The following is a 72089-nucleotide window of genomic DNA, read 5'->3' as shown; positions in this document are numbered from 1 at the left end:
CAGTTAATAGTTAATTGAGGTTACTAACCTATTTTTAAATTTCCATGGACAGCATTCTTTCTTGTATCTCATAATTTCCCTCTGGATTCAACTTTTTTGTTTGTTTGTTCAAATACATTCTTTAATTAATTTTTAAAATAAGGGACTGGGTAGAAAAATCTCTTGATTTATTTTAATATCTAAAAATATCTTTATTTTCCTAGCAGTTTTTTATTTTTATTTATTTTTATTGGCATAGCTCTGAGAAGAATTCAGGGCTGCACGTTCATCTAAAGTGTTGATGATCGGTGTGTCCTATAATTCACATTAATTCTCACAGATAGCTGTATTTTTCATCGGCTCATGAACTGAGGGATCAACTGCTGAGTTGCATGTCTTTGATTTTTAAATGACAGTATAACTGGGTTTATAATTCTAGGTTGATAGTTATATTTCACCAGAAGTTTAATTTCACCATCGGTTCTGGCTACTTATTTCCTGTATGACATTAGGGATATTTTTAATCTCATGGATACACAAAAAATAATGGCTTGAATTTTTTTTTTTTTTAAACCTGGTTCTAGCATAAAGCAGTAAGTTTAGATCTGGGCCTCATCTGACTTGATGCACTTTTAATAGAAAGCTTTATAGACCAATGGCTTCAGCCATGTTCGCCATCTCTTTTCGTTTGTTTGTTTTATTTCTTATCCACAGAACTGTGTATATTTTCTTAGAATTTAGCTTTTGGTTTAATTTTGTTTGGTCTTCTCTTTTCTATAATTCCCACATATTTGAAGCAGAAGTTTGCCTCAGTTTTATAAGCAACCTTTAGTAGATTTTAAAATTATATTGCTAAAAATTATATGTCCATGCTACATCCCTTAGTGTATGTTTTTGGCTTTTCTTGAAATTCATCTTCATAATTTTCAACATGGCACACAAAACCCTCTAAGATCTGACTCCTGCTAAAGCTTCTAACCTTCATACCATCCCCTGTAATCCGTGTTTCATTCCAGTTACATTGAGTCTCCTCTTTGTTCCAAAACACACATTATTTCACGCACCTGAGCCTTGGCGTATGCTGACAGTTCTGTCTAGAATGATCTTGTTCTGTCCTTCTGGCCATCTTCTGTTTAATCTTCTCTGCAGTCCTCTGATTTTCCCAAGCAAAGTTATACATTACTGACACTACATACTACTTACTTAAGACTGTTATCTCTATATTCTTGTTTATAAACATGTCAGCTCTATTGTTTAGACCCTATACTGTCTAATAAAACTTTCCGTGTAACTATGCAAATGTTTTATATATGCCATATCCACGTGGTTATTGAACACTTAAAATAGTTTTTGTGTGACTGAGGAACTAAATTTTTAAATTTAATTAATTTAATTTAAATAGTGATACATGGCTAGTGGCTACCACATTGAAAAATACAGGTCAATATTTTAAATAGATTTTGAAGCAGAGAAGATATGTTGACTACTCTCTTTGTATGCTTAATAACTAGCTCCTAATGGATACTCACTATTTAGTGATTACTAAATGAAAGACTAAGTAAATTCTAGAAGACTGAAAAATTCATGTTTTTGCAGAGTAGTTGAACAAATCAAGGGAAGTGGATTTCATTTCTCCACACTATCCCCACCAGAAAATAAGCTCTTATTTGTTTACTACTTTAGCGGAAAATAAACTCTTATTTTTTTAGTTTATCTAAACCATGTCATTGATTCATATTTTCCAGGGTTGTGAAGGGGTAAAAGCACAAGGATTAAAGACTGGGTTGGCTTGCAAAGTCCACAGAAATGTGGTTCTGTCAACTGAGAGGTTATTTCATATTGAGTTTGTGTGTGTGTGTGTGTGTGTGTGTGTGTGTGTTTATTATAGGGTTAGAAAAGGTCAGTACCAAATATAAGTGTAAACTGATGTTGTAAAGTTTTCTTTATTTAGAAACCTGATTCCCAGCGGGAAAGAGGACCTGTTTTATAGCCTCATGCATAACATCAATTGTCCCTTCTTCCACCCTCGATTAAAGAAGTCCATTTACTTCTAGCTTACTCAGTAGCAAAATTTGAACTCCCACTTAGGACTGGAGCAGCAACATTTTTTTACTTTAGTCCTTTTTATTTATGCTGGAAAAGCAAATGGGAGAGCTAGTTTTGGGAAAAAACATAAGTAACAACATAAGTCAACCTCTTCATCAATTTGATAGACTGACTTATACTGTAGGGACTTTTAATCCTGTGAGAACAGCAAGAAGAATGGAAATTGCTGTGGTGGGGATGGTGTGCAAAATGAAATGCTATTGGGAACATGAACCAATAGAGTAGGTTATTACTAAACACGGTTGCATTTGTGTGCCTGCAAGATTTCCTGTTTTCAGTCCAACCATTTTCTTTATTAAGATGTCTAAGATTTTTAAAGAAGGCAGAGCTGCTATAGGACCCCATTAAAATGTGTTTCAGGCTACGATTCATGGTGCAATATTAGAAACCCTTCGATACTTTTAAGTTTTCTTGCTGCATAGTCCGGTGTGTCGTTCAGAATGAGCTAAGGAATGCTTCCATAACAAATAACCTTCTGATCCCAGAGGCTTACAACTCAGGGTTATTTTTGCCCATTCTTCACCTCCTGTAGGCAGGAGAAGCCTCTGCTCATCATTCCCATTCTCTGATCTTGATTCACCCACGTTCCACCTTGACACCTCCTTTTCTTTTTGCAGAGAAAGGAGAATGTGGCACCACTGCACAGTGGCCCTTAAAGTACTGCCCAAAAGTGACACAGGTCACAATCGCCACATTAACTGGACAAATGCAGGTGATTTGGCGATGTCAAACTTCAAAGGAGGTAAAGAAGTGCAAATCTGTCATGCCCTGTTGAGAAAGTAGAAGCAAACACCTGTGAGCGGCCCAGTGGTGACTAGAATGTGCACCCAGATACAGTGCTTCCGTGGGACATTAGAAGGCATCTGGAGAGGAAAGGATTCCATGATCCGGTACCTTGGGGAATTTGAGGTCAAAGTGGCATATATTTCTTCATTGGGGGCTTATTAGTATTTACTCTTTAAAGTCAGTTGTGAATATTTAATTCGGAGTTATGATATGCAGTGCTTTCCAAACTCACTAAATTGTGGAATTTTTTCTCTCATAGAGCATCTGGGAAAACACTGTCTAGTCATCTTTGCAGGATGTACTAGGTGGTGTCCTTTCTGAGCCCGTCTCTTTATAGATGGCTTATTTAATATTTGTTTTAAACATAATAAAAAAACAAATTTGAGATAGAAAAGTAATATACAACTCTTCACATAAAGGTTATGGATATCTAGCTCCCCCCCCCCCAGAAAAGTTCTAAATTAGAATGGTTCTGATTAATGTTAAAGTCTATAGAAGAAAGACTACGAGGTCTATATCAAATTTCTCTCATACACCAAAGTATTGTGTAAGGCTTTACATAAACCACATAAATATAGTACTTCTAATCTAAAAGTTTGGAAGTTAATTTTCAAAAATCCTTCTAGATATCCAGGTGTGATTTATCTATGAATACAATGAGTGAAAATGGATAAATAATATTCTATATGCTCTCTGGTTGTTTAAAGTTTATTAACTCTTGCTCAGAATAATATAATATGCTAATTTGGAGAAGAATATAACACTTTTAATAACTGTTATATGGTATATTGATACTGGAATTGAAAGATTTAGTGAAGATAACAGATTTTTAAATATTTTTAATGCAACAAACACTTTTTATTAAAAATTGATACTCTGTTTCAAGTATAAAGAATTATCACATGAAAATTAAATAAAGTTCAATATTGGGGTAAGTCTTAGAAATAATGAAGCCGTTAATGAATCACTGATCCATATTTTTTATTCAGTAATCTCACCTGTTTAAAAAAGTAGCTATGCATTAGCCAGCAAGATACAAAAAATGTATCTGAGTCATGAAATTTCTAAAGTAAGATTTATGAATTCTTCAGTCACAAACTGATTTCCAAATCACTCTTAATTTGCAAATGACTCTAATTAGGGTAATTATTTGCTTTCTAATTACAGAAACTGGTAGCAACACATGCAGGAGTGGGAACTGCCAACGAATATATCCTCAGCTGTGAGAGTGAGTGGAGGGTCCAGATAAGTGACTAAGTGAATAATCTATTGGCTGAAATTCTCAAAGGATGCAGCGTTTTGGGATGATTTTGGCTAGGGCCAAATAGGCTAGTGCAAGAAACCACGCTAATGATAATCCCCTTGTCATCAAAAAAATGTTGATTATTTTCAGTGTACTAGCTGAGAAGTCAGGGACTTACATAGGACCTTAAACAAAGTTTTCCATTCAGAATTACTGAAAATATAAAATAAAAAGGTGAACACAGTATTGATTCTAAGAAGCTCCCAAACTCAACAATTAAGAATGATCCATTCTCCAAGGGTTTTTCATTCTTCCTCATTTGGTCTTGAGAACCAAAACAAAATATCAAGTTGACCTATAGGTGGCAATATTGGTATTGTTCAAGTCAAGCACAAGAAGATGGGGTGAATAAGGAAGCATAATTTAATGACTCAACAAAGAAAATGATTGAATCTGAAACTCATCTTCAATGAACATGAAATGACTTTAAAAAAGGAGTAAATCTACCAAAACTTCATGAAATTAGCCATTACTTCTAAAATACCCCTAATGAATTACAGACTTTAATCTGAAAAAGAAAAGAAAAGAAGAAAAGAAAAGAATAAGAAAGAAAAGAAAAGGAAAGAAAAGAAGAGAAAAGAAAGAAGAGAAAAGAAAAGAAAGAAAAGAAGAGAAAAGAAAAGAAACCTTCTTAATTATGAGTACTGAATAATGAATCCTTCTGTTACTGTACTTTAAATTATTTTGTTTACTCATAGTAGTTCAGTAAACTATGAATAAATTCAAACCAGTTTTTCACAACTATGTTCCTAACACCTTTGCTTTCATTTAAGAATAAGAAAGTAAAGTCCTAATCATACTGTCCAATGTGCACAATTAGTCATTGTGTCAGCAGCTCTGGGGAGAACTCCAGGACTCCCCAGGCCATCAGTCACAGGAAACTCAGTGACTTTCTGAGGTCCACTGAAATAAAGGTCAAGTGCATGCAGTGAAAAGACCCTTCAGCGCTTTAGAACAAATGTGTTTTAACTGTGTTTAAGTCACCGTAGTATTCATTTAATTACATTAAAAAAGTTTTTTTATTGATTTTTTTTAGATAGGGAGGAAGGGAAAGAGAGATAGAAAATTGATGTGAGAGAGAAACAACAATCAGCTGCATCCTGCACGCCCCCCATCGAGGATTGAGCCCAAAACCTGGGCATGTATCCTGACTGAAAATTGAACCAGGACCTCTCAGTCCATGAGATGATGCTCAATCCACTGAGCCACACCAGCCAGGTACATTTCTTAAGGTTTGCAAACACATGCACCAATTAGTTTAACCTAGTCTCTCTCCTACTCCTGCCTAGATTTTGATATTCCCCCTTGGGAACTGGTATAGGTTTCTGTTGAGAACAATTTATATTCCCCAAACTCTCCCTCCAATTTACATTCCTATAGTTTGGATATAAGTATTTTTTCATTTTCTCTTTATAAAATTATATTTAGTATGCAGCCATTTTCTTTTCTTCACTCCAGAAACTCAGATATGCTCCATCTCTCCAAGATGATCATCACAGCCCTGAGAAAAATCAGTGTAAGTTGGTGAATATTACACTGAATAGAAAACAGAGTTGTGTCTGTGCACAGTCACATGTACACATGCTTGTATGTGTGAGCCTGTGTGTGTGTGTGTGAGCCTGTGTGTGTGTGTGAGAGAGAGAGAGACAGAGAGAGACAGAGAGACACAAAGAGACATAGAGGGATACAATGGTTTGGCATGAGAGAACCACTGACTGACAAACTTTGGATCTTTAAGTAATAAAAGCAGCGGTATACCGTATATCTTACCTTCTAGAAATAGATATCCAATATAGTAGCCATATGTGGCTATTTATATTTAAATTAAGTAAAATTAAAAATTCAATTTCTAAATCACAGAAGCCACTTTTCCAATGTTGAATACCTTGTTGACATTGACTTGGAGGGTGCAGATAAAGAACATTTTCAACATCACAGAAAGTTCCATTGGGCAGCACTGCTCTGTACTGTAAGTTCTTTGGGTATGACCATCTTATCTTTGTATTTCTCTCAGTGGCCAATAAAGCTGTGTATGTAGGAAGCATTCAGAAAACATTTGATTAAAAATATGAAAGGAAAATTTTCGAGAAATGTTGTAAAAACATTCAGAGGTGGATTTGGTTGTTTGGTTTCGTATTACAGAGACTATGTAATGCTACATATGTAGTAAATGTAACGGACAGATATATGCAATCTGTCCTCGGGGCTGCTCCTAGTCTTGACTCTGGCTTTCGTTCCCCATTTTCACAAAGTCACCATGGCAAAGTCCTTTTTCCAAAGCTCTATGCTGCAAAGGGTTGCCTTAGTCCCCGCAATGGCTTTCCTAGTGCTCTCCAGAGATTGACCTGTCATTCATTCCATGCTGTATTCTTTAATTATCATTAATTAAGTCACTCCTTTTTGGGTTTTCAATTTGCCTAGATGAAGCATTATAAATTAGAACATGTACCATATTCAGATTATAACTTAAAGGGCTTTCAGCTAATACTTAATTAGCTTGAGTCAGGAAGGATAAAGCAAAAGAATTAATTTTTAATGTTAATTTAAAGGACATTAGTTGCTATGGGCAGAATGATTAAAATGCCACTTTTTGAAGCAGAAAAATTAGAATGCAGCAGCAGTGATAACCATGGATAATCAGTGGTTTTTGTATCTGAGCCACGATTATGGGACACTTCATCACCTGCCTGAATAAATAAATAAATTGGGGAAAATAAAGCTTGATGAGCTTTGGAGGGTTATTTTGGTCTGACCAACACACATAGTGGGCAAACCATGGATGTTCTTCTCTTTTATTTTTTTAATATGTTTTTATTGAGTTTTTTTTTAGAGATAGGAGAAGGGAGAGAGAGATAGAAACGTTGATGTGAGAGAGAAACATCAGTGGGCTGCCTCCTGCATGCTCCCTACTGGGCATTAAGCCCGAAACCCAGGCATATGCCCCGGGAATGGAACAGAGGCCTCTCAGTCTATGGGATGATGCTCTATCCACTGAGCCACACCAACCAGGTGGATGTTCTTCCCTTTTAACATGGTTCTATCCATTTCTCTCCAGGAATGCAGTATAACAGAGTAGCATGATAAAATGAGATCTCTGGCTGATGTACTCATGACAAACAAAAGGGGGTTGAGTCCGGCCAGTGTGGCTCAGAGGTTACGCATTGACCCATGCACCAAGAGGTCGCCAGTTTGATTCCTGGTCAGGACACATGCCCAGGTTGTGGGTCCAGTCCCTGAATGGAGGGTGGCATGCAGGAGGTGGCCAATCGATGTTCTCTCTCATCAATTTTTCTATATCTCTCTCCCTCCCTCTTCCTCTCTCTCTAAAATCAATAAAGGAAAAAACAAAACAAAACAAAAAAACAAACAAAAGGGTTTGATACCTGATTATCCCTACTTAACAGCTACTTATATAGAACTTGTTAGGTGCCAAGTTCTGTCCTAAGCATTTTACTAATATTAGCCCAATTAGTCCTCATAACAACTCTGAATTTTGTTCCATGATCACCCCAAAACTTCAGACACAAATTGAGGCACAGATAGTTTAACATTTTGCTCCAGATCACACCGTGGTACGTGGCAGATCCCAGAGTTGAACACAGGCAATCTGACTTCAGTGACTGCTCTCTTAAATAGAAAATAATGCCAATGCCACAGATTATTAGCAGTGAACGATGGGTTCACTGCTAGCATTAAATGAGCTGTTATTGCCATCCAAAGATTATCATCAAAGATGCTGAGACACTCTAGAACATGATAAGGACCACTTACTCTGTATTTTAAAATTCTTAAGAGGATCAGCAAGATGTCTTGAATGCTGCCAAATAATTAGCAGGAAAGCAAGGGCACATGGTTGAAACACAATTGTTCCTTTTTCATTTAATCATGCAAACATTTTTTAAAAACGTACCATAAGCCTGGTATTAGTCCAAGTGCTGATCATACATGGATAAAAAAAAAGAGCTTCAAGTCAATTAGGGAAAAGGGAAATACACAAAGGCCATTTTGCTCAGTATGGAAATCTCAAAGAAAGAACACCATTTCAAGGACTGAAAGGGAAGAGGAGAGTGATCTAACCCAGCTCATACAGTAAGGAGTATAGGGCAGGGAAGTTTTAGAGGAGGTAAGATTTGAATTGAGACTTAGAGAATGGGGACCAGTGAGATCTCCCTGCAGGGTCTCCCGACCTTGGCACCGTTGGTGTTTTGGACTGAGTAATCCTTTGTGCTGTGGGACTGGTGTGTGCCCGTGAAACGTTTAGCAGCATCTCTGGCCTCTGCCCACTACATGCTGGTTAGTGCCTTTCCTCAGGTTATGACAATTCAAATTAACGTGAGACATTGCAAAGTGTCCTCTGGGTGACAAAACTGGCCCAAGTTGAGACCCACTGAGCCAGGGGGGAATGAGGTGCTAAGTGGATGGGGAGAGTGGAGAGGAAGAGAGACCCGGAAGGGAGAGGCCACAGTGGGAACAAAGGTATAGAAGCAAAAGAACTGGCTGTGTGAGGTGCAGTGCGGCAGTGAGTGGTTTTGATAGTGATAGAGGAGGAAAAAAACTCATGGTGACCTGGTGAGAGCTGTCCCAGACACAAGTGGGCAGGAGACATGACCGAAGAATACTAAATCATACGTTCGAGCCACGCTGCCTAGGCTGACGGCGGGGAGCCAAGGCCAAGTACACACCAATTAGGCAGGTTGTAAATAGATTGGGGTGACTCATTGTGAGCAAAGGAGCAGCACTCCCCTGGAAGGCAAGCTGGAGGCTTCCTAACAGTCAGACAGCTGTTTTCTCCGGAGAGCCAGGCGCTGTCCCGCCCAGGGAGAGGACTGTGGAGTTCCCCTCAATCTTTAAGCCATGTCCATGGAGGACATTAGACTGTGCGGTGGGCTGTCTTCAAACCTGACAGCATCAGTGTGTTCAGCAAGGCTTCGCTCTAATTGTTGAAGCCCTATTCTCGTAGATTTTCCAAGATAGTTGATAAAAATCCTATTTTGTGCTTCAGCCCACCCCTTTTAATCATTAACTTCTTTATATTATCTTGCATTACATTCTTAGAATAGATGCAAGCTATCTGGGTTTATGTTGAGGACTTGGGGGTCACTATGGATCACGGGTAGTGTCTGCAAAGAACGGAGTAACGTATTCCTGGTCTTTCTGCAGTTTAAATGGGCCAACTACTGCAATTGGGGTTCTTAAACTTTCATTACAGCTAGATTTTCACAATACAGTATCCTCATTATATCTTTTCCCATCGTTCATAAATGCTCTTGGTAATCTTTATTTTTCCCTGAGAAACATGAAAACTAGGTTTACTAGATTTATATATAAAAAGAGCTAATGCAGTCTAATAATAACCACAAACACTTATGTAATGTTTAATATACACCAGGCTGTGTTCACGGAGCTTTTGCAACTATGTTAGTGGTCTTTTCCTTTGAAATGCATCTCTGTGTTCTGGAGATCTAAGCTGCTAGATGTTTGACATTCAACTGAATGGGATTCTATATCCACGTGATGTCACCCTTTCACTAACTGCTAAACTCAGAAAGCAGATTGCATTTTAACAATCTAGAACTTGTTCAGCAAGGCAGTAAGAAGCAAAGTAAGATTTCTCAAAAAGAGAAAATGCATCAGGGCTCAGTATGTGCCCTCAGTATGTCCGTTTACCGCTCACCTCTTCTCTGACCTCTTTAGAACAGGCGGCCACTTAGGCTCCCTTATCAAACCGCTAAAGCATGCTCACAAACACAACCTCTGAGCCCAGACGGGTCAAGACTCTCAGGAATTTGAAAGAAAGGACACGTGTTCCCAGATAGATGTGTTCAAAAGGCCTGGAAAGAAATGCTGGGAGGGCTGCCCTTTCTTCCCATGACACATCACAACTTCTGGTAGGAAATCAAGAAAGGAAACTGGGCAACCATGGTGATTAGTCAGAAGGAAGGAGACGGCAAACATTCTGAAGCCAACAGCTGCAGAACAATGGAAACCGTGCGAGGCTATTTTTGTTTGATTTCGACAATTAATTGAACCTGGTGGAACTGACAGTGTACTCTGCCTTCTCTCACTCTTTTACTAAAAGTGGAAAGTTCCCATGCCAAAAAATAGTTATCTTTTTCCTGCTTCAGAATGATTAAAATGCCACCGTGCTCTTTCATCTTCGTGTTTATCTGCAAATGAACTTATGAATATAAAAATATTCAAGCACACAAAAATGACAAGTATCTGTTGCTGTGTTTTCCAAGGCCACTGATTTGCTGCTATTTAAAAGGCTGGGATTTGGAACCCGCACTTGGAATGAAATGTCTTGGGGACCTCCCTTGGCAGTAGGTATGGAAAGGAATAGCTGAAGGCCTCCAGTAGCAGATGGCTTTTGTCGCGGCTCTCATGTTATTTTTTGTTTTGTTTTGTTCTTGTTTTTGTTTTTAAATTCCAGATGGCACCATAGCAAAAATAAAAATCCACCTAAGAAAGATTTGATTACTCCCTACATTTTTTCCACAGCTTTTCAAACTTCCAGAAAGTGGGGGAAGATGGAATCTTTGCAATATCAAATCAGAAAATAAAGCTTTGTACATAATTGGGAAACAGAGGGGGAAACTCTTGCCAACTTATTGGCCTTGGGCAAATGGTTTCTGGGTTTGGCAGTACCTTCCCAAGGGCTCGTGGTTCTTTGTAGCAGAGCTGACTGAAGGCGATTGAATACATTCTCATAAGCTTGGAACATCCCTTTGAGCTGAAGGTCTGAAAACTCTAAGGCACAGATGCCATGGAGGAGTACCAGAAATGACTTCAATAGCATGTACTACTAATTCAATTAGTGCCATGGAAAAGATGGGAAACGTCAGGCACAATCTCTTAAAGGGGTTGTTTCGTTAACACTGGGAACGTGGAGGGAAGTGGAAACTCTTTATGTCCCTGAGCAGGAGCCATGCCGTGCTAGGAAAGAGATATGAACACACAAGAGTGAGTACAGAATAAGTTGCGCCTTCCTCCATTCATCTCATTCATCTCTCTTCTTAGCTTCTCTAACATCTGAGATTTGAGGGAATGGTTCTGGTCTCTTTCTTCCAACCGACCAGGGTAGGCACAAAGGTCATGACATTTGCTGCTTTAGTCACTCAGCATTTATTCAACCTTCCCCTGGTTAATTTTCTTCTGTTTGAGCTGACTCTATTTTACTGATTGGATACAATCTGGTGTTATAACATGTGATCTGTGAAGTTTGAGGAGTGTTAGTTTTGAGCAGAGCATCAAAAATACTTCAGAAAATTAGAATTTGTTCCGCTCAAGGGTAGTGTCTGGAAAGGCTGTTTATCAATTCCTGCTACCTAGACTTCTCCAAGAGCTCATTTTTGTCCTTTCAAAGCCAAGGTTCTTTATTTTCCTTATGATTCTGGGAGCTATTCCAATATACTCCCTTTCTGTTGTCAACTTCTGCTGCTGTGATCACTTAGAAGATTGCATTATCTATCTAGACAGCCATTTATGCAGCCAAAGTGCATATTTCACTTGACATATTCTGACCTCAGGCTGATGTACACAGTGTCAATCTTCAGTGGCTGGAGTAGGAGGGAGGGAGAGAGAAAGGGAGGGAGAGAGGAGGGAGGAATGGGGAGAGGAAGGAGAGGGAGAGATAAATAAAGATAAGAGATGGAGAAAAAGAGAGCATAAGGGAAGAATTAAGATTAGGAAGCCAGTTCTTCTAGGACGAACTGACTTAAATGAGGTTAAAAAAATGAAATATTGGGCCATTTCTGACATGTAAACTATCCCATTTTATTGCTTGTTCTGTTGAGTGCTTATCTACATAAACATCTTCAAGCCACTACTCCATCATTCCCCCCAAACCAACAGAGTTTAATTGAATAGACAATCAGAGGCAAATGCTTTACATTTATGAGATTTGCCAGGTTTAAATAATATCATTTAATTTTTAGCTATTCCAAGTAACACAGTGGTGGACTTAGTCTACTTACACACTTCTCCCCCTTTTATTGTCATTTTTAATATGATTTATACTTTTCAAACATATATTTTTTTTCATTTTATGACTTAACTGATTGCTTTTATCTTAGATGGGACTTAAACATATTACATCTCAGCACCCCTTCTTTTCCTATCATAATTTAGTTAATTGAATCCTATCTTTTAATAGTATTCTTGAAAAAGGCAGGTATGAGTAATGTTTTCTGAGTTCTTGAGTTCTTTTTTGAGAGGGGTAAATATTATTTATTGGAAAACAAATGTACAACTTGGAATGGATTTTAAACGAATTCTGCCACAAGTAGATTTTCTTTAAGTGGCTAAACAAAGTTTAAAAAGCAAGTAACAATAAAATAAAATGTCTTCAGTACAGGACCAGCAGAACAAAACATAGTGTATGAGTACCTGGATAATACACTGTTTTGCAACAGTGCAACTAGTAAGTATGTATTGTTGACTATCCATAGTCCATACAGAGTTACAACTCCACACTTCAACGGCAGTATGCTGACAGTTTCTAAAGATAAGTATTTAAAAAAAGGCATAATCCAGATGTTTCCTCATTTGACCAACTTCATCTAAATTTGGATGTGCAGAAGGGCTTAGATATATCCAGAATAAGCCACATACAACATATTACGTGATCAAGTTTTTACAATAAGTTTTCAGAACAGTGACAGTAAGATAAGGGAAGAAATCCTAGAGGAATAAAGTCCTAATTACTATACATGCATATTTTTTGACAGTAGAGAAAATCTTTTGCAGATAAGTTACAAACAAAGAAAAGGCAAATAACTAATTTTTACAACTTATTTTGTACAAGTAATTAAACACATTCTGTACAATGTCTTCACTTTGCCGTCATTGTCTGTACAAACTTTTCATTGTTTACTTGGCCATAACCATCGATATCTGCTTCCCTGATCATTTCATCAACCTCTTCATCTGTTAACTTCTCTCCAAGGTTTGTCAACAAATGACGAAGCTCTGATGCCCTAATATAGCCATTGACATCCTTATCAAACACATGGAGCGCTTCTCAAATTTATTCTTCACTGTCTGTATCTTCATTTTTTCTTGCCATCATTTTCAGAAATTTCGGGAAGTCAATTGTACCATTACCATCAGCATCTAATCCTTTAACCATGTCTTGTAACACTGCTTCTATGGGATTCTGCCCAGGAGACATCATTACAGTTCCTAATTCCTTTGTTGTTATAGTTCCATCATAATCCTTGGCAAATAGTGAAAAAGTTTCTTTGAATTCTACAGTCTGCCCGTCCGTCAGTTGGTCAGCTATGCTGCAAGCTCCACCAGCCTCCAACACAGGACCACACAACCACTCAGCTGGCTCATTCCACTAGGATTCTGTTCCTTGAGATATTGCATATATGTCTTGAAAAATCATATTTGTCTATAGCCTTTATACTTGAAGGATGGTATAGCTAGGTATAAAAGCTTGACTCTTAAGAACAGGAAGAAGACAGGGATGCCCACTTTCACCACTCTTATTTACCACAGTACTGGAAGTCTTAGCACAGCAAATAGACATGAAGAAAAAATAAGAGATCCAAATTGGAAAGGAGAAAGTAAAACTGTCATTATTTGCAGATGACATTATATTGTACATAGAAAACCCTAAAGACCTCATCAAAAATCTACTAGATTTAATAAACAAATTTGGCAAAGTAGCAGGATACAAAGTTAACATCAAGAAATCAACGGCATTCTTATACACCAAAAATGAACTCACAGAAAGAGAAACTAAAATAAATAAATAAATAAATAAATAAATAAATAAATAAATAAATAAATAAATAAAAAAAAATCCCATTTACCATTGTAGCAAAAAAATTAAGATACCAAGGAATAAACTTAACCAAAGAAGTAAAGGACCTATTTGCAGAAAACTACAGGACATTGAAAAAAGAAATAGAGAAAGATATAAAAAAATGGAAGCAGGTACCTTGTTCATGGATTGGAGGAATTAACATAATTAAAATGTCCATACTACTCAAAACCATCTATAGATTCAAGGCAATCCCCATTAAAATACCAATGACATAGTTCACAGAACTAGAACAAATACTTCAAAAGTTCATATGGAACCAAAAAAAGACCTCGAATAGCCACAGCAATCTTGAAAAAGAATAACAAAGTAGGAGGAATCACAATACTAGATATCAGATTATACTACAAAACCATTATAATCAAAACAGCCTGGTACTGGCACAAGAACAGGCATATAGATCAATGGAACAGAGTACAGAACCCAGAAACTGACCCAAAACATTATGCTCAATTAATATTTGACAAAGGTGGCAAGAGCATACAATGGAGTGAATTGGACAGCTACATGCAAAAAAATGACACTAGACCATCAACTTACACCATACACAAGAGTAAAGTCAAAACAGATAAAGTACTTAAATTTGACTAGCGAATCCATAAAAATCCTAGAAAAAAATGCAGGCAACAAAATTTCAGACATCACATGCAGCAGAATTTTCACTGATCCAATGCCTAAGGAAAGAGACACAAAGGAAAAAATGAGTACACGGGACTACATCAAACTAAAAAGCTTCTGCACAGCAAAAGAAACAAGTATTACAATGGAAAGTGAACCCACTGTATGGGAGAGCATAATCGTCACTGATACATTAGAGAAGGGGTAAATTTCCAAAATATATAGAGTGCTCATACAACTCAACAAAAGGAAGACAAAGAACCCAATTTAAAAATGGGCAGAGCAGGTCAGTAGACACCTCTCCAAACAGGACATACAAATGGCCAAGAGACATATGAAGAAATGCTCAACATCACCAATCATCAGAGAGATGCAAATTAAAACAGATATGAGGTATGACCTCACTCCTGCCAGAATGGCTGTAATCAACAAATCATCAAACAACCAGTGCTGGTGAGGGTGTGGAGAAAAGGGGACTCTAGGACACTGCTGGTGGGAATGCAGACTGACTGGTGCAGCCACTATGGAAAACAATATGGTGTTTCTTCAAAAAATTAAAAATTGAACTGCCATTTGACCCAGTGATCCCACTTCTGGGAATATATCCTAAGAAGGCTGAAACACCAATCAGAAAGAATATATGTACCCCCATGTTCAGTCTCTGAGATCTGGAAACAGCCCAAGTGTCCATCAATAGATGAGTGGTCAAAAGGTACATATACACAATGGAACATTACACAGCTATAAGAAAGAAAGATCTCATATCCTTTGACATGAAGGGACCTAGAGAGTATTATTCTAAGCAAAATAAGCCAATCAAAGAAAGTCAGATACCACATGATCTCACTAATTTGTGGAATATAGTGAACAAAATAAGTGGCATAGACCCAGAGACATAGAAAGGAGTACAGGTCAGACTGACAGACCTCAGAGTAGCGGGGTGGGGGGAATGGATGAGATAAACCAAAGAACTTATATGCATGTATGAGTAACCAATGGGCATAGATAATAATGGTAGGGAGGTGGGGGTGGGATCAGGAGGAAGGTGTCTAGGGGGGAAAAAGGAGAAACATCTGTAACAAAAATAAATTAATAAATAATAATAATAATAATAAAGGCTGACTCATACTTTCTTTTCTTCAGTCATTTCCTCTCTTTCCTTGGATTTTTTTTTTCCCCACTGTCTTTTGGTAGATAATTTCAGGGGAAGTTTGATATTAGCTTTATTTTCTTCTTATAATTATCTCAATGTTTCTTCCTGCTGCCCCCAAATTCTCTATCTTTAAAATGAAACAATTGTATTTAGGTTCTGTCTCAATAATGACCATTCTGTGTTATAGTGTACCTCCTCTCTGGGTTATAGTTTGCTCTTTAAGAGTTAGATTCAGGTCTTCTGCTGTTAAAGAAGGTTTTCTTGAATTATATTTTAAAATGCTGGTTCTCTTCCATTATTCTGGTTTTCTTTGGGGTTCCAATTATGCAAATATTAGATCTATTTTGCCTGTCTTTTGTGTATCATATTCTCTTCAATCTTTTTATGTCTTTATTTCTGTTTGCTTTATTTCCTTTTCTCATGTACATCTTTTATTGTGCTTTCTATGGTGTCACAATGTTTTGTGACCCTGTAATTTAGTTTTATTCCTAAAATAATTCTCTTTTTCTTACATGTTTTTCCTGAGTTTTATCATGTTCCACTTTACTGCCATATGTCTAGAAAACTAGCTTCTTTAACTAGTCACCTCTCCCTGAGTCCTGACATTTCCTTCATGGTTGTAACTGCTTCTTTAATCATAGTGAAAGGTTGTGTTGTTATCTTTTTGAGGCAACATTTTTTTTCTGGAGATTTTTTTTTCAAATAAAGAATTTTTGTTGCTATTTGCTATTTTTATGGTATTTTTTTAAAGATTATTAATTTTCTAGGGCTGCCATAAAAATGTACCACAAGTGGAGGGTTTGGAAGAACAGATATTTATTGTCTCATAGTTCTGGAGCCTAAAAGTCCAGAATCAAAATGTCAGCATGGCCATGTCCCCTCTGAAACCCGTGGGGGAGAATCCTTCGCTCCTGCTGTTGGACAGCAACCTCTGGCATTCCTTAACGTGCGGCTAAGGGCCTTCAATCCTTCTCCATTGTCACGGGCCATTCTCCCCTTGTGTCTCCTCTTTTCTTATAAGGACACGAGTCACATTAAATTACGTATAAACCCTCCACCAATATGACCTCATCTTAACTAGTTACATCTGCAATGACCTTATTTCCAAATAAAGTCATGCTCTGAGAGTCTGAAGTTTAGGATTTCAATATCTTTTCAACATCCTTTGGTTGGGGGTGGGGTGGCACAATTCAATAGCAGGACACTGGGTTTTTGGTTGTGGTTTTTGATACTCAGGTCTTAATGAATCAAATTTTATAAACAAGACAGCAGCAGGAGCCTTTAGGGATGGAGAAGAAATTTTCCAGGAGAGTGAGGCTAAAGAGGACGATTGTTCGATTATAATTCGACCCCTCTGTGCAGCCAGCCAGGCCTCTCCTGTCTCTCAGTCCTAGCCTTGGACCACTGTTTTTTCCTACTAAACACTGCTACTAAGAACACAGGCTTCGTCTTTCAAAGTGTCCTCTTGTCTTCTGAAAGATGGTGGTATACCTCTGCCAATGCCAGGATCTCTAGGACCTTCGGTACCTCATGTCCCAGAAGCCACAGTGATTGTACTCCACGAGAAACCAGCACTTTCTGCTTAAGGAGGGGCTTTCCTTTCCAGGAGTTAGAGCATGCTGGTCATCGCTAAGATCTGCCCCCTCTAGCCCACCTTCATCCTTCCTGCTTTTCCCTATCAGTCTGCTGTACTTTCCAGGAAGGTTGCTGGACTTACTTGTTTTTTCCTCCCACACAAAGAATTTGGGGTTTTGAAGTGTTCCCTGTCTGCTAGTTTCATTGAAGATATAGCTGGTAGGCTTTTCCTGCCTACTCTTCTGGTGGTTCTGTCGGTTTTCCTAGAGGAGAAGAAAGTAGAGCTGAGACGAGGTTGCTATCAAGTTCCGACTGGAACAGGAAGCTCTTGAACTCCTTTCTACCAGGGTGAGCTACACTTGCTCTCTTCCTCCTCATTCCCACCCTCCTCCTGCTCTTCCTCTGTGGCCTTCTTCTTCTGTTTTCCTTTTTCTCTTGTGAAAGAAACAGACTTAAATTGTTTTAGATCAGCATGGTCTAATAAACACTTCTGTAATAATGGAAATGTTCCTTATCTGTGCTGTTGACTGTGGTAGACGGGGCTAGTTAGCACTTGTATGTGACTTGAATTGAGAAACTGAATTTATAATTTTCTTTAAATTAACTTAAATTTAAATAACCACCTATGGCTAGTGAACAGTGCAGTTTTAGACAACGCAGAGGAGGTAGGAGTGAGAAGGAAAAGATGGGAAAAGGGAAAGACACTATGATGCATGGAGTGGTGGAATTAAAAAGAAATAAAGATATCGTCTTGGAATTTTATTGGATTTTTCTATCTAGTACATGATGTAAAATCTCCTTCCTTTTCCCTTTCCAAATTGAATGTAAAATTTCTGCTTCTTACTAATAATTTTTGTAAATATTTTTCTTTTGGAGAATGTAGAGAAACACCGAGTTATGCTCCAAAGTTGCTGTGAGGTCATGCTTTTGGGCCTGGTCATACTTGTGCTATAATATTGCCTTGTTGTTATGATTAAAAAATTTTTATTATTTCCTTGGGAACAGGATCCTTGCAAGAGGGAAGGCATAGATTGACCACTAAATTAAAGTTTTCAGAGTTTGGGTGAGGGCTTGCACCAATAAAATATACAACCGCAGAGAGGGCTGAAAATCCTTTGTACTATTGAACACAAGAATTACATTACATGGGAGAAACAGAAATCAGAATACAGCAGTTACCTCCTAAATCATAGAAGTTTGGAAAATAAATTTTTTCAAGTTTATGTGCACAGATAGGTATTGCCATGATTGTTATTTGAGCATTTTGGATAGAGAACTAATATGTAGAACTCTATACATATTATAGTATCTACATGATAATCTTTTCTTCCCCTTTTGGTCACAAATAACAGGGGAAACATTACAGTGAGTAATGAGTTCATTAGAAAATCAAAATTTTAAAATAGTCTAAAATATCTCATTGCAGATAGAAATAGCACCCAAGTTAAATACCTACCAAATACAATGTGGTACAACTATTGGTTCATGTACAACATGATCCATTTCATCAAATCTCGAAAACTCCCACACCAGCCATGTGTTTCTTGCCTGTTTTCTTACATGCAGGTCTTCATTTGCCAAGGTACAGCATCAGCTTACAGTCATTGCTGCTAACAACAGAATGACCCCAATGTAGACTCTACTATACATGGTAGGTCAGCACTGCTTTGGTTTATACTAGACTGACATTGTGCTTATGCTACCATTCACATTTGCAAACAAAATTACACACATATCAAACACAGCTTCTATTTTCCAACACTTGATGGTAATTTAATTGTTTTCCATTTAAAATATCTCAGCATGTACTCACACCTATACCTGAATCAAAATATATAGCATTTTATGAGATTTTAGCAGTTTCATCAGCAATTTATGCCTTGTGGAATATTTTTCCTCACCCTTGATTTACTGGGACCTCTACCTTGTTTCTATGGCAATGCCTTCAGTTATTATTACAGCTTCACGTGTTCTGAAAAAAATTCATCTGTTCACACCTAGAGAAGTGCAGAAGAAAAATGACTGCTATAAACTCTAGTCACCCTCAGGCCCCTGACTTACCAACAGATAAACCCCCTGGCTTTCATCAGCCACATGTGGTTATCAAGGATCATTCAGCCAGTAAGGTATTCCTCACCTAGCTGATCTAGTGGGAAGATTTATAAATGACAGACATCTTTACAATAGTTCCAGATTGTGTGTAAACAGATCACAAACCAAGCTTCATATCAGTTTCATACAGGTAAATGGTATTAAAGATCTCTTGATTCTGTTTGATAAACTGGTTCTAAATATTTTAATTCATTTAAACTATACTGAAAATCCCTGCTCTGAAGCTTGTAACCACTGAGTTTATATATTACAAATCCACAGGTATCAGAAGCCCAAGCTCCTTCAGAAGAAGAGGGAAACAACTAGGATACACAACATTCATGAGGTTTGGACTTCATTTTTCAAATAAATTGATAGTCAAGTAATGCTCCCCAAATTGACATAAAATAAAGCTCATTAATAACACACCATTGATTTGGACTTCCTTTATTTTTAAAATTTTTTTCCTTATTGATTTTTAGATAGTGGAAGTGAGAGAGAGAGAGAGATAGAAACAATGAGAGAGGACATTGATTGGTTGCCTCCTGCATGCCCCCCACTGGGGATCAGGCCCATGACCTGGGCATGTGCCCTGACTGGGAATCGAACTGGTGACCTCTTGGTGCACGTTCAACCACTGAGCCACACTGGCTGGACTGATGTGGACTTTTAAAATAATTTATTTAGAATTTAAAACATATTTGCACATTCTGGGAGATAAATGTTGACTAAATAAAAGGAAGAAAATGTGATATTGCAGAGTTGTTAAAAATTGTAAGGAAAACGATTTCAAAAATAATTAATGCATAAATTGCAATAAACTTTTACCTTTATTGGAGCAGTCTGGTATACCTCTAAAAGCAAGGTACATTTTATATTCCTTTTCTAGATCCATAGCTTTGATGTTTCTCAGTACATTGACTTTTCCCTCTCCACCTCTTCCTATTGTTTTCGCTTCTAATTTTTTTTCCCAGACAAGCTTATTGAAAGTCGAGCTTACCCCTCATACTTCCCAATCATTTCTTTTATTATTTATTTATTTATTTATTTATTTATTTATTGATTGATTGGTACATGCCCCTAGCCACTAGGGCCCAGTGGGAACTGAACCTGGGACTCTCTGGTCCACAGGCCGATGCTCCAACTGCTGAGCCAAAGCGGCCAGGGGCCCCATTCATTTCTTAACTCACTGCAATGTAGCCTCATCTTTCTTTCTTTCTTTTTAGTTCTTGGTCAAAATTAATGTATGCACTTAAGACTTGATATTGACTGGACCTCTCTACTGCCTCTCACACAGCTGACCAATTTCTCTTTAAACTTTTGCTTTCAGGAGCCCTAATTCTTCTGTTTAAATCCTTTATTCAATTTTCATTATCTTTATTGAAAGGTCCAAAGTTGTTAGCCCTTCTTAGAGAAGGCCATCATATTCAAGCTCTTGATTCTCTCTTCAGTCTCATTCTCTGTCACTCTCACTAACACTCCCTTATCCTGTCTCCACACTAAGAACCCACCACACTGAGGCCACACTGAGTCTTTTCATTCTTTGAACTTATCATGTCCTTTGCTAACTACATTTTCCTTCCTGGGACACTTTCTTTAATCCTCACTGACCTATGTTTCTTTAATCCTGTGCTTAGCCATCATTTCTTGCAGAAAGTCTTTTCTGATATCCAAGCCCTAATTAGTGGCCCTCTCTATGTGGGACCAGGCATTTCCTCTGCCATGGCCCTTATCAACATGAACTGTAATTGCTTCTTCTATTTTCTTGGCAATTTTTGATACGGTATCAAAGAAGGACATCCGCAATTATCTAAAAAATTTCTTTAAGTACTTCTGCCTTCTCCAGCTACATATCTATGTTAGACCAACATTTCTTCATATGCTTCAAGCAACATAACATATCACAGTAGACTAAATATAAAAGCTGCCGTCTTTGATACATGAAAGTCTACTATTATTTATTAAGCCAGATAGATTTTCAAAAAATGTAAAATGGTGCCACTCTTCTAAATTTTTTTTTGTTTTGGAAAATGTAGCTATTATTATAAACATACTTGTTATAATGCATTCAATTTATTGTTATTTTAAAATAAATTATTAAATTTATATTTAAATGTCCTCAGTTTTCATTTATAATAGTATAAATATTGATGGATATAACTCACAGAGTCCTTTGAGGTCTTTAATAATTTTAAAGCTGTTTTAGGATTCTGAAACAAAAAATTTGAAAACTGATGTTATGGATCTGTTTGAGAAAACTAACAACAGTACTGAGCCTTCTCCTCTGGGAATAAGCCATCCCTCTATATTTAGATCTTCTTTAATATCTCTCAGCATTATTTTATCGTTTTTAATGTAGGGGTCTTGCAACATTTATTAAATTTTATTTCATTTTAGTTTTTGTTGCTATTATAAAAGAATAATTTTTTTTATTTCCCTTTTCCCATTGTTTCCTGTTAGAATATAGAAATACAAATGACCTTTGTTATCAATTTCGTATTCTGTGACCTTGCTAAATTCACTTATTAGTTCTAGTCATCTTTTGGGGATTCCTTAAGCTTTTCAATGCAAATAATCATGTATCTACATATAAGACAGTTATACTTCTTGTTTTCTAGTTGTCATGCCTTTCATGTCTTTCACCTGTCTTGCTGCGGTGGCTATGTTCACAAGAAACATGTTGGACCGAAGTAGAGAGAACAGACACCCATGCACCAAGAGGTCGCCAGTTCAATTACCCGTCAGTGCACACGCCCAGGTTGTGAGCCCAATTCCTAGTGCGGGGCATGCAGGAGGAGGCCAATCAATGTTCTCTCTCATTAATGTCTCTATCTCTCTCCCTCTCCCTTCCTCTCTCTCTAAAATAAATAAAGAAAAATTACTTAAAAAAAAGAATATTCTTCCAATAGTTTGTGGTCTTTATGTTTTCTGATAACTCAACCATCATTTTGTTGTTGTTGTTTTCCCCTGTAAGTTATTTTTCTGGCTACTTTCAATACTTTTTGTATTAGTTTTCAACAAGTCTATGATGTGGTTTGTATTAGTCAAGGTTCTTCAGAGAAACAGAACCAATAGAAGGTATTGTATATATGAAAGAGGATTTATTATGAGAATTTGGCCATGTGATTATGGAAGTTGAGCTGTCCCATGATCTGCTGTCTGCAAGCTGAAGACTCAGGAAAGCCAGTGGTATAAATTCAGTCGGATTCTGAAGGTTTGAGAATCAGGGTAATGGGTGGTGTAAGTCCCATCCCTAAGGCAGGAAAAAACTAAAGTCTCAGCTCAAACAGCTCAAGTAGGCAGTCAGGAGGAAAAAGGGATGAATTCTCCTTTTCTCTGCTTTTTGTTCTATTCCAGACCTCAAGGGATTGGATAAATTACACACATTTGGGAGGACAATTTATTTTGTTAAGTCCACCAATTCAAATACTAATCTTACCTAGAAATACCCTCACAGACACACCCCAAATTAATGTTTAATCTGGGCACCTGTGGTACATAGTCAAATTGACATGTAAAATTAACCATCCCATAAATAATTGTTGTTTTCTTTGTTATTAACTTGCTTGGGGTTTACTGACATTTTTGGATCTATAAGTTGCTGTTTATCATCAGAATTGAAAAATTTTGATAGTCATTCCTTCAAATAGTTTTTTTTTTGTCCTATTAATTATCTTTCTTCCTTATACAACCTCAGTTATATATTATCAGCTTGTTTTGTCCCACAGAGACTGAGCTTTTGTTCTTAAGTTTTTATCTTCATTATTCCGATTAGGTAATTCTTTTGATATGTCTTCAAGTTCACTGACATTTTCATTTCAGATGAAATATTTTTCCATTTGATTCATTTTTAGATTTCTTAATGATATACTCAGACTTTCCATCTCTTCATTCATTTTGACTAATAATCTTTAAGTCTGTTTTTAAACAGATTTATAATAGCTATTTTAAACTCTGTACCTACATAGCCTAACATGTCAGGGTCAGCTTTTACCAACTCCATTTTTCTTGACAACAGGCCTTGTTTTTATGCTTAATTTTTTCCTCATAACTAGTGAATTTTAACTATATAATTATTATATAAGATACATTAAAGATACTTGGTGTTCTGATATCTTTCTCTGAAGAATACTGATTTTTATTTTAGCAAGCAGTCAACTTTGGCTGCAAACAAACTCTGAATTCTATGATTCCTGCTATAAATAGCGGCTGGAACGTTGGCTCACTTCCCTCCGTCTTCTGGTTATAGTCCTTCAGTCAGGATCCTTGACGTCTCCCTTGAGCATTTGCAGTTCAAGCCTCAGCCCTGGACTGGGGCAGAATTTGCACAGTATTGTGAACTCTTCCCCATTTCCCCCCTTACTTTCTAGACACTTGGCAGGGCCAAATCCTGTCCTCTAACTCATCAAGCAGGTCAGAGGAGGTCTCTGTTTCAGTTTCAGCCATTCCACACGGTATGCACTGGGCTGTGTCCACAGGAGAAGAGCTGCACAAATGCAAACTCACCTGGTATCGTTTCCTTATTTCAAAGGTTATTATACTTGAATTTTTTATTACTTTTGACCACTCTCCAGTGCCTTTAAATATTGGGGGTGGGAGTACTAAGAGTTTTAAATCTTTCCTCTGAAACCATGTTTAAAATAGCTCAGGATTATTTGCTAACTGGTCAAGGATTCCTTTGGGAACAAACCATGTTTAAGCAACATTTAAATTGAAAACTCTAGTTTGGCCACATTTTCATAGCAGCGTACTGTGTGAGAGAGGAAAACCATTGTTTCTGTTTGTTCCTGATTACAGATAGAATTGTCATGGCTATAATTTTGTGGTGCTTATCAACGGATACTCGGAGGAAACTCTTAGAGAGTCTTTACCACGTGCTTAAAACTGTACAAATTGCTTAATGAAGATTATTTCACTTAATCCTTGCAAACCCCCAATAAGGCAAGTGCCAATATTATCTTTATTATATCGATGAATAAACTGAGGCTAAACAACTAGCGAGGACACTACTGGTAAATGGGAGATTTGAAATTTAAGACCAAGAACTTTATCTTTAAAATTAACTGACAACCTCTGGTTCACTATCTTGCTACTAATAGTGAGGGGACATCTGGAAACTCCCTTCCAGGGGAAGCTGGCAGTGTGAGGTTCTTTCCTGGAACAGTATGGTCAGGTAGGTTCCCAACTGCGTGTGCCGTCTTTGTACCAGACACTTTAATCTGCTTATAAATGTTATCTCATTTAATTTCATAACAGCCCTGTGAGGCTCATATCATCATAACATTTTATGGATAAGAAGGCAGCGGCCCTGAGGGGTTATATAATAAACCCCAGATCAGACCTTACAGGGGCAGAACTTGGAACACAAACATCCCAAGTCCTTATTCATTTAATTTTGCCTGCTCCTCCTTGCTGTTGCCTCTGCTCTCGGTCTCATCCCCACATCCCACTTGACGGCCTTGTTTGCTAATCTCACTCTAGTCTAATTCAGAATCATAGAAACGATGACACAGGCAGAGAAATGAGCTCCAAATGAAACAAAACAATATCAAATCAAAATCCCATTAGTCATCTCTACTATTGTAGAATGGTGAAAATGGGATGTGCTGTAGTCTTTTAAAATGCTCCCCTTTCCTTTTTGTTTTCTTGCTAGCACACATTTAGGCTGAAAAGATAATACTTGAAATATTTTCATATGTAGATGCCTTTTCTCTCCTGCATCACAACAGTGGTTTGGTTCCTATGAAAACATGAACAAAGTCACAGTGGCTTCCAAAACTATGAATTATTTAACATTTTACATTAGTTCATCTCATTTACTGAAGTGTCCCTGGGACATATTCATTTACACAGGAAGGATGTCAGGGGAAACATTTAAAAAACTATAATAATGATAATGGCTAAATAGAAGTCTGAAATCATTGTAAATCACCTTCCACTCTCGGATTAAAGTGCACGACATATTTACAAAATTTTCATGAGACTTTTGTCTTGGCAGAGCTCATTCAAGATGTCCAAATTACTTATTTGCATCCTGCTCTGAATAAACTGACTAGATTCAATTACCTGATACCTCGCTCTGACTCACTGTAATCCTGGTCCCTGGTTAATATACTCTTTCTGTTGTTTGATTATCTCATTTTTCAAGAGTGAAATGATAAAATCAAGCCTTGAAATGCATAAATCAACTTCCCTCATTTGTGCAATAACACTGAGTTAGGGAAATTTACTTGAAGTAGATTGGAGTTAATTAGGATTTCCCATTTGCCTCGCCTTTATGTTTCCTTCTAGTTACCAGTCTGTTGCTTTGACTAAGGCAGAGCGCTGTCATTTTCAGTTAAACCGGGAGAGTTAATTTCCCGGATGTGCCCTTTTTGTCACCACTTCAGGAACAGAGAATTGAAATTCCAGTCAGTTGGGTATGTCGTGGGAGACAATTTCCAAGCCATCTGCTATCTCGGAAAACAAGCCTTCCTGACAAGCCCCTGCCCCCCCCAGCCAAAACACGACTCTGATATTGTACTTGAAGTCAACACAAATAACAACAACCTGCCATGGCTAACTGTCAAGCTTTTTGACTGAACAAAAATAGCCTCCAGACTAGACTATCTGTCAAGATGTGAACTCGTGTGCGGATTCTTCATTGGGATGGGAAGTGCCTGGAGAAATGTCAATGATGCCTGTGTCGTCCCATCTAAGGGGGACGACTGGTCAATGGGAATTACCCTTTATCTCTTATCCTAGAGAACTCATCAGACCTTAATTAAGTCACCCATTAGCCGCTGCAAGTGACTGACTACATTTACCTGTGAGAGAGAAAGCAATTGCTAGTCATGTTTTGTGATAAATAAAATAAAATAAAAATTATGTTTACTTATCTTTAATGGAATGGAATGGAGAAAAAAATCTCTCATGTTTTTCTGTTCTAGAGTACTACCACATGCTTGCCGGTCACCAGATCCTTTTAACTCGACTTGAAGTATTCTCTCCAATCTGATCCCTTTCCTCACCCTTCAGACTCCCTTCATCTTCGTTCTGACGTAGTGCAAGGGAGTCTTCACTGCTCTTCTGCTCAATGAACTTCCTACTCCAGCGCTGCTATCTGATTTTAGGAGACAAATCTATCCTGCCCAATTACTCCTTAAACATTTCTGTTGACTTTCAATTCCTAAATTATGGGACTTCAAAGCTTTATAATAGCGTGAAAGAACTTTATAATCTGAAGCAAAATATGACTTTGAAGCTTATTTTTTTATGTCCAGTCACCGAGCTGTGTGCGGTTGTGCCCAGTTCCCCCTGCTGCCCAGCGCTCCGTCCTTGGTCTTTTCCCTGTGCCTTCCGCACACTGTCCTCCTGCCGCACGTTGACGGGTTTGCGCCACACGCCACAATCCCACTCCTGGAGCTCAGTGTGTATGTCTCTGTGAATCTTTCTCGCTGCTTCAGCCAGAGTCAGAATTCCTTTCTCTGAACCCCCACAGCACTTCTGTCTTAATTCTATTATAGTACTTACCAAGTTTTATTTCAATAATCTATTTACATAATTTCTCTTAGGAGACTTCAGAATCTGTGAGGAAAGGGGACAGAGTGCAATATAGGTCTTGATAAAACTAAGATTTAACAAACTACCTGCCATATATTAGGTGTCTAGTAATTATTACTTAACGCAGTGATTCACTGAGCATTCTAGGAGGACAGGTATTTATCTGAGTTTTCAACATTCTGTCTCTGTTCTCTTAAAGAGTGGCTAGAACTTAATGATTACCTTTAAATACTTGTGATGGGATTAACAAGCCAATCAATTCATTTGTTTATTCTTTTCTTAAAAGGCATTTAATTGATCACTTTCTTTTTATATATATATTTTTTATCTTTACCCGAGGACTTTTTTTTTTTTTTGCATTTATCTTCAGATAGAGAGGGAGGGAGAAAGAGAGAACCATCGACGTGAGAGAGACACATCGAGTGGTTGCCACCCACACGACCCCAACTGGAGTGGAGACAAACTGCAACCAAAGTACATGCTCTTAGTGGGAACTGAACCCAGGACTCTCTGGTCTGGGGACAAACCGCAGAGCCAAACCGGCCAGGGCAATTAATCATTTACTGTATCCCTGTCACAACATTGTGATACATATTGCCAACACATAGGCACTGTGAAGTTTATCAGGGAAATGAAAACCAGAAGAAATAGAGGATAAAATGTGGGAGCTGAAATGGACCACGGGGAGGTATGTAGATTAGTCATTTTCAAATTCTTTTTAGTTGATTGACCTGCTCTTCAAAAGAAATCTTATGCAAAAACTTAATGTAGAAGACAGATAAAAGAATAGTTGCTCAGTGTGAAGTCAAAGGTGAACAAGGCGATCTGCTTCCTGGGTCACCTTCTTAGAGACTCAAGCTTTTCCTGGGAAAATCCTAAAGCTCCTTGTTGCAGGGCTGGGACTGACCTGGACCAACCCTCTTGCTTTGCTTAGGAGGGAACTAAGATCGAAAGAGAGGCAGAGTGAATTGGTGAAGGCACAGTGTTAGAAAGAGACCAGGAGTTTTGTTTGGTTTTGTTTCTATTCATGTAAACCAAGCTTGGAGGATCAAAAGTAAATTTGACATAAAAGACCAAGTAGTTGCAAACTACTCTTACAACCTTTAAGTACTCAGAGTGCCAGTAGATAGCAAAGAAAATAATCATCCTGAAGGCAATATAACATGCTTGTGTTAGAAGTTGAGTTTTCAGAGAATAATACAACTGGTTGGGGAAAAAAAAGGAGTGGGAAATATTTCCCAGATAAATGTAAAAGGAATTGACCTGGCTGGTGTGGCTCAGTTGGTTGGGCATCCTCCTGTGCACCGAAAGGTTGCCCATTTGATTCCCGATCAGGGCACATGCCTGGGTTTCGGGTTTGATCCCTGGTTGGGGCATGAGCAGGAAAATCGCTGTTTCTCTCTCTCTCCCTCTCCCTTCCTCTCTGTCTAAAAATCAATTTAAAAAAACTTTTTTAGATAGTAAAAGAAATTGAAGGATATTTATTCAGTAGTTTTTTTGTGTGTTTGTTAATATATAATTAGTCCCAAAGTCAGCATTATACTTAATAGAGCAATTCCTGCTAAAGTTAGGAAAAATAATGAGGATATTATCTATAACTTATTATTGTAATTAAATGTAACAGTACTATTAACATTGTACTAGAGTTATGAGTCGATGAAATTAGACAAAGAGAAGATATTAGAACCAAAGAAGGCGGTAAAATTATTACTATTTTAAGAAAAAATAACTAACTGTAAATGCAAGATAACCCAAAACAAGAAAATCCAATAGGGTAGCATGTGTTAAAACATATATAAAAGCCACCAAATGCAAGATATAATGAATCAGAAAGCTATATACATGACACCAACAAAAATGTCAGTAATTAACTTGATAAAAATATATAAACGCACATGGGAAATATTTAAAACATTTCTAAAATATACAAGGACTGTATGAAACAAGCAAACACATATCCTGTTCCAGGTTAAGATTCAATATTATAAAGATGTCAGTTCTTCCTAAGTAAATTCATACACTTAATGTGATTACAAAAAGAATGCCTACTTTCCTGAAAATAGAAAAAATAATTCTAAATTTCGTATAGAAACAAAAATTAGTACTCAAAATAATTAAAATGATCGATTTGCAGAATTACAAAGTAAAACAAATATAGGCAGTTTACTCAAAAATGTTCTTGGCGATACTGCCTTCCATCCCAGATATCTTCCCTGATCATACACCTTTCCAAAGTAGGTCCTTCCAAGGAAGGTGAATTTTCTGCTAAGTAAGATTTGGGTCACTTGGTTATTTAACCATTGTTCTCATTAGCTAGAACCCCTGCTTCACTGACCGCTCCCTCCCCGGGCCTCTGATTCATTCACTGTTTCCCATCAGTCCCTCTGCCTTCTGCAGCAACTCACATTAACCAGACACTCATAAAGGTTCAGAAAGCAAGAACTATTTCCTCCCTCCCTATGAACTTGAATCTTTTCAGATATATTTCCTGATGGTATGAGTGCTCATGTAGACAAGTAGGTGCACCTGTTTGGGTCTTTCTTTAATAAAGAACTTTCCCTTCAGCTGCAAGGATAGCAGTCGCGGATGGCTTCCGCAGTCCCTGCCTTCACAACCCAGCTCAGCACTCAGGCTGAGGCCACGCCCTTTCCAGGAAATCCCAGCCTTAGTGGCTGGACTATAGGGTTCAACATGGGACCCCTCTGATTGGAGTGGTTTGCTCGAGAGTTCCCTGTTTGGTTGGCCAAGAATGTCAGATCTGCATCACCCTCCTTACCAACCTTCATTCTTCCCTCCCCTTTTCCCCAGGTGGTAGCCCCCAATAAATCCGTTGCCCTTCTAACTACATCTCTATCAGTTTCCAAAAGATCCAACTGACCGTGCATGGACCAGCTTCAGCCAATCCAGTAACCTAGAGATCTTGTAAATATACTCAGAGACTTTTGTATCCAGAGTCCGGTTAAGCCACCCTCGGTGCTCCCAAGTTGACTGAGTTAGAAATATGGTAAAATGCAGTTGTAATGTAACAAGCTTGGAGTGGTGAGAGCTAGAGGCTGATTTAGTAACAGCCATAAAATAAGTTTCAGCTGAAAACAAAGTTCAACAGGCCTATCAGCACAATAATCTGGAATCCATTAGTGCAGGGGCAAATTCTAAAACGTCCAGGGACAGGTTTATGCCTAAAGACTGACTCTAAGGGATTAGGCACAAAACAGCAGTGTATGCTAATTCTGATGTCCTGAATCATCAAGAAAATTTCAGTTAATTGATTTTCTCTTTACAGATACCAAAAAAGCATAAAGGAAATTTTTGGAAGATTTTATCCCTCTAAAATGTTAAAAGGCATGAGAGCTTCAGCACCAAGTTTCCCCCACAGCATATGCATGAATGCAGATATGTCCATCCAAGGATAAGTTAGAGATTTTGTTGTACCATATCTTCTTTTCAATCACATCTTAAAATACGTATCATCTAGGCTTTAAGGAAATAATCAGTCTGAAAATCCAACAACAATGTCACCACCAACTTGTGAGAATCTCTTGGCGGCCTCCATGAAATAAAATCTTTGATCAAAAATTACTTTTGGCATTTGTTTTTATGGCAGCAAAACATGTTTTTCTGGGATAGTGAAAGAAAGTGTGGGTGAAAATAACTGAACACGCTTCCCTGATATCTGAGCAAGTAATGGGGCTTTGGGAAGCACACTGGGGCACTAAGTATTGGGTTCTTATTACAGCTCCAAGTAGTTAGCCATTAAGTCTGTTTATAATCTGCTTCCCTGATGGTAGTTCCAGAGTGAAAGAAATGAAGCCATTAGGTTTTCTTGAGCCTTGAGGGTATAGTTTTGTGGGTATTCAGTAATTAACTAATACAGTTTTACATTTGCAAATACTTTGATGAAAATTGCATATATAAAACCTTCAGTTTAACACAAGCTCTGAAGTAGGCACCCATAGAGAAGTTCTGTGCGTGCTCGGGTGCGTGTGTGTGCGCACAATAATCTAGTTTAAGGTTATGATTTTACTTCATATACACACTGAAGTTTTTTTTGTTTTTTTTTTTCATCCTCACCCGAGGACATTTTTCCATTTTTTGTACAGATAGAGTGGGAGGGAGAGAGAGAAAGAGAGAGAGAGGGAAACATTGATGTGAAAGGGACACATCGAGTGGCTGCCACCCACACGACCAACCAGGGCCGGGGACAAACTGCAACCAAGGCACATGCCCTTAGTGGGAACCGAACCCGGGTCTCTCCGGACCGCAGGTGGACGCTCTAACCGCTGAGCCAAACCGGCCAGGGCCACACTGAAGTTTTAATTAAACTCACATCAGCCAACATTAAATTTCTTCTGTCAAGCTCAGTGACAGAAACTTGGGATACAGAAGCTTTCGAGCAATCTATAGTTTAATTACTAGAGACCATATATGTGTAAATAAATTAAGAAAATGTGGTACAAAATATGGAACAATAGAAATGTAGCCAAGATGAAGAAGAGAGTTTCTTTGTTGAGGTGGTGGGGAGAGGTGGGTGATGGGAGTGTGGCTGGGAAGACTTAACAGAGGAAGGATTTCAAAGGTAGGTTTTTAAAGAGTAAACAGAAATTTTCCAGGTGAACAAAAGTAGAAAACATTCTAGGCTGTGTGCTCCTAAACATAGACATCAGAAAAAAACATGGCACATTTGGGAAATCGCAAATTCCAGTTTTGCTGGACAATAACCTGGAGAGGAGGCAGCCACGAGAAAATCCGGACCAGCGGGCAGCGGCCCCCTGGAAGAGCCTGGACGATGTGCTGAGAGCCAGTGGTGAGGAACTGAACTTTTATTCTGATTCTAAAGATACCTGCTCATCTTTCCCCATTATAAAATATGACTAATATTCTACACTCTCATTTTTTTAAAAAGATATCTTTGCTAATTTGATAGGTAAACATGCTTTAATGTGCAGTCTTCTAATTAGAAATGTTCTTGAAGTTAAAAAAAAAAAAGGATGGTCAGTTACATGCATTTTTTAGAAAATCATCTTCATACCATTTATTCACATTTATATTGTCATTTAATGATGTTATTTTTTCTAGGGGTGCTTTATATATCAACAATACAATACCAAGTGTCTGAAAATATGGTCCTCATTTTTTATTTGATCGTTATTTTTATGTAGAAAACGTTAAAGATGTGTGTAGTTAAATTTATTGTTCTTTCCATATTTCTTTCATAGTTTAAAAAGAGTCACCTACCTCAAAACTTAATATTCATGTCAAATTTCTTTTCTTGTTAATTGTAAAGCTCTAAGCAAAGAAGTAGCATGTTCAAACTTGAACTTTAGAAAGATCACACCGGCAGAAATAGGAATGATCCTTTTTTTATACGTATACGCTGTCATACCCGTGTGTTTCCTCCTCATATATTCCTACAGACTAAGTGATCACCTTATCAATTCAAACTTCATCCCAGTTTATTATTATCCCACAATAACTCATCTCCTTAGCTTGACCAATTTTCCAGCTCTCAGCTACTTGTTGTGACTTGCTCTTCCTATTCCTCATAGGAGTCCCAGGTGCTTAGGAATCAATGTGACTTGAGTTCATTTTCTCACTCATATACATGTATATCGGCAAATGACTAAAACAGTACCTGCTTTGAATAGGCAACAAGATGCAGGTGTCTCCTGACATCAGTTATGTATTTAACAAGGCCTCAGGGAACGCCGACCAGATACCACCATCTGTTATTTTTAAGGCAGTTGTGCCTGTGTTCCCGAAGACATGTTCTGCCAGACCGTTAGGGAACAAGTATCTATTTAGTGCCTGCAGGGTGCAATGTACTAGGTGCTTGTCATTTGCTTTTTTGCCACAGTAAAGTCTCTGAAAATGGAGAAGTTCTTCAGAATTGACAAGGAATGATAGAAATGACGAAAGTTAAAAATACACATCAGCCATATGGCACAAACTAAATGGTAGCAGGAGTAAATCACGCCGGAACTCCAGGGCTGCACCTTGCTCTTCCAATCATTGCTTCAGTTTATGCCCAAACCATCTTTGTGGAAGTTCATCATTAACCCCAAAGAGAGAGAATTGGAGAGAGCTCACAAAAGATAACACATTTGAACTCATCTTTCTTTTCAACAAAGCAACTCATTTCTCAGTTTACCCAGTTTTTTTCTCAAAAGTTATCCTTTCTTTTGTCAGATAGCAAGTCCTCTTTCCCACATCTTCCTATCTCCAACCTGGCTCCAACTGCTTGACTCTGCCCTTGGACAATGTCCCGGAGGTACCTCTTCTCTCCTCCCCCGCTCACCCCTTCTAGCCTCGTTTCATCTGGGCTCCAGCAATAGTAAATATTTTTCTTGTAAATATGTGTCCCCCATCTTTATTCCATTCTTCATAGACTGTCCTACAAAAGCTTTCTACAAATTCTACAAATACATTTTTCAATAAGACTTAAAATAATCCTCCACAGCCTTTCAAATCAGGGATTGTGGTTTTAGTGAAAAACTGTTAAGGTTTTAGAAAAGTCTTGTAGATTTCAGGTTATTATTATCTACTGCACACATGGCTGCTACATTAAGATAACACAAGGACTCCATTTGGTGTTGCTTTGAGCATAAATGTGTATAAAAATAACATGAATATAACACTCATTGCTATTTCATATTCACCCACATTAATACATAAATTTACTCTGATAAATATATATCTAAACAGCAAGGTATATGGGAGGTATTTTTTTATGTTGTATTATAGTTATTTATTTAAACTTAGATTTGGGGGGGGAAAGGAGTTATCAATCTGTGTTCCCTGGTTCTGAGAATGAATATATTTTAGTTTTAAAATACATAGTGGTTCAGAAATAACATTATACTGGTCCGTAAGAACTGACCAGTGAAATGTTTAATTTACCACTGCAATTGTTATAACTAGCAACTATTTTTTAATGCAGATAGAGGCAGGGAACTAATATTTATATAACTAATTACTTGAATTCCACATACCATGTATACCATGACTGTAGGAAGGCTAGCATTTTCTTGAGCTCTTCCCTTTTCACCCCAACTTACACTCAAAATAGTTTTCTTTTAATAGTCCTTTGGAAATATAACTGGAATCTTATTAGCTCACCAATATTGTGCATAGTATTACTTGAAGTGATGTTGCAGATCTGTAAGCTTATGAACTGCAACTGGGAAGACCTTGGTGGGCTGAGGTGACAATGGCATCCTTTATTGTGTGTCTCAGCTCTTTTTATTTTAAATTTTCATGATTAGTATTGTGCTCAAGCCTAATCACTGCCAGAGAGACTGGGCCCAAAGGATCTTCTATCAAATGTACTTGCTATGCTACGGATATGTATCTTCATGCATGCATTCATTTACTCACTTATTCAACCAATGTTTATTGAGTGTCTATTTTGTATGCAATGTGCTTGCTGTATTAATTAACAATATTACATTCTGCTAAAGAAAATAAAAGATTAAGATATACAAGGAGCATAGATAAAACTAAAGAAGCAAGTAACTTATGCAAATTGTTAGACATTGATAGAGTGTGTATGTATTGATAATTCACAAAAATAATGTAAAGACAAAGCAGTCTACTAAATACACTTGAGTCATGCAAAGTTCTTAAACTGTTCAATATTCATACAGAATTAGATTGACGATCCATTGTGACACCCACCTTTGGCTCTTTTGTTCTTCACCTGATACATACAGATAAAATTCATTGTTACTCATCACGTCATCAGGTAATTTATAGCTGTGTTCAGGGACATTGATTCTTGGTTTTTCTTTTTTTAATATGTTTTTATTGATATTTTTTAGAGAGAGAGGAAGGAAGAGAAAGATAGAAACATAGATGTGAGACCGAGTCATTGACCGACTGCCTCTGCATGCCCCCTACTGGGGATCGAGCCCACAACCCAGGCCCAGGCCCTGACCGGGAATGGAACCGGAACCTCTCGGTCTGTGGGACAACATTCAATCCACTGAGTTACAGTGGCAGGGCAACTCTTGCTTTTTTTGATAAAGCAAGCTCCAGGTATCTTTCATCTGCTTCCATTTTCCTCAATTCTGGTCCTCAGAAGCATATTATCAGTAAGAAAGATACAACACAGAGAGACAGACAAAACATATTCAGATAATGATTATTTGAGATAATTCATCTCATTGTGTACTTGGAAGCTACCATTGGATTAAGGCAATTTCACACATCAACAACATGCGAGGCACTCTTATGGGTGCTGGAGAGAAAGCAATTAATAATGCCAACAGAAACCTCTGGCCTAGTGGGGATGAAATTAATACTTGTGTGTGACCATGAGCAATCAAACATCACCATGAGAGGAATATCCATTCTTAATACTTTTTTAACTAAAGAAAATTTTATTTCAGGTGTCTTTTTGTCATTCCCTTCCACTAAGACTTGATTAGGACCATTCTGATCCATTCCAATTGCTCTGCCTAATTTTATTCTCAAGGGACTGGGTTGTGACTTCTTTCCTTCTATGAGTTGTGAGCTTCTGAGGTAAATCAATTCATTAATCCACTAATTTGGATTTGAGTAGTAAGAGACCTTGGTTAATCCCCAGTCTCTTCTATCTTTACTTTAAGTTTAGCCAATGAATTACCCTCTCTGTACACTTGCATAAGGAAGAGGGAGGACATTCAAATAACTATTCTCTAAACACACACTTGTTCGAAGGTTACCAATGAACTCAGTCTGAGGCTAGAATGATTTTTAACTGCTTTCTTTGCTGCTGCCTTTTAAAAATATCTGTATCTTAGTAGGTACTCTGTTTCATTTGTATTATTTTCCACTTTGTTAAGTTAAAGCAGTAAATACATTTTAATTAGCTCCTCATCCTTTTGACTAGGTCTTCCAATAAATACGAGAAAATTTTTTTTTAGTCTTGTAAAATAAAAGCCTCAGAGCATATTGACCGGTAAGGAGCTGGGTGGTTTCTGTTGCACAGAAGCCGCAGGGCAGGGGTTACTGCAATATAGACATCCTTTGCTTAGATGATACCCTGAGACCCGACTCAACCTCCTTTGATTGTGTAAGAACAATCACAGAAGAAGGTCTTACACAGCCACATCTGTGTTCCAGAACAGTCACTGACCCACCTCATCCTCACAGCTACTCAGTGCTGATGTGCAGCCTGGAGTGGACTACTACTAGGATAACAGCGATTGTGACGTCTCTCCCTCATTTTATCTACAGCACTCTAGTAAATGGCGTCTCTTCCCATTTATAGTAAAACTTGTGAGTGGGTGAGGGAAAAGCTTGCAAAAGGCTACTATAAATTATTCAAAATAGTTCAAAGCCGTTTAACTGGAATACTAAAACCATTAAAAGCAACGCCTCTTAAGTATTAATTAATTACCTTCTCATTCATTTCTGTTAGACTTTTCAATTTTTAAGTAATTATTCTTTTCTAAAAAAAGCCTTCTCCCTCCATTGAAAGGCTTATTTCCATAGCTTATTTATTGCAGTTTATAGGAAGCTTCTATTTACAATTTCAGATAATTGCATCCACAGCTCTGTCTTCCTACTTATTTCTAGAATTGAATGGGTCCACTAACTCTGTTTCCAAACATTGAGAGGAAGTGTTTTTGTCCATTTGCTCTTCCTTTTTATTTCCCCATTTTTTCATTTACTTCCCTGGCTATCTATCAATCACTGCATTTCTGAACTGGTTTGTGAAAATCAGTTCACTTAACAGAATAATAACTACTGTGCCCACACTTACATAATTTATTTAGCAACTCTTGGAACTTACCATTTTTCCATTTAACCATTTAAAGTAATCTCAGGCTTTTAATTTTCCTATTTTAAAGTGAAAATGAAGCAAAGAAGGATTAAGCTTGTTTAACAATTTTATTTCCAAATCTAATCTCCTTATAATGACGTTCGGTGCCTTCCATGAGTGTGTCTATCTTTACTTATCATACTTATTTGCCCATTTAATTCTCTTCCCTACAGTCTTTGTATTCAAATCCTACCAAATCTTTATGATTCTAAATCCCTGGATAAGTATTGGTACTGTGTTTTCTAGTACCTTGATACACATTGTTTAATGTATTAAAATATCATCTTAGGCCCAGCTGGTGTGGCTCAGTGGTTCAGTGTCAACCCGAGCACCAAGAAGTCACCAGTTCGATTCCCAGTCAGGGCACATGTCCAGGTTGTGGGCCTGGTCCCAACTGAGGAGCAGGCGGGAGGCGGACAATCGATGTTCTCTCTCATCAATATTTCTAACTCTCTCTCCCTCTCCCTTCCTCTCTCTCTAAAGTCAATAAAGAAAAACAACTTAAAAATTTTAAATAAAATATCATCTTACTAATTAGTATCTAGAGCAGCAATTTTCAACCTTTTTCATCTCGTGTCACACATAAACTAATAAAATTCTGCAGCACACCAAAAAATACATGTTTTGCCAATCTGACGAAAGGTATAATTTTGATTCATTCACATCAAATGGCCATTGTTGTGTTGCCTGTTGTCATTTTTTTATTTGATAATCTAAGGGAAAAGTGGTCAGTGCCCCTGACTAAGTAGCCAGGAATGGCACGTCTTAAAAATTCTTGTAGCACCCCAGCGTGCCTGCCACGGCATGCCCGTCGAAGTCGCGGGTCTAGGGGGCTAACGTAGGAATCATACCATCTACTTCACTTCAATTCTCAGGGCTCTAGCACCTGACAAGCATATAGAGTTGCTATAGAAATAGTTGCTCCCCAACAGAAGGACAAAGTGATTTGATGACACCTTTAAAAAATCGAATGTACTGCCCTTTGGAGAATATAGATAGTGAAGGAAATAAACTAAAGTAGCAAGAGCAGATTTAGGAAAGGGAAAACATAATTTGGTCAATTATAAAGCACTTGCATGGGTTAAAGAGTTAAGGAAATGTATGTCTACAGACGCAAGAACAGTGCAGAGGGCTGGTTTTAGTACTGTGCGCGGTAATGAGAGTCCACCCAGGTTAGATGATATTTTGATAACCTGACAGTTCTGTGATAGCAGAGAAATTCTAAGAAATCATTGCTTTTGTAGCCCAGTGTAACAAAAATGGAAAAATACATACAATTCAATGCATATAACAAAGGCATTTTTGAGAAAACTTGATTTTAACTTTTAAAGAAGAAGAAGGCAGTAAAAAAAAAATTAAATAAACTAAAAACGGAAAAGGTATACTTAACTACTATTCTTGAAGTTTTTGAGAAAAAATTATTCTTTTCAACATAAGTGGCTGAGCCTTAATCATACCTTTCTCCGCTATGCAAATCTTTAGAAATATATAAAAATCTTTTAGAGGAAAAAGGGTATCTGGGAATTACATTGCTCATGTTAAGAAAAGAGAAAATAGTAGGTCCCCTGAAAGTCTGTCGCTTTTCAGAGTGAGGAGAAAGTGAGATGGGTTATGACCCTGGGTCACTGAAGGGCAATTTTAAAGCAGGCTTGTGGGAGGATTACTCATCTGCCTGCAGTCCAAGTTGGCCTCGCTAACATCATCTAACATCCCAGCCTTCGCAGGTCTGATGGAGCCGTCCGTGGTACTATAAACCAGTACTAGTGACACTGACTTCTTTGTTAAGTGTATTTTAATTTTTTAAATTTCTTTTATTAGTATGATTCTTCGACATCCTCAGGCAAACCTCCTAGGTGGTTGGCTGGTTGCGACCAGTCCGGTTACATTTACAGTTAAACCCAAAGACTTCTTAATATCCCTTGATAGCCCATGTTAGCAGATGTCGTTTCATCTATGTAAATCAACTCCTCTGTGGTGTGTGTGCGTGCGCGCGTGCGTGCAAGTGCTGAAATCTTTGGGGGAGGGGCGGTCTTTCCTGTGTGTTCCTTCATCTTTGCCATTACTGTGCCTCTCTGGTTACCCAGCTCTGGTCTCGATTTCTGCTCCCCCTGAGGGCCACCATTAATGCATTGACAGTCACATCCTCCAGACTCACTTTTGTTGCTCAACTATCTTCCATGCACCATATTCACTTTGGTTGGGGGTGGAGAGTGCTGCTCTCTCAGATGCTTGTGGACACAGACCATCAATTCCCCCACAGTTGATATCAAGTTGTAATTTTTACTGGGACTTTACAGAAGGTTCTGGGAAAACCCAAAAGAATCATGAGACAAAGTAAATTAAATCTCATATTGCCGGCCATGGCTCATGGATTGTTGTTCGTGTCCCTGGAATCCCTCATAAGTTCTTCTCTGCTGGCTATAGAGCACTTTCCCACCGTGGCTGCACCTGCTGCCACCTGCCGGTGCTGCGTACCGCCACCGTCACGTGCACTCAGGATCCGCTGACAGTTAGTGTTCAAGCTTTGGGCACTGGCATGATTTTGACTTTTTCTGAGTTTAACTCCTTGTTCTTTCTTTTAGTGTCTGTCTGCTCTCAGGACAAGTGACAATGGGAACATGCAATCTCTTAAAGGCATTGTCTGCCTAAGGAATATGGGCCTTGCACTCTACTCAAAATAAAGTTTTAACATGTACACACACACATGTACATGTATCTGTGTCTATGTCTATGCCTATTTCTTTGTCTATCTCTACCTCTATTTCTATATCTAGCTCTAAACACCACTATCTTTCTCAAGGTCTGAGCTACATAGCCCTCAATAGCACAGTGAAACAGCAACTGTCCAATCTGGGTATGCTTGGCTGGGCCAAGTCCCTCTCCTCCAAAATGAGGTAGTTTAGCAACTCATCTAAGTCTTAGGTCCTAATCTGTGAATCACTGCTCAAATATAAGCCTGTTTCTGAAAGAACAAACAAGAGTTTGAGTCCCCAAGTACTCCAAAAGTATAATCAGCAAAGGTTCATTTCATGTGACTAGCAGTAAGACTGCCTATGACATAAAACACGGCTTTAGCACAAAGAGTAGTGTAACTCCTTAAAACACCATTTATCAAAAGCTTTACTTTGGCAGTGGAGTTTTGTTCTCTACTGGTATAATAAAATGTGAAATTCAGGTATTTACTGGATTTGAGAATGTCTCCCCAAAATTCAATTCTACCTGGAAATAGCAAACTTAACCTTATTTCAAAATAAGGTCCTTCCAGATGTAATCAAGTTAAGATAAGAACGGGCCCTACTCCAGTGATCTGTGTCCTTAAAGAAGAGGGAAATTTGTTTTTTCATTGTTGTTTTTTAAAAATTTTTTTTTCCTTTATTGATTTTTAGAGAGAAAGGAAATGAGAAGGAGAGAGAGATAGAAACATCAATGAGAGAGAACATTGATTGGCAGCCTCCTGCATGCCCCCGACTGGTGATCGGGCCCACAACCTGGGCATGCGTCCTGACTGGGAATTGAACCTGCGACCTCTTGATGCATGGGTCGACGCTCAACCACTGAGCCACACTGGCCAGACATGAATAGGGAAATTTGGACATGAACACACAAGGAGAATACCATGAGACAATGAAGGCAGAGATATGAATAATATGTCTACAAGCCTAGGAATGTCAAGGATTGCCAGCAACCACTAGAAGCCAGGAGAGATGCATGGAACAGATTCACCCTCAGAGCCTTCAGAAGAAGAAAACCTTGCTAACACCTTGATTTGAGACTTCTAGTTCCCCAAATTATGAGAGAATAAGTTTCTATTGTTTTAAGTCACCCAGTTTTCAGAACTTTTGTTGTTGTTGTTTTTATGGCAGCCCTAGAAATCTTAATACAAAGTGCATACAATGCATTATGGCATACTCTGCAATTTCATTTAAATCTTCACATAGTGAGTCAGAACACTTTCTTGAGCATTGCAATGAGGCTGTGAAGATTATTCAAGTCTCATGTAGGTTTTACAGATCTTGTTCTGGCCATTTCTGCATCCTGCCATGAGGAAGTTACTGGGTTCCAGAGTATCTCTTCAGACAATAGGGCGGAGTCATATTTAAGTCTGGAATAAAATAAAAGAATAATAGCAAATAGGTGTTTATTTCAGGAAGGAGGGTAGGGTTACCTTAATCTTCAAAAATGAATGAAATTTAGCACATTAAAAGAATAAAATAAAAAAATCACATATCATCTCAATAGATGCAAAAGATATATTTAACAGGTTTGTCATGGTGATGAAAGACTAAACCCATTTTTATGTTTGGGAGCAAGCAAGGATGTCCACTCTTACCACTTCTATTGAACATTGTGCTAAAGGTCTCAGTCACTGCATGAGGAAAAAGTAATAATTAAAACAGAAAGAATAAAAAGAAAGAGTTGACTTCCGGTCAAGATGGCGTAGGTAAACGCGGTATCCCGTCCTCCCACAACCACATCAAAGTTACAACTAAACTACAGAACAATCATCATTCAAAACCGCCTGAAATCAAGCTGAATGGAAGTCCTACAACTACGGAATTACAGCAGCAGCCACATCGAGACTGGTAGGAGGGGCGGAGACGGACAGGCTGGTCCCACACCCACATGTGGCGGATAAAAATCAGGAGGATACCTTGGCTGAGAAAGTTTTTCCTGAGGACTGAGGGGTCCCCATCCCACACCAGGTGCCCCGCTCAGGGTTCCAGTGCCAGGAAGAGAATCCCCATAATTCTGGCTGAAAAAACCAGCAGGAACTGAGGCTCAGGGAAGCTCACGCGGCTGGAGCCCCAGGCAGCTCCCTAAAGGGCCCGCACACGGACTCATCGGACTCTCTCCCTCTAAGCTCGGAGGGGAGGCAGCTCGAGGGGCGCCAGAGACACACAGGGAAGAACTGAGCTGTTTGGCACTGGAGCGGGGGTTGGAGAGGGGGCTTTCTCCGGGACAAACGTGCTGTCAGAGGCCTTTGTTCCGTTGGTGAGCCCTTCCCTGGGGCGGCAGACAGCTGCCATATCTGGGACTCCAGCAACCTGGCTCACACTGGTAGCCCCGCCCTACTGACTCCCTGAGGCCCCGCCCCACCCCACCCAACTTGCAGGCTCACCCAAGCTGTTGCCAGTTGCTTAACCATAGGATTGGCCTGTCTTGTATCCTGCTTCAGGTTTTCCTAAATTCTTTCAAACGAGCAGCATCTGGTCTAAGCGAGCCCCATACCTCTCGTTAAGTAATACACTGAAACAAACACAGGGAGGCAGCCAAAATGAGGAGACAAAGAAACAGGTCCCAAATGAAAGAACAGAACAAAACCCTAGGAAAAGAACTAAGCGAAATGGAGATAAGCAACCTAACAGATGCTGAGTTCAAAATACTGCTTATAAGGATGCTCAATGAACTTAGTGAGAACCTCAGTGAACTTAAGGAGGGCCTCAAGAGCATAAAAAAGGACCAGTCAGAAATCATGGATGCACAGTTAGAATTGAAGGAGGCATTAACTGAAGTAATGAATAATTTACACAGCTTCAATAATAGAGTACGTAAATCCAAGGAGCAAACCATCGATTTAAAATATAAGGAAGCAAAAAATGCCCAATCAGAACAGCAAAAAGAAAAAAGAATCCAAAAAAATGAGGAGAGTGTAAGGAGCCTCTGGGACAACTTCAAGTGTGCCAACATTCGCATCTTGGGGGTGCCAGAAGGAGAAGAGCAAGAACAAGAAATCGAAAACCTGTTTGAAACAATAATGGCAGAAAACTTTCCTAACTTGGTGAAGGAAACAGACATACAAGTCCAGGAAGCACAGAGAGTCCCAAACAAGATGAACCCCAAGAGGCACACACCAAGACACATCATCATCAAAATGCAAAAGGTTCAAGACAAAGAGAGAATCTTAAAAGCAGCAAGAGAAAGGCAGCTAGTTACCTACAAGGGAGTACCCATTAGGCTGTCAGCTGATTTCTCAAAAGAAACTTTGCTGGCCAGAAGGGAGTGGCAAGAAATATTCAGAGTGATGAAAAGCAAGAACCTACAACCAAGATTACTCTATCCTGCAAAGCTGTCATTTAGAATCGATGGCCATATAAAGACTTTCCCAGACAAAAAAAAGTTAAAGGAGTTCATCACCACCAAACCATTATTATATGAAATGATGAAGGGTCTTTTTGACGAAAAAGATAAAATATATGAACAAACAAAACGGCAATGAATACATATCTATCAACAATGGAATCTACAAACAAAATGAACAGGTAGAACAGAAACATTCTCATAGATACAGAGAACATTTTGTTGGTTGCCAGTTGGGAGGGGGGTTGGGGGAATGGGTGAAAAAGGTGAAGAGATTAAGAAGTATAAATTCATTGCTAGACTGACAAACCTCAAAGGGAAAGGGGTTGGGGGAGTGGGAAGAAATAAACCAAAGAACTTATATGCATAACCAATGGACACAGACAACAGTGTGGGAAAAGGCGGGAGGGGGGCGGGAGTAGGGAGGAGGGGTCAATGAGGGAAAAAATGTGGAACATCTGTAATACGTTTTACATTCAACAATAAAGTTTAAAAAAAAAGATGAAAAATGAAAAAAAAAAATAAATAAAAATAAAAAGAAAGAGTTAAATCTGTCTTGACTGTGCACATAAATGCAACAGTACTAAAACTAATAAATGAATTTGGCAAGATTGCAAGAAACATGAATAATGGGAAAATCAATTATATTTGAATATACTATCACAAACAAATGAAACATGAAATCTAAAAATTATCATTTACAAAAGCAATAAAACCAGAATAACTTAGGTATAAATTTAACAAAACATGTACCAAATCTCTACATTGGAAATTATATAACATTGTTGAGGGAAATGGGGATAAATATCGCTGCAGATTGGAAGACCCAATATGGTTAATATGTCAATATTCCCCAATTTGATATATAGATTCAATCCAATCTCTATCAAATTGCAACATCTTTCTTGAGAATTGATAAGTTGCTTCTAAAATTTATGTGAAAAGTCAAAAGACTTAGAATAACAAAAAGCAGTATTGAGAAAGATACCTGTTTTAGCCATTCGTTATTTTGATATTTATTGACTTAAAAGAACAAATATTTTTCTAAAAACTGTGTATAAGAAGATAATAAAACCATGGTCATTACTCTCAAAGACGCTGCAGACCAATGAGTGTGACATCAAATGTACACAATTTACAAAATTAAATACTTAAAAGATGAATTGTAAAGTTAGATGAAAGAACATAGTTTTAGAACATCCAAGCAAGTTTCACAGAGTATTTGATATTTGAGCTAATGTCTTTAACAAACACGAATTACTTTTATTAAAATTCCTCAATAACTTGTGGGAATTTTTACTGGGAGCTAGTCATCTGTTAGAACACAGATGAGAGGTTAGATTGAAGGGTAAAGATATCTTGGCTGGGGGACAAGAGGTGGTATATTCTATACACAGGAAGTCAAGAGAAGAATGGGGAGAAAAAGAAAGAATTATGAACAAATGCTCTTATTCAAAACAGGAGCTCTTAAAATAACTCCAGCAAGAAAAAAAATATATAAATAACACAAGAGCAAGTGTTGAAGCATAGGAATAAATGGAAAGATTTAATTTATTAGGCATTTCTAAGTCGATTGGCTAGACTTTGTGACAAATTAGATGAGAGCTTTTTGCAAGATAAATCAAGAATAAATATTTTTTAAAAATAGGAAAATGAAAGGGATTGAAATCTCATTTTAGTTATAGCATAAATTTTGAGATTTAATTTCCCTTTAGTTAGGTCATATTAATTGACTTGGCTTTAATTGACAAATCATTCAAATTAAGTCCTCAGAGCCAGAACACTGTCTTTGCATCTCTTAAAATGTTTCTTTTCTTTCCATTCCTATTTCCAAAGCTCTAATTCTTATCTTTACTTACCAGATGGCTGGATTTTGCAGTAGCCTCCTTAATTGTTTTTCCACCTCCAATATCCCTCTCCTTCTGCTTTTTCTTGTACATTACTATTATGTTTTGACTATACTCACAAATAAAAAAAATAATATCCTATTGTTTAACTGACACATTTCTAACACCTCACCCTGGCATTTCTTTAATCAAAGAGTAACATCTAACCCCAAGTTTATTGTCACCTAAATCCTATCAATAAGTTTCATAAACTTTATTCTCTAGGCATAAAAATCAACATTAGAGCCCCAAAGCCTGTGTTTAGATTTTAACCTCCACACTTATGTTCAGCCTCTTTCATTTACCAAGAGTGGTGCCTTTTCCCAGACTAACCACTTTCTCAATGAAAAGTCTCTAGAGGTCCAGTTTCCATCTCGTCTCTTCCAATCCTTTCCTGTGCACCCTGGGGGATGTGAACACTTTCCACACTCAACTTCTTCAGCAATTATTGACCAGGTTATTTAAATGACATCATCTATGGGCTAATAGTATTAATACTGGATTTTTTGGCTTAATTGGAAATACACTTTATTTATCTAATAAGATGGAACATTTCTTGGGTTCAAAGACTCTGAGAGTCCGCATAAATGTGGATTTGAATCTTGGCTCTACAATATAAGAATTTTGTGACTTCATCCAACTTTTTTTGAACTCTGAATATGCAAAACTTCAATGTTCTCTTCTCTAAAATGGGGTAAAAATACTGTCCATTAATTGATTCTTCATCCCAGATTCTCGCATTCACTTAATAAATACGTTCCTGCCACACTTTGTGCTAATTGTTACATATGAAGGAGAGAACAAAATAGAAACAGTCCCTATCCTCATGGAGCTTTTAGAAAGACATAAAGTAAAATGTGAAAGCATATTTAACATATTTTAGTATTCTTTTCTCTCTAATAGTAAAAAACCAAAAGCTAAAGTTTATTGAATTCTTATTATATGCCAGCCATGTAAAACACTATTGTAAGTATTTTACCTGTGTCAAGCACCCTGTAGGAAAGTACACTATTATCAATTACATTTTTTAGATTAGGATAAAGAAGTCCCAAAACGTTGAGTGTTTCACCCAAATCATACACTGATAGATGATAGTACCAGAAGCAAACCCAGAAATATAAAGTTCATAGCTCATGAACTTAACTGCTAAGCTATACTGCTTCCTAACACACAGCAAATATCACTCAGTGTTCTGCACACAAAAGATGCTCCGTCATTGTGGTTGGTGTCTTTTATAAATTAGTACATCGCTACCCAATAAAAATGTAATGCAAGCCATATATGTAGTTTAAAATTGTGAGCCCATGTATAATTTAAAATGTTTTTGTAGTTGTTCGGGTTTGGCCATCACAAGGGCTTGTGAAATAATTCACAATAGAAAAAAAGGGGAGGAAAAGGGAGGACGTTTATGTTACTTTCCCCATAGTAGGGAAAGGGCCAAGTGCCAGGCTGCATGGAACAATGAAAAATAGGACGAGTTGCTTTTTATTGGGGGTTTTAGGGAGTAAAGGACAATTGGGTCAGGGAGGGAATTGCACTGAAGTTGAGCAGATGCCAGGGGTTGCCTGGAGACATTGCAGTTTGCTTGCTTTCCTGGAGGCAGTCCGGCAGATGTGCCAGGGAGGTGTCCTTATTAGCATCTTCTTCAGCCTGTACAATACGCTTAGAGCAGAGAAAGTCACAGAGTGTGAAAGGGAGAGTCTTGTCTGAGGAGGCTACAAAGAGTTTGGGAGACTTGTTTGAAGAGGAAAGGGAAGGGAATTGTCTACTCATCAGAGACTTCGGTGTGAATCATCCTGAACTTGCTAAAACAGCAGGGAGGAGGGGGTGGGGGAGAGTGCAGCCCTTATCTGTTCCTTGTTTGAGTGGAAAGTGGCTTGAATTGGAGATGCTAGCCATTTCTGCCTCTAATTACCATGTGTCCTCATAAATTGTGTGTGTGGGGGAAATCATAACAAAAGAAATTCCCATTTTCTGTCTTTACAGTAGTCATGTTAAAAAAAAAAAAAAAAAAGAAAAAATAGCCTGGTAAAACAATAATAATATTTTACTTAACTCAATATAGACGATCATTTTAACATGAAATTTATACGTAAATTATTAATGTGATAGTTTGTTTTCTTGCTTGTTTGTTTGTTTGCTTTGACTAGGTCTTCAATATCCTATGTGTATTTTAGTTACTTGCATCTCAATCCAGACTAGCCACATGTCAAGCATTGGCTAGCCAAATGTGACTGGTGACCGCTGTGTTGGACAGAGGAGGATTCAACACCTGTCAAAGAAACATAATTCTTATTAAACTGGAGTCCTATGATTCACTTTTGCATCCCAGCTATGATTGAAGAACTGAAAGTCAAAATAAATTTTAAATTTTTCAGACTTCTTGCTAGTATTTCAGGAAAGATGTGCAGGGTACCTCAATACTTAGGTTAGGGCACAATTGTTAAAATTCTCTTTCTTCCTCTGGCAATTCCCATGACACCCTGCAGCTCCTCCACCACCTGCCTTCAGACCCTTATTTCTCAAATACTTTATATCTACTCCCATTGCATGTGGCTTTCCTCTCCCCATTCTCCCAGCCTCCCCTCACCATTTGATCATGTAGAACAACGTGGCGACTTTGGTCCATTCTTCTTTTTCTACTTACCACCTTTGTGATTCCCTCCCTTTCCAGTAGGATCACGAGAACCCAAGTAACCTTTCCGAGCAAATGACAGAACGCCTCTGAAAGCAGGGAAAGGCAGAGGACAGAAATAACAAAAAGCTGGTTTTGCCTGTTAGCCGATTATTTTGGAGAGTTGAAGATGATTCTTGTGGCAGCAAATAGCTATCTTTTCTTTTTCTCCACTAACGTGCAGATAGAGTTAAAGTGAAGTTGAGAAGCACAGATTCCGTAGGGAAAGGAACACTGTGTTCATCATTTCTGCTACATTTAAGGAATAAAGAACAATGCCGCCCATTGAAGTTACAGGAACCTCAGCCCAGATAATGAGCAAATGTGACTTTGTCATTTTGCCTCTGATAGAAAATGCCTCGGTGCGTTCCCTCTTATCTAATCCGCACTGAGGAAGAACCCCAGAGCTCTGTGATCTGTAAAAGAATCAAATTGCAGTCCTTTGCTTCTCTTTTACATTATAAAGCAGTCACTAAATATCCATTTTTTTAAGGTCCTTAAAAAACAAAACTAACACCCTTATTGAGCTAAGGCTTCACATTTAAATTCTGAACACAACGTGTACGATGCTTGGATAATGGCTCACTATTTTCCCACTTGCACGTTCTGTAGTCCCGGAGAGAGGAGGGCTTCTGTTTTCCTCTTCCTGTCTCCCTGGCAAAAATTGACCTACCTTCCAATGTGGGAAACTTCGATCCCAAACCCCAAGCCAGAACTGAGACCTCCCTCCTCAGCGCTCTGACTAGACTGCGTGGCAGCTATGAACACCATCACGGCGCACAGCGTTTTTGTGGTGTCCTGTGTCCTGTTTATTTTTCTGTCTCCGGCACCTGGCACCGTATCTGACACACTGGAGATCCTTGATCAACTTTTGTGAATGAATAAATGGCTCCCTCCTTTTATGCCCCTAACCCCAGGCCTTCACCGCACTATTGTCCATGTCCACGGGTTATGCATATGTGCATATTGACCCAGTGAAGCATATGAGAAAGCCCATTATTTGCAAGTGTGACAGTCATTTCCTCCATGGCTGGTAAGAACCTGCATCTCCTGATAAGGGTCCTGTATCAAGTAATCTTCCCCATCTATAATTTCAAACTGTCAAAGTGTGTCAAGCCTTTGAAAGTCAGTGCTACTTAAAATAATATTCCTTATTCTCTGTTCTTCCTGGTTTTTCCTAGTATCTAGGAGTAAGGATGTAGCCCAAACATTGATGGATAGTGATTTAGATTATAATTATTAGAAACAGTTTGCTTGACGACAAAAAGGTTGATCTGGGAGCTGGAGATTGTGGAGCAAGTGAGTGAGTGGATAACCGCTTTGTGACGTGATATATTCAGAATAATGAAATGAACCTGTTTAGGAAAAAAGATATTAAGAAGTTTGAAAGTTTGGCTTCTAGAATGTTTTCACCAAATAGGGAAAAAGATTTTGGAAAGAAGAAAGAAATCCCGTTTTCATTTAACATCCAAGGAAGTAAAGAAGGAAAGGAGGAACAAGATTTCCCATTTTGAGGATAATACAGCCTCTAAAGCTAGTGATGGGTGTCTTGACACCAGAATAATAAATATGGTGTACATGTTTTGCTTGTTTTCTCTCCAGAGGGAATTTAATGCCCGAAAGAAGGAAAAGATACAGACTTAAATGGATATGACAGAGTTTAACAAAGAATTTTTTTAAAAAATGATTTTTTGTGACAGTGAAAGGGCAAACTAGACTAACAGAGAAACTTTCCTCATATAATTTGCGTCAATTGTCCTTGGACTGTCGTGGAAGCATGATGCTTTACAACGTGCTAATAACATAAGAGGAGAAACAAGCATATTGCAATGCACTGTCCCAGAGGCTGGAGCAAGTGACCTGACAGCAACTCTGCTTCCCTCTCATGGTTCTCTCCCAGCAAAGTAAGTCCACTTTGGTCCTGGCAGATGGTCAAGATTGATATCAGTGTCAAAGCTGATTTTAACTTTTCTACCTCCTAAAAGTTTCCTAAAAGAATGATGCAGAGGCACAGACATGCGTTGGTGAAAGGTTCCCAGGGAGGTTTTTAAAAGTTTATCTTTGTGGTTGAAAGTATTACAGATGCCCCCCCATTCTCCTCCATTGACCCCTTCCACCCTGCCCCCACTCCCCCAGGCCTCACCGCACTATTGTCCATGTCCACCGGTTATGCATACGTGCATATTGACCCAGTGAAGCGTAGAGAAAGCCTATTATTTGCAAGTGTGACAGTCATTTCCTCCACGGCTGGTAACAAGCTGCATCTCCTGATAAGGGTCCAGTATCAAGTAATCTTCCCCATCTATAATTTTTGTGACTCGCCAAAATGAGTCGCCAACATTCTGCCCTCAATCTGTCAGGAAAGAACAAAGCGACAACACGGCCAGTAGGTTTACAGGTTGATTATTTTCTCCAAGCAATCACTCAATCTATGTAAGGTGGCTAAGCCCGTCAACAGAAAGAGGTTCTATTTCATGGGAGATTTCATAGTCGAACTTTTTCCTTGTTCAATGTATTTTAGCTTCTCGGTTCCTGAAAACACAGATGTGGGTATTGAGTAGTGGGAAGATGTGATTGATACAACATGAGATGGTGCCTTATCAGGAACAGCAGGATAGGGAGGAAGAGCAGGCTTACACAGGCTGTCTCATGGGATATCCTCATGGCAGCAAGAACTGGGTTCTGCAGAGGGGTCCATCTTGGACAGAACAGATGGGGCACTTAGGATAAATTATACCTGGGTACCAAGGAGCCACAAAATGCACAACTGTTATCCTGACGCCAGCTAACATAATCACCCTTCCTCCACCCCAAAATTTCCTGTACATAATATTTTAGCAATTAGTATGGTAACGGAGGCCAACAGATGAAAGGGCTGAACACTAAGATTTGAGTTGGGGATGGGTGGAGCCGCCTTTACACAATCTGTTTGTAGTCTAGGAACAGAGATTTGTAAAATCCTGGGAAATGAAGTAGCTATTTGACTTGCTCTCACTTATTTAGAATTAAGTCCCCAAATCTTAAGTTATTTATACCTCTTGAGCTTGCTTTTACCTTTGATTTTTTGTTACCGTTTGGCAATATTTGTAGCTCTGAAAATTAAAAAATAAGATCCTAGATTAATGGCTAATCTGTAACTATTAATGTGAGAACTATAAAATTTGAGGTACATTTATTTTACTTTATAGACTATACAGGTACAGTAAACTCAGAGAATATCACAAACTCTGTTGGAGAAGAAATTAGAAAATTATAATCGGTACCAATAAATATCAGTAAAATTTGAATTTGTAATGGGGGCTTAGGGTGATTAAGTATTCTGATTTCCCTGGGATGATTCCAGTTTCAACACTGAAAGTCTTGTGTTCTTTTGAGGGGAAACTCGTAGTCCTGGGCAAACCCAAGTGGTTGGTCACTCTAGTTGGGATGCTGGCTTCTGCTTCTTATGCACCAAGAGTCTCACTCATTTTTTTCTGACTTGGAAACGAAAAGATATTTTCCATCTTCATTTTTAAACACACCTGGTGGAAATAAGATTACATTTGGACTGAAGTATGAAAGCGACAAATTTTTCTCCACTTATGATGAGGTAAATATTACCTACCCTGAAAAAAGGGACAGAGTAGATGGACATCTAAATTTTCTCCTGATAGCTTCAGATGTTTACCATGAGCCATAACACTGACAAACAGCTGCGGGGGTCGCTTGTGTAAACCCTACAGTTGTGAGGTTCTTACCTGTTAGAAGTCAAATGAGATAAATGAAAATTGAGTCTGTTCAGCGGTGGCAGTTAATGATGCACAGCTGCCCTCTTTGGGGAAAACTGGTTTTGATGAATGGTGGTTTCTTTGCCCTGCATCCTCGTCCCGTCCTCCACCTTAGCAGACAGGGATTACAGACAGCCTAACCTCATGCCTCAGGGGGACTGATTGTGGGCTGTAATTTGTGTAGCAGAGCGTCCTAGGGGGAAGTCTGAAGCTAGGTCCCAAGTGAAATCATATCCTTCCTTAACTACTTCCCTCACCCATACTCTCCCAGCTCCCACCAAGGAATGGAGATTCACTTTTTTTTTTTAACCTGTCTATGGCTTTTATTTATTTATTGACTTTTAAATTTTATTTAATTAATATATTTATTTTTGTTACAGATGTTTCTCCTTTCCCCCCCACTGATTCCTCCCTCCCCTTCCCTCCCTGCCCTGTCCCAGCTTTGTTGTCCATGTCCATTGTTCATGCATACATGCATATAAGTTATGTGGTTTTTATTTCCCCCACCATCCCCTCTTCTAGGAATTATCAGTCTATACCCCACTTTCACATCTCTGGGACTATTCCATTCCTCAGACTGTTATGTTCATTATATTCCACAAATAAGTGAGATCATATGATACTTGCATTTCTCTCTTTGGTTTGTTTCGCTTAGGATAATAATTTCTAGGTCCCTCCATGTTGTCTCAAAGGATAAGAGATCTTTCTTTCTTACAGCTGCATAGTACTCCATTGTGTATATGTACCACTGTTTTTTTATCCATTCGTCTACTGATGGACTCTTGGGCTGTTTCCAGATCTTAGCTATTGTAAATAGTGCTGCTATAAACATGGGGGTACATATATTCTTTCTGATTGGTGTTTCAGGCTTCTTAGGGTATATTCCTAGAAGTGGGATCACTGGGTCTAATGGAAGTTCAACTTTTAATTTTTTGAGGTAACACCATATTGTTTTCCATAGTGGCTACACCAGTCTGCATTCTCACCAGCAGTGTACTAGAGGACCCTTTTCTCCACACCCTCGGGAACACTTGCTGTTTGATAATTTGTTGATGGTGGCCATTCTGACAGATGTGAGGTGATACCTTGTTGTTGTTTTAATTTGCATCTCTCTGATGATTCGTAATGTTGAACATTTCTTCATATGTGTCTGAGCCATTTGTATGTTCTGTTTGGAGAGGTGTCTAGTTCCTCTGCCCATTTTTTAATTGGATTCTTTGTCTTCCTTTTGTTGAGTTGTATGAGCACTCTCTATATTTTGGAAATTAACCCCTTATCTGATATATCATTGGCAATTATGCTCTCCCATACAGTGGGTAGCCTTTCAATTTTGATGATTGTATCTTTCACTGTGCAGAAGCTTTTGAGTTTGATGTAGTCCCATGTGTTCATTATCTCCTTTGTTTCTATTGCCTTAGGGGATGTATCAGTGAAAATTCTGCTGCGTATGATGTCTGAAATTTTGTTGCCTACATTTCCTTCTAGGATTTTTATGGATTCATGAGTCACATTTAAGTCTTTTATCCATTTTGAGTTTATTCTTGTGTAGTTTGTAAGTTGGAGGTCTGGTTTCATTTTTTTGCATGTAGCTGTCCAGTTTTCCCAACATCATTTATTAAAGAGGCTGTCTTTATTCCACTGTATGCTCTTGCCACCTTTGTCAAATATTTATTGAGCATAATGACTTGGATCCATTTCTGGGTTCTCTGTTCTGTTCCACTGGTCTATGTGCCTGTTTTTGTGCCAGTACCAGGCTGTTTTGATTACAGTGGCTTTGTATGTAACTTGAAATCTGGTAATGTGATTCCTCCTACTTTGTTCTTTCTTTTCAAGATCGCTGTGACTATTTGAGGTCTTTTTTGGTTTCATATGAACTTTTGAAGCATTTGCTCTAGTTCTGTGAAGTATGTTGTTGGTATTTTGATGGGGATTGCATTGAATCTATAGATTGCTTTGGGTAGTCTGGACATTTTAATGATGTTAATTCTTCCAATCCATGAACAGGGTATGTGGTTCCACATTTGTATATCTTCCTCTATTTCTTTTTTCAATGACCTGTAGTTTTCTGCGAATAGGTCCTTTATTTCTTTGGTTAAATTTATTCCTAGGTATCTTAATTTTTTGCCGCAATGGTAAATGGGATTGTTTTCTTAATTTCTCTTTCTGTGAGTTCATCATTGGTGTATAAGAATGCCATCAATTTCTTGACGTTAATTTTGTATCCTGCTACTTTTCCAAATTCATTTATTAAGTCTAGTAAACTTTTGATGGAGTCTTTGAGGTTTTCTATGTATAGTATCATGTCATCTGCGAATTATGACAGTTTCACTTCCTCCTTTCCAATTTGGATCCCTTTTATTTTATATTCCTGTCTGATTGCTGTGGCTAAGACTTCCGGTATTATGTTAAATAAGAGTGGCAAAAGTGGGCATCCTTGCCTTGTTCCTGTTCTTAAGGGAAATGCTTTTAGTTTTTCCTATTGAGTATGATGTTGGCTGTAGGTCTTTTATATATGGGCTTTATTCTGTTGAGATATGATCCCTCTATTCCCACATTGCGGAGCATTTTTATCAGAAATCCATGCTGGCTTTTGTTGAAGGCTTTTTTGGCATCTATTGATATGATCATGTGGTTTTTATTCTTCATTTTATATACGTGGTATATCATGTTTATTGATTTGCGAATATTGTACCAGCCTTGCATCCCTGGGATGAACTGTGTCATGGGGAATAATTTTTTTGGTGTATTGCTGGATCCTATTTGCTAGTATGTTGTTCAGGATTTTGGCATCTATGTTCATCAGGCATATTGGCCTGTAGTTTTCTTTCTTTGTAGTGTCTTTTTCTGGTTTTGGAATTAGAATTATGCAGGCTTCATAAAACGAGTTTGGAAGTCTTCCTTCTTCTTGAATTTTTTGAAATAGTTTGAGGAGAATGGGTGTTAGTTCTTCTTTGAATGTTTGGTAAAACTCCCCCATGAAGCCATCCGGGCCTGGGCTTTTGTTTGCTGGGAGAGTCTTGATTACATCTTCAATTTCTTTTGTTGTTATTGCTCTGTTCAAGTTTTCTCTCTCTTCCCAGTTCAGTTTTGGGAGACACTATGTTTCTAGAAAGTTGTCCATTTCGCTTACATTGTGGAATTTGTTGCCATACAATTGTTCATAGTAGTTGTTAATGATCTTTTGTATTTCTGTGGTGTCAGTTGTTACTTCTCCTCTTTCATTTCTGATTTTGTGCATTTGGGTACTCTCTCTTTGTTTCTTGGTGAGTCTAGCTAAGGGTTCATCAATCTTGCTTATCTTTTCAAAGAAACAGCTCTTTGTTTCATTGATCCTTTGAATTGTTTTTTTGGTCTCTATGTCATTTATTTCTCCTCTGATCTTTACTATTTCCTTTGTTCTACTTGCTCTGGGGTTTTCTTTTGTTTGCTCTCTAGTTCTTTAAGTGGTGAAGTTAGATAGTGTATTAGACATTTTTCTTGTTTTTTGAGGTGGGCCTGTAGTACTATGAACTTCCCTCTCAGAACTTCTTTTGCTGCATCTCATAGATTTTGTGTTGTTGTATGATCATTTTCATGGGTTTCCAGGAAGTTTTTAATATCTTCCTTGGTCTCCTCAGTAACCTATTTATTGTTTAATAACATGCTATTTAGACTGCATGTGTTCAATGTCTTTTCTTGTTGCAATTGATTTCTAGTTTTATGCCATTGTGATCTGAGAAGATACTTGATATGATTTCAATCTTCTTGAACTTGTACAGATTTAGTTTGTGTCCTAACATGTGGTCTATCTTTGAGAATGTCTTATGTGCACTTGAGAAGAATGTGAATTCTGTAGTTTTTGGGGTGTAATTCTCTGTAGATATTTATTAAATCCATTTGGTCTAGTGCCTCATTTAGAGTCTCTGTTTCCTTGTTAATTTTTTGTCTAGAGAATTTATCCAGTGATGTCAGCAGGGTGTTGAAGTCCCCTGCTATGATTGTGTTGCTATCAGTTTCTCCTTTGAAGTTCTCCAGAAGATTTTTAATATATTTTGGTGCTCCTATATTGGGTGCATATATGTTTACCAAGGTTATATCTTCCTGTTGGATAGATCCTTTCAATATTATGTAGTGCCCTTCTTTGTCTGTAGTTATTGTCTTCATTTTGAAATCTATTTTATCCGATATGAGTATTGCTACCCCAGCTTTTTATTCCTTTCCATTTGCTTGGAAGATTTTTTTTCCCATCCCTTCACTTTCAACCTATGTGAGTCTATTATTGTGAGGTGGGTCACTTGTAAACAATATATAGCTGAGTCATGCTTTCTTATCCAATCAGCTACTCTGTGTCTTTTTATCAGAGCATTCAATCCATTTACATTTAAGGTGATTATTGATATGTACTTATTTATTGCCATTTTTGTTTAGTGTGGTTCTATTTTTCTTCCTATTTCCCCTGCTAATTACAGCAGTCCTTTTAACATATCTTGCAGTGCTGGTTTGGTGCTAACGTATTCCCTTAGCCTTATTTTGTCTGGGAAGCTCTTTATTTGACCTTCTATTTTGAATGATAGCCTTGCTGGGTAGAGTAGTTTTGGATTCAGATCCTTGTTTTTCATGACCTTGATTACCTCATGCCATTCCCTTCTGGCCTGTATTGTTTCTTTTGAGAAGTCCACTGAGAGCCTTATGGGGTTTCCTTTGTAGGTAACCTGTTGCTTCTCTCTTGCTGCTTTTAGGATTCTCTCTTTGTCTTTAATTTGTGGCACTTTGATTACTATGTGTCTTGGTGTGGGCCTATTTGCATTCTTTTTACTTGGGGTTCTCTGTGCTTCTTGAACTTTAATGCCTTTTTCCTTCACCAAATTGGGGAAGTTTTCTGTCACTATTTCTTCAAAGATATTCTCTAACCCTTGCTCATTTTCTTCTTCTTTGGGGACTCCTATGATGCGGATGTTATTATGTTCCCAGTTGTCCCATAGTTCTCTTAAGCTGCCTTCCTGTTTTTTAATTGTTTTTTCCTTTTGGTTTTCTGATTGGTTGATTTTTTCTACCCTATCTTCTAATTCACTTATCTGGTCCTCAGCTTTCTCTACTCTGCTACGTAGACCTTCCAATGTGTTCTTTATTTCTGATATGTCATTTTTCATTTCTTCTTGGTGGTTTTTAATTTTGAACTGGTTGATTTCAACATTTCTCTGTCTTTACTCATGGTGCTCATGTCCTTACACATGCTATTGAGCTTCCTCAAGTCATGGCTCTAAATTCTAGTTCTGTTAACTTGCTTAACTGCACCTTTTTTTATCTCATCTTCGGTCGAGGTCTCTTGTTCTTTCATTTGGCTTTTGTCTCTGTGTTTCACCATTTTGGCTATCACAGTGGGCTTCGGAGCCTGCCAAATTTTCCCTGTGGTTGTTGATGTTCTGCTGTTTGTGGCTCCTTCTCCTGGGTTTAGATGAGGCAGGGAGGACCCACGTTAAACACCACTGTCAAGTCTTCCTTTCCTGGTTAGAGTTGCTAGCCCAGAATGGTCCAGTTATCCTCTAGCTTTTTGCCTGGAGGCTTGCAGTAGCCATTTCCTGAAGAGCCTTGGCTTCTGAGTTGAATAAAAAACTCCCTTAGGTGCTCAGAGTAACGGGAATTCCCGAGGGTGGGGCAGATGCTGGTTGTTAATGGGCCTCAATTAGCATTTCAATGGCCACCAGGTGGGGTTGAATCTCCGAGGGAGGGTCTGCCACCTCTCCCCAGGGCCCTGGGAAGGAGTAAGATGACCAAGTCCTGGGTGGCTGCAACTCAGCAAAAGCTCTGAGTGTCCTCCAGATCCCGAGTGTCCCCACACAGTTCCAGTCCAGTCTGACCTCCCTCTGCCGGAGCCCAAGGTGAGTGGCTGTGGCTATTTCAGCCTCTGTCTCGCCTTGCGCTGTGGATCTGCTTGGGACTTTAACCCGAGGGCACTGCTCTCACCCAAGGCTGCTGCTGTCTGTGGGCTCCCAGCTAAGGCTGCCACCAGGGCCACTGCTCCCAACTGCCGACTGTGGGCTCCCAAGCCCACCGGGATTGAGTCAGTGTCCCTGGTTATGTGGTCCTCCAAGCTGCTTTTCTATTGCTTTTCCCTGATGATTTGTCTTTATTTTCATTGTAATTCCAGTTTGGTCCTGGGAGATGGTCTGTGTAGCTCCATTCACTCGGCCGCCATTTTTGTTTCTCTCTGGAGATTCATTTTTAATTTAATCTCCAGTGGCTCCAGTGGGACCTGAAAAATACTAGGAACTTAATAAATATTTTGTGAATGAACACCTGAGGGATTTCAGACGGGAATTGTAATTGATACAGCCTTTGGGGAAGCAGGATGGCAATATGCATCAAAATTATTATATAATTGTGGTGGTGTTTTTAAAGAATCTTCCACAATTTCTATTTAGGCAATTGTTTTTAAAAAATACTCAAGGTAAATAGCAAATTCTTGGACAAAATTTACACAGAAAGATGCATAACTATGAGTTTTAGTATCATATATCAAAGTGTAGAAATAGCAAAGAGGTCTAACAGACAAGGAATAGTGAAATAAATTATAGTAACTCATTCTATCAGATGGAATAATATTCAGTTGTTAACAACCACGAGATAAGAAAAACATCGGTGGAAATATAAAATGATACAGTGATTCTGAAGAAAAATATCTTATGTGTAATTAAATTAAATATTTATATGATCTATTATCCAGAAATTTTACTCATATAAATACTACAAATCCTCAAGGAACATGTAAGAAAATATAGACCAGAGGCAATATAGAGTCCCATGTAAGTGCTCTTGAAAGGAAAAAACTTAAATCCATGCACTAACAGTAACAGGGCTGATAGGAGAAATGGGATTAAGGTAGTTCACTCCAAAGCTTTACAATTTTATAAAAAGAACTCTGACATAGACAATAATAATCCTAATAAAAATATTAGCATCATTTTAAAAAGACATGTTAATTTTCTAGCTAATACATTAAAAAATACTCTTGCGAAATATAGATGCTTACCTTGAAATAAGAAGAATATTCCCTGGAGTTAAGAGGTGTGAAGAAGGCCAGTTAAAGAGACAACAGCAGGGAGATATCTTCACAAGCTGAAGGTGGAGAAACAGCGGCAGGTTTTGAACAAAACTTAGAGGCCAAAGATTTCTCATAGTTCCCAGTCTTGGGCTACCGTTTTACCCATGAAAGGGCAGGCTGACAGCATTTCTCATCCCCTCGGCCCCTAAACCCCATGTTACAGAAGCTTTATTCCAGGTAGGTACACTGAGAGTACTGGGTCTCCCCTCTCCCACCCAGCTCCTGCTTCTAGGGTGAGATGCCAACCTCAGGCTCGGCAGCCTGTGGACCCTCGCACTCAGGTCTCCCTTGCCCTGTATTACTCATGGTGTGGAGGTTCCACTACAGGGGGAACACGCCAAGAAGGCCAGGGGCTCCTACTGCCCCAGTGTCACTCATAGAGTAGGGGTGTCACAGGTTTGGGGCAGCAGTGTATCAAAGCCTTTCCCAGTGAGAAAGGCATGCCCTAAGGACAAAAAACTCTGCAGCTCTGCTTGGAGAAACTGCCTATATTTGGAACAGAACATGAACAACATGCCTAAGACATTGTTGGAAACAATGGAGATCTTGGCAGACAGCAGCTAAGAGGAAGCTGATAACTTCATGATACAAGCTAAATGGCAAAACTGCCAGAAATGTAATAGAAGAACCAGGGAAAGAGATAGCTGCAAAGAGTTCTCCTGTGATCGCAGTCACATCTGGGACTTGGGAAGGCCATGTACCTGCCATCCGAGAGCAATCAGAGAAGGGTATGGGGAAGCCTTGGACCAATGCCCGAAGCTGCACACAGACCCATTAACTCAGGGAGGAGCTTCACTGTAACAAGAGGTTTAAACAGAGCCTCTGACTGAACAATTACCCACTGTAACCCAGGGGCAACTCCTAGGAAATCAGATTTGAAAATAAGATTACTTTCATCCTAGACAGTTATAAAGACTGTGTGCAAGCCCAAGGCTGCACCCTCACAGAATGGATCAGAGAGAGAACTTCGATCTAGTCGTTACCTAAACATAGGTGAAAGCCATCCAAACCCCTGACCTACAATAGCAGCCTCCAAGCCACACACATATTCAGTGGTAGAGGGTGCTGTCAACCAAGCATCTTTTTTTTTTTTTTAATCCTCACCTGAGGACATTTTTTGACATTTTGTTCAGCTAGAGTGGGAAGGAAAGAGAGAGAAAGAGAGAGAGAGAGAGACAGAGAGAAATATCAACGTGAAAGGGACACATTGAGTGGCTGCCACCCACATGACCCAGCCAGGGCCAGGGACAAACCGCAACGGAGGTACATGCCCTTATCGAGAACAGAACCTGGGTCTCTCCGGACCGCAGGCCAATGCTCTAACCACTGAGCAAAACTGGCTAGGGCCCAAGCATCTTTTATTCAACAAAACTCTCTTTGAAGAATGGAGTCAAAGTAGACATTCTCAGATAAATGCAAACAGATAGAATTTGTTGCTATTGGACCTGACCTGAGAAATATTAAAGGAAATGCTTCTGCAGAAAACCAGTGACAGGAGCTAGTAATTTGAATGTGTATGGAAAAGCAAAGAGAAGCCATAAAGGTCATTATGTAGGCATATATAAAAGACAGCATAATTGCATAAGAATGATTAATTGCTATGAGAATTACCTTCTTGCTATAAACAATTATAATAACCAATAAAATTTATGAAACATGAGTTTTCAGACATTGGCAAATTGGCAGTCCAGAGAGTGGTGTAAAAGGCAGGAGAAACAAAGCAGGTGAGTCCTATGAGGGCACAAGCTTACTTCCTGGAGGCAGCATCTTGGCCCAGGAGCAGGAAGGCAGATTTGAAGAAGAGACTAGTGGTCTCACTGAATTGCAGACGGAGATCAGAGTTCGGGGAAACCAAGGTGGATAGAAGATGTGGGGCAGAGCATCAAAGAGGGAGAAGCTGCGTACAGAGACAGTCCCCAGCATCTGCAGAAGGCATCCACGAATCTTCATGCTTATCTGTCTGTGTGCGGGGTAAAATTCTCCAAGACCTGGGGAAAAACATGCTCATAAGAAGTAGAACGATTTTCTGAGTTTACAATGGTAGTAGTTTGTGTGCCCACAAATAAGAGTAGAGAGGCCTTATAATATACAGTATTAGAGTCCTCAAAATGGTCATATTTTAGTAATAGAGGCTAAATTATCCCCAGAAGAAAAGGCTGTTTTGGGTTTACTGGAACAAAACTCATATATTAGGTCTCAAAACGATCTGATTCTCACACAGTTTAACATTTGGAAGAACAAAATCCAATACTTAAAGGGGAAAAAGAAATTCCTGACAAAATTCAGTACTCAACAATGTAGAATTCACAATGTCTGAAACTCAAGTAAAACTACCAGCCATACAAAGAAGCAGGAAAATATGACCTGTAACCAGAAGAAAAAATATCAATAGAATATAAACAGAAATAGCAGAAATGATAGAACTGGCAAATACCTTTAAAAAACTGGCATCAAGCATATTAAGTATATTCAAGGATGTAAAAAACATGAAAATAATACATATAGAATTATAAGATGTAAAAGTCCAAAGTAGTTTTTAGAAATTTAAAATATAGTATCTGAAATGGAAGAAAAAAATCAGTAAAATTAAAGACACACCAGTAAAGTGTATCCAAAAGAGAACACAAAGGGAAAAAAAAAGACTAAAAATTAATGCCCACAGCCTCCATGACCTATGATAACCAAAATTAGAAAGGAACAAAAGACTACATGATTCCATTGAATGAAATTTGAAACAAATCATGTGTATAATGATAGAAAGATCAGTGGGAGCATGGGCCTGAGGAAGGGAAGGAGAAAGAATAGACCAAAAACATCTACTAGGTGCATTTTTGGGATAAATGAAATGTCAATCATGATTGCTGTGGATTCCATCAAACATTCCACTTTAAAATGGGTAGATTTTATTGGATATATTATAATTCATTAAATTATTTAAATTAGGAAAAATATTTAGTAGACTTCCAAGTTGTATGGAGGAAGCAAGAATAGTTCTAATATTATGGCAAAGATGAATGGTTTAGGAGAAACATTTGAACTTTTTTTTTTTTTTTTAAAGAATCTTGTTACATTCCAAACTTAAGAGAGACCACTTCTCTCCTTAGCTTAAAAACCCTTAAAACACTTGAGAAGAAGATTTCTTAATAACATTTTAAAACACTATGTGAAGTTAGGGAGAGCTTACTTAAAATGTGATTCTAGAGTCATTTAGTCAGCAATTCCTTTAATTTTCTCCAACAAAGGGACTCACAACTTAAGAAACTACCTAGAGTATCTGAAATGTGCTTTGGATACCAATTTCAATGTTATATTCACAAGATTCTCAATCCTCCTGACTCCTGCCTGTCTTATATGCTTAAATTGATGTTGGTGTCTTATATGCTTGAATTGATGTTGGCAACCAGGGGTAATAAGAGCCAGGAAAATCTGGCCAATTCATGGCTCCACATAAAATTCATTAATAGCTTCCCTTGTCCTCAGGGCAAATTTCCAATTTCTTAGAGTGGCCCACATGATGTGAATAAACTAACTTTCTGTTACTTGCAAGTCTAATTTTCTCTCTTCCTTTCTTCACACTGTGCTCTGGTCTAGCCACACTACCACACTCTGTCTACACTTTTGTCCAGAGCACATCTTTTTCACAACTCTGCTGCCATACTTTTGCTCATGCTTCAGCTATTAGCTTTGTGTGACTTCTTCATAGTGACCTTCCTTGATCCCCTGATGAAACTAGGTTTTACTATATACTTCCAACATAGTATCCTGTATTTTTCATTTTTAGTGAATTTCACTACTGTCATTTCTCATTATTTGTTGTAGTCATGCCTTAAATACTGAAAACATCATTCCTGGGGAAAAAAAATATACGCATTGATATCTACTTCTATGTCTATGTCATAAATTATCATCTTAAATTCTAATAACTCATACTGACAGATTTTAAAAATTTTTAATTTAATTTTATTTTTTACAATAGAGAAAATGAGATTCAGAAGTGTTAAATGATTTACCCCACTAACAGGTGCCAGGGGCAGACTGGTCAACTGGCCCAAGAGTCTGAACTCCTTGCATTCAGCTGCCCGCATTGCGTCCCTCCTCTGGTCACCTCTGTGCCAGCAAGAGCTCGAGTAAGAAGGCAGAGTGTCTCTTTGTTAAACCTCAGTTGGGAATTTGTGCATCTGGACACTCTGGTTTTTTACAGCTCTGGGTGTATCCACCAGTGTCTGTGAAAGCACAGTGGGTACTGATTTAGGGATTGCAAATAAATTTTAGCAAGTAGATAAATTAATGAATATATATCTGAATAATGAAGATTAACTGTATTTATAATTATTTCTTTATATTGGTGTTGCTGATCTGTAATTTTCAGGAGGGCATACACCGTTTCTTTGTTGTTTGCTGCCATTCTTTCCATATGCCCAGCAGTTAGTGCTGGCTCAGGTCAGGCCTTCAGTAATTCCAGACTGAGAAGAGTGAATGCATGAGTGTAGAAGACGTTCTCCTACACCTCGAGCGAGGTTCTGAAATAGCTCACCTCTAGTTGCCCGGTCCCTCCTGGATGAATGTAACCCGTTTAGATTAAAGCTGTCGCTTTCCTATCTCACTTTCTCTCCATATAGTGATCATGGTTCACCCACAGGTCCTGGATCCAAGCTGGGAATCTTACTCCATCAATCTTTTCTTCCAGAGCTGGGCTTGTTCCTGTTATAGCTGATACAGCCTGTCTCCTCCAAGACCTGTGACCCAGCTTCCTACTCAAACTAGTCAAGTTTTGTGAGTGCATGAAAACAGAAACGGACAATTACAGCAGAAAGAGAATTCGTTAGAGTTTCAAATCACACAAGTAATGAGAAGGATGGAGAAAGAAGCTTCAGTAGCAACTAAACGAGTCACAGCACAGGTAAAATACTCTCATGGGGCCTCTGCGTAGGATGCTGCTGCTGCAGGTGACATCACTCTGCACCATGAACCACTCATCACTCCATTGCCTTAGGGTCTTCACCCCCACCACTGCTTCAGAGGAGCTCGGTCTGGCCTTGGGACTCATGCTCAAGCTCCGAATGCCAAAGAGCAGGGAGAGGACAGGCCTTTTCCATTTGGCTTCTCTAGTGAAATGAAACACGACCCAACAAAGGGCACCCAGATCTGGGCAGCAGAAACAACAAATGTCAAATACACCATCTCATTCCGGAACCCTCGCCACCTGGAATCTTGCTGAGGAATTCTGAAGAACTGTCCTGCAGTTCTAGACTATATTTGAGTTCGCACCAGGCCCCTTAAACAGCTTCCAACTCCCAGGTCCTCTTTGCTCCTCTCCTCATCCAAAATGGAGAGGCTTGGAATTCTTTTCTTCTCAGAATCTCATCAGATGTTAAGTCCTTTGGTTAGTGTTGCAGACACTCTTGTCAGGAAGCTAGTTCCAATTTAAGTAAATATAAAAGAGGTAGACCTGAAGCACCCTGACAAGGTCCTGTTTGCTACCTCCTATTCCCCATCCTCGGTCCAGGAGAAAAACAAGGTGTGTGGTACAGAGAAACTCTTAGATAGAGGGAAGAAACATTGCCTCCCTGTCCCAAGGTATTTCATACTTTTTCCATATTGTTCAAACAATTTAACCCACTTTTTGTTGGATTTTAATTTTCTGCTCTATGTCTTTGAAAATAAAGATGGATAATGCCAAGCAATTAATTACTATTTAGAAAGTATAATTAAAATCCAGAATCAAAAGTCTTTTGGGCCCTGACCAGGCAGCTCGGTTGGTGAGAGCGCCACCCCACTATATGAGGGTTTCGGGTTTGCTCTCCAGTCGGGGCACATATAGGAAGCAGCCAATGAGTACGTGAATGGGTGGAGCAATGAATGGATACCTCTCTCTCTCTCTCTATCTCTCTCTCTCTAAATCAATACATAAAAAAATTTTTTTAAGTCATTTGGTACCTAAAATGTATTTAAAATTTTAAGCAAGTGATTTTTGACACCACTTATCTTTAATGTGTATTGCTTGTCTTTCCCAGGAGACTGCAAGTTCCATAGAGACAGAAGCAATTTGCCTTACTTACCATAGCTCCAGCACCTTGCACAGGACCCAAACACAGAAGCCAAGCACATGCATATAGATTCAGTTCTATAAATTTCTAGTTTGTAGTTGTAGCTATACAGTAGACACTCAATAAATGTTTAACAAAATTAGTTAGAAGGATATAAGAAAGGAAGATGAATAAAACTACACATACAAATCAATCAACAGAGAAGAAGAAACTTGTTTTGTTGTTTAAAGGGGTTTTTGTTTTGCATCCACTGGCAAAGAAGGAAAACATTGTAGGTCCTTTGTAAGAGCCAATGTTCTCATCCTCGAATGGAAAATAATGGTCTTGAGTGGAGGATGGGCAGACCTCATGAAGACGAAATACTTTGTAGAAAATGCAGCAAGAATATCAAGAATCACCTGGGCAGACTGTCCACATGCAGATTCTGGAGCCCACTGCTCTGGGTCTCTGGCTTGTTGGGTTGCAGCCCAGGAACCTGTGTGCAGTTGGCCCTCAAATACTGTGAGAAACAAGGCGAAGTGGGTCTGCACACCTGCAGCTGCTGTTTATGAAGTGCAGGGCTTTGTGTTCCGGTCCCTGACTTTTATAATTCTAACTTACTTGTTCACTTGTTTGTTGATTTACTGGATAAACGTTTTATTTCCCTCTACCTCCAAAGTTGGAAGAAAGTTTTTAGAAAAGAAACCCTGGATCAAGATGCTTGGAAATGTCTTTTTGATGAGGAATTTGTCCCTAAATATGAATGGTTAACCTATCTGGCATTCCACATAATGTTTTTATTTTTACTTTTTTCTGTACAATGTAAACCCTTGGCTACTGGGTACTGTTGGGACCTTGAACTGCTTGTAGGGGAGTAGAACAATGTCTACCATAACCATACATTACTGTAGCATTTTACATTATATATAGTGAAAGCTTTTCATAAAACTGAACACTCTACAGGTATTCTGCCTACATGGTCGTCTAATTTCATGCCCTGATGGATTTCTCTACGATGTTGCTAGGAGACCAAGTCATTTCTTAACAAAGGATGCAGAGTGTATCAACCACGTGGAAATCTGTTCTCCCAAATCTACATGCTTGTTGCAAATGTGGCTTCCTTAGGATGTGGTGTTTATAACAACACAGTAACTGGGGAAATTGCTCAGCACACTGAGAGGCACAATTCTCTTCTGAGCAATATCATCATCTTGCTCTTCTGCTTATTTTATGACCCTAAGTGGAGAGGTCTGTGAGGTTGTACCTCTTCATGGGACAACACTTATATTTTATTCCTGTTCTACTCCATTTTAAAACCACAGATAAGAGAACAAGAATCGAAACACAGGAGTCAGGGATTGTTGGGAAATAGATTTCTTTCAACATGTTCTGAAATTCACCACTGTTTTTCTTCATTTTAGTACCACTTTGAGGTACATTATGTCAGCCATAGTAGGCGAAGATTCCCTACTGACATTGGAATTTAATCCTGAAGTGGCAATCTAGTCAGCAAAAATCACATTAGCAATTTTTAAGTTTTAAAAACAAGAAGTTTTGGGTGATAAATTTTGTTTATTATCAAATGAAACCATGGGGAAGGTAAATAAGATTCCAGTTCAAAATTCTTTTGTAGTCAGATACAGACAGAAGCAGTCTCCATGACCATAAACCTGGAACAGCTGGGACTCTGAAAAGCCCAGAACAGGACAGCCTGTACTCCAGATGTGTTTGTCCAGAAAAAGTGGGTTGCTCCTGAGAACCTAAGTCCTCGTGGGTTCTCCCCTCCACCTCTTATTCCCCCCATTCTCTCTTCTTTCTTAAGTCCTCTCTGCCTGAACACTTTCTACCTAATTTCCATTGGAACTTTAAGAAGTCAGCTCATTTGTCCCTTTCTCAAGAATGCCTTCTGTGAACCCTTCTACTCCTTCTCAACTGAAGCCCTTACTATAAATTGTCAAGGGAGCTGATATCTTTTTAAAAATTTACAACTGTAGGTATGATTATTAGACAGATTCCAGTCTTCTCCCGTCCCTAGCTCCATGAAGGCAAAGGCCATGTCTAAGTTTGTTCACGGCTGTAGTCACAGAAGCTACCATTTATTCAGGGTTTATAAATTTTCAATGCATACCTGCTGAATAAATAACTGAGATACTGAGATACATGATACTGTACTCCTCAACTCTCTCACCCTGGTCCTCTAATCTTTCTTGACCTGTCCTCTCTACTTTGTAGCTATTATTCTAAGTAACTTCCAGAAATGTAGTCTTGTTTCTTTTTCTTCCTCTCGTAAACTAAACCCTGAAGTGGTTGATCATTTACTTCCAAAGCTCAGCTTCCCCTGATGACTTCCAAGTTCAATGATTCAATCTTCACTTTCCACTCTAGATCTGACGTTCTGCTCTACACTGCACGTAAGATACAGTCACTTGAAGTTTCAGCTGTCATTTCAAATTCTACGTGGGTGACGTAGGTAGGTGAAAGAGCAAGAACTTTGTTCTTAGAACTCATAAATATTTAGTGCTGTGCAATTTTGGGACAATTATCTTGCCTCTCTGAGTCTCCGTTTCCTTACTTATAAAATTGAAATATTAATACTTGTCTTGCAATATAGTTTTAATGATTAAGTGTACATGTGGGTGTATGTGTATACCTTCCTACATCCCTTAGTACTCAATGCTTGAGACAATTGGCAATCAATGATAAGCTATCATTACTTTATATATTTATTATAATAAATCATCTCCTAGATCTTTTATCCTTTTCCATTTTATTTCTCTTTAAAACAATAAACCTCATTTTTCTTAACCACTTAGACTCAATATCTTAGTTGTTTTTCTACTCCATAAATATGTCAAATCATAAATTAAACACTATGACTTCTTTCAAATTATGTCTCATTCAAGGTGTTCAATTCAAATGCTGCTCTTATTTTTTATCACCCTGACACTGGCCCTTACACTTGACCCTGGACCATTAGGCTAGACTTCTCATCAGTTGCCCATTCTCTTATACTGTGCCCATGATCAGTTTAATTCGAGAATATGTGGTTTTACTCACAAGATTCTCATGGAAAAGCCTAAAATCACTCCTGGCTGAATCAAGTCCAGGTTTTTCCTCCCACTTTCATCTCTTTTCTCTTACCCAGTTCACCTAACCTCCTCATGGATCCCACGGATCCAAGATCCAATCAGTCCTTTCTCCTTTCTCCTTTCTGGACTCCACGTGCTTTGAACTTCATCATGGCCCCCAGTTGTCTGCTCTTTATTATGCTGTTCCTTCTGCCTCCAACAACTTCACAGCCCTTTTCCACCAATGTCTTTTCACAAAACTCATATCCAGGCACCTGGCCAAATTTCTGTAGCTTCCTCCATCTACTCTGTGATGATGTAATAATTATTTGTAACTTTGACCCTGATTGTTTTATGTATGACTTTAATCTAAGTTCCCTGAATAATAGTGGCCATGTCTTCTATTTCCTCCCATTTTTTTGGCCCTAAACAATTGTGGATTTGTAAGTAGAAGTTTTTAAATTTACAGTCATCCCTCACCACTTCACGCTTCGACTTTTGCGGTTTTTTCAAATATATTCATTAAAAAGCTGATCAAGACAGTGAAAATGATACAGTGTGCGTTCAGTTGTCTGAGTCAATTATACACCCCTGTATTACAATTACAATTACAATTACTGTGCATATGGACTGTAGGCCTATGTATTCGAGCACCCCAGGAATCCTTCAATGCCAGGTGCAACCGCTAGAGTCTGGAATGGATTAACTGCGATAAATGAGGGACAACTGTATATTCTTTACTGTAACTACTCTGTGTTGAAGTGTTGCAGAGAAACTGAAAGTTAATAGGTTGAACCTTATGAAGTTATCAATACTTGACCTGTGTTGACCTATAACACCAACAATGTATGTATGGTCAATCTCATACTTAATGTTTTGATCTCAGATGAGTTGGTAAAATATCAAATGGACTCTTTCTCAGTTTAGCAACTATCCTTAGAACATAGCAAAAAGATAGGTTACTGCCCTGCTCATATCTTATTCCACATACTATAGAAAGGACAGTCTCTATTGTTCTTTCTTTAAAAAGTAGTCCAAGTATATTTTCTGAAAGTGCTGGTGGAGAAAACATTGGAGGTGATTAATGGACTTTAGATCCATATGTATTCCTAAAGAATCATTTTTATGATGTAAAATGGAGCTATTAACATTTATCCTAGGCCACAGCTAGGATCAGGCCCCAACTCTGCCATTTCCTTGGATAACCTCAAGCAATTTATTTAAATTTTCTGTGTTTTTTATTCTTCATCTATATAAAGAGTTTGATAACATAAGTACTTACCTCTCTGAGTCTGGATGAAGATTAAATGAATTAAAGTAAATAAAGCCTTCAGAACAATGCTGACATAATAAGCATTCAATAACTTTATAATTTCTAATTTTAATAGAGTCTCTGCTCTTCTTTTTTATTTATTTATTTATTTATTTATTATCCTCACCCAAGGACATTTTTTCCATTTTTTGTTCAGATAGAGTGGGAGGGAGAGAGAGAGAGAGAGAGAGAGAGAGAGAGAGAGAGAGAGAGAGAAACATTGACATGAAAGGGACACATCGAGTGGCTGCCACCCGCATGACCCAACCAGGGCTGGGGACAAACTGCAACCGAGGTACGTGCCCTTAGCGGGAACCGAACCTGGGTCTCTCTGGACCACAGGCCGACGCTCTAACCGCTGAGCCAAACTGGCCAGGGCGAGTCTCTGTTCTTCTAAAGATGTAACCCAATACCCATAAACATAATAGCATCTCTCTGTTTATGTTATGAGGTAACAACCATCTTATTTATTTTTCTTAAAAACTTTAAGTGACATTTCATGCTTCTCAAAAAAACCAGCCAAAATAAATGAGTGAAATATGGTCTCTTCTTATAAGGTAAATTATCATAATTTTATTTTATGTCTTTCTCTCTCTTCTCCAATGTAGACATGAATTCAAAGAAGCAGTGTCACCACAAGTTTTTTATCTACTCATCTAACTGATAAGCACTTGGCTGTTGTAAATAACACGGTTATGAACATAGGGGTGCATTTATTCTTTCTGATTGGTGTTTGAGATTTCTTAGAATATATTCCCAGAAGTGGGATCGCTGGGTCAAAAGGCAGTTCTATTTTTAATTTTTGAGGAAGCCTCCATACTGTTTTCCCCAGTGACTGCACCAGTCTGCATTCCCATCAACAGTGCAGGAGTGTTCCCTTTTCTTCACAATATCTCATTGTGGTTTTAGTTTACATCTCTCTGATGATTAAATGATGTTGAGTATTTTTTTATGTCTATTTATTGGCCATCTGTATGTCCTCTTTGGAGAAGTAACTATTCATGTCCTTTGCCCATTTCTAATTGGATTTTTGTCTGCCTGGTGTAAGTTGTATAAGTTCTTTATATATTTTAAAGATTAACCCCTTATCAGAAGTATCATTGGCAAATACATTCTCCTATATAGTGGTTCTTTTAATTTTGTTGATGGTTTCTTTTGCTGTGCAGAAGCTTTTCGGTTTGATGTAATCCCATTTGTTTATTTTTTCCTTTGTTTCCCTTGCCAAAGGAGACATACTGGCAAAAATATTGCTAGGAGAGATGTCTGAGATTTTACGGCATACGTTTTCTCCTAGGATTTTTATGATTTCACAGCTTTTTTATGGTTTTATTTTTTATGATTTCATGGATTTTTATGGTTTTGTTTTTGGACTGTGTATGGTTTAAATTGGTGGTCTACTTTTATGTTTTTTTATGAATCTGTCCAATTTTCCCAACACCATTAATTGAAGAGACTGTTTTGACTCCATTGTATGCTTTTGCTTCCTTTAGTGAAATATTAATTGGGTATAATTGGATTGATTTCTAGACTCTCTGCTCTGTTCCATTTATCTATATGCCTGTTCTTATGCCGGTATCAGGATATTTTATCAAGTATTGTGATCTCTCCAACTTTGTTCTTCTTAATATTGCTGGGGCTATTCGGGGTCTTTTGTTGTTCCATACAAATTTTTGGAATATTTGTTCTAGTTCTGTGAAATGTGCCATTGGTAGCTTGGTAGAGATTACATTGAATCTTTATAGATTGCTTTGGGTAGTATGTACATTTTAATGACGTTAATTATTCCAATCCATGAACACAGTATATGCTTCCATTTATATGTATCTTCCTCAATTTTTTCTTTAATGTCCTATAGTTTTCCGAGTATAGGTCTTTTACCTCCTTGGTTAAATTTTTTCCTAAGTACCTTGTTTTGTTGTTGTTGTTCCAATAGTAAATAGGATTGTTTTCTTCCTTTCTCTTTCTGATAGCTCATTATTGGTGTATAAAAAGTACATTTACACAATGAAATACTACTTGGTTGTAAAAAAGAAAGAAATCTTACCTTTTCTGACAGCATGGATATACCTAGAGATTATTATGCTAAGTGAAATAAACCAGTCAGAGAAAGACCGATACCATATGATGTTACTTATATATAGAAACTAATGAACAAATTAACTGACGAACAAAATAGAACCAGGGGCATGGATACATAGAACAGACTGACAGTTGTCAGAGGCAAGGGAGGTGGCGGGGACGGGGTACTGGATGAAAGAAAGTGAAGGGATTAGCCAAAGAACATATATGCATAGCCATAGTCACAGACAACAATATGGTGATGGCCAGAGGGAAGAGGACGAGGGCTGGGTGGAGGTAAGCAAAGGTGGGGGAAATGGGGACATCTGTAATAGTGTCAACAATGAAAACAAAGTTAAAAAAAAGAAGCAGTGTCAAATGTGACCTCTGTTATTCACTTGTTTTTAGACATATCTTGAGCTTTCTGCAATAGATTGTTTCTCCTGCACATCTCTCCCATCTCCTACCAAAACCAAACGCACAGCTCAGAAAACAAGTTATCCAAGCAAAGTCCAGTTCCTCATGGACTGTAGAATAAAAATAAATCAAAACCATAATACTCAGCAGGAGTATGGATCATCCATAAATTGGAATTTGTCTGTTTGAAAAGCTTTCACACAATGCTTAAAAACACTTCGCAATCGCCTCCTACTTCGTGACAACAATGCATTCTATAGGGTTTATTCCTGAATGATTTGAACATGTTTATGTATTTAACAAATTACTATGTGTAAATCATGTTTTAAATTCCCTATTAGGTTGACATCACTTCTGTGATTCATCTATTTATTAATTCCACAAATATTTAATGAAAGGATTACTGCAAGCTAAGCACATAGTAATCTGCAGTTTACTCAATTTAGGGCTGCTTCTCTTTCTGGTAAGGCTACTTTGATTCTTTTTTATTGCAAGTTGTCGAAAAATTACGTAACCTTTAAGGGCAGACGTGGTCCAAGGGCTTATGATGTTTTTATTTCCAATTTAAAGTGGTGCCAATGTAATCGTTTTTGCCAACTGTGTGTCTGTTTCCTGCTTAATGAGAAGCCTTGGCGTGCAGGGCTAGGCTGGCTCCCAGAGCTCCATTCGCCACAGGCAGTGGGGCAGAGGACGGGGGGCTGGTTTATGCTCAGGTTGACAAGCCTTTGTGAGTGCAACTGAGCAACATTACTGGGGAGCGTTTCGACTCTTTCTTTTCTTCTTTTTGGCAGAAATGAACGTTTTCCTGGTGATCTGTAGTTACACTGTTCTTACCTCACTGGTTCTAGTTTCTCTATTCAAGTAACCATTCCTCAACCAATCTTTTGGAAGGGACCAAGAAATCCAGACATCATTCAGTACCTTGCTGGAGA

General features: G+C 38.4%; 1 pseudogene; it reads right to left on the bottom strand.

The window, feature by feature from the left end:
• Nucleotides 1-13007: 13007 nt before the first annotated feature.
• LOC118630220 lies at nucleotides 13008-44808 on the bottom strand (annotated as a pseudogene).
• Between the last annotated feature and the right edge of the window lie 27281 nt (nucleotides 44809-72089).

The sequence above is a fragment of the Molossus molossus genome, unplaced genomic scaffold, assembly GCF_014108415.1.
Source record: "Molossus molossus isolate mMolMol1 unplaced genomic scaffold, mMolMol1.p scaffold_m16_p_1, whole genome shotgun sequence".
NCBI lineage: Eukaryota > Metazoa > Chordata > Mammalia > Chiroptera > Molossidae > Molossus > Molossus molossus.
This window is presented reverse-complemented; position numbering and strand designations above follow the sequence as displayed.